General features: G+C 45.3%; 1 protein-coding gene across 1 annotated transcript; it reads right to left on the bottom strand.

Moving 5' to 3' along the window:
- Positions 1–29,465: 29,465 nt before the first annotated feature.
- On the bottom strand, positions 29,466–69,452 carry Prox1 (prospero homeobox 1). Its single transcript, XM_035444903.1, has 4 exons — positions 67,728–69,452; positions 60,900–61,007; positions 54,505–54,699; positions 29,466–29,651 (listed from the first exon to the last, which is right to left on the bottom strand). Exons 1-4 carry the CDS (start codon positions 69,450–69,452, stop codon positions 29,466–29,468), a joined length of 2,214 nt encoding a protein of 737 aa, XP_035300794.1.
- Between the last annotated feature and the right edge of the window lie 2,637 nt (positions 69,453–72,089).

Genomic DNA, 72,089 nt, shown 5'->3' with positions numbered 1-72,089 from the left:
AACTCCTCCCACGTCCCCCCACCAATCTCATGATCTCCTCCTTAATTATCATTGTTAAGTCTTTATATGTACACATACATACGTATACACACACATATATATAGCCTACTCAGTCTGTGTAGTGTTGCTCACTTGCACAGTGCCTAGGGCTGATCACGTGGGAACCCCCCCCCCCCCCCGCCGTGGAGGAGACTGATCTCCATCTCTGAGCAGCCATTGGCCACCTGTAGTTCTTTATCTAGGTGGCAGAGACAGTGTGGAAACCCCCTGTCTGCATTGGCATGTCAGCTGGTGATACGTTGGTCTTGTTCAGGCAACCATACTGTTGACAGTCTATGGATGCATGTCCCTGCCATGTCTAGGGAACACAGCTATCAGAAGGCATCTCATTTTTCCACCCTTTCTCCAGTGATTTTCCCTGAACCTTAGGTATAGGGTTATGTTGCAGATGTATCTGCTGAGATCAGGTACCACAACCACCTAGTTTCTGCATTTTAACCGGCAGCGTACCTCTCTGGATAATCTTGTTGATGGAGATATTTTGAAACCTATTTTAGTTGTAACGAACAGAGAGAGTATGGTTTGATGTTGTAGGTGCCACAGTAGAGAGAACAGCTCACCAAGATACTAAGCCTTCATTTTCCGAAGGAGCAGAGGGGTTCAGCCTTCCTGGAAAAGACTGACACCCCACTAGCTCCCTCCAGTTACCTTTTTTCAAACATATACAAGGTTAATCGGGGCTGGGAAAGGTTCCAGCTACCAAAGTCATCTTGCTCTTGCTGCCCATGAGAGCAGACGACCCACACACATTTCAGGCCCTTTTGATTATGGCTTGCTAAGAGCTCCAGGTCTGCCAGGAGTGTCTTCACAGCAAGGTCGGTCGGTGCAGCTTTAAGCTCTCACATCGCATCCAGCGCAGACTCTTCAGAGAAACATTTCCTCAAGGTTTAAACAGTCTCAAAACAATTTCTCAGCCCCCACTGATGAACCCAGACAGAACAAAGGCTCTGCTGAAACATTTCTCTCGAAGCCAGACACAAAGGCATCACTTACATGTCACTACACCTGAGCTGTATGCGCTATGTTCTGGGCCTCCGAATAAGAGACGAGAGGGTGGATTCGAACCCAGAGCTGGCATCTCCCTGAGTCCACAGCAGCTGCACACAAGGGCAGTGTCTCCTTCTCTGACCCTCTGTAGCTTCCATGAGGCTTTCCCTGCTGCCGACACACCACCAGTCTTCTCTGTGCTTGAATTTCCCCTTCTTTATTCTCCTTCCCGAAAAGGTTGGGTAACTCTAGCCCAAGGCATATCCAAATCCTTGGTTGCTACTGGCTATAGCCCCAGGGTTCACTAGTCTTCTTCCATGTGACAGAAGTCTCAAGAAAGTTCAAGAAAGAAAGAGAGTTATTTTGGTCCACAGTTCCAGACGTTTTGACTCCAGTGTGTTCAGGCCCGGGGCAAAGCAGCAGTATTAGGCAGAAGGGCCTGGCGGAAGGAAACTGCTCACCCAAGGTGGCCAGGAAGCAGCAAGAGAAGACAGAATGGGTGTTGGCAGGGTACACTTCCTCTAGACAGTACCCACCTGCTAATAATACATTCAGCTGTGCACTCATCCATGGGTCCTACTGATAAAACTAGCTTCCTCATGAGTTCTGGAGCCAGCCTGGGCTGCGGTCATTTCATCACTTGCTAATTGTGTGACCTCAGGCAGGTTACTCCTTCCTTCCTCATGTCCTTGTGAATGGCTCCAACAACAGTCTTTATCCGACAAGTCTGTGAAGATGTGGTGGGTTGATAATACCAGGCCACTGATTGCCCTTCCGCCTGTGAGAGGCTGAGGAGGGCAGGAAGATGAGCGGGTGCACAGAAACTCAGGCTCATTGAGACAGGAAGGGGAGTAGGTGAGTTTTAGGAGCCTCTGCCGATGGAGGAAGCAGGGATGGGGACACTTTGGATGCTGCTGACTTTAAGGCTTTACTCTCATCCAGAGGCTATATGCGGGTGTGAAGGGCTCTTAATTGTTTCAAGAGAATTTTCAAAAATGAGCCGCCAGGCTCAGGCTTGGCTGTGGACTCAAAGATATAATTGGGTTCCACACTGTGCTTCTCCGAATGGGTGTTCGTGCATGTGAGTGCACGTCTGTGCCTGTATATGTGGAGACAGAGATGGATGTTGGCTTTTCCCATTAACCACTCTCTACTTTGACCTTTGAGATAGGGTCTCTCACTGAACCCAGAGCTGACCAATTTGGCTAGACTGCTGGGCAGTGAGTGTGAAGAATCCTCCTGCCTCTTCTCCCCAGCACTGGGGTACCAAACTCAGACCCTCATCTTTGTACAGAAAGTGCTCTACAAACTGAGCCATCTTTCCAGCCCTTTGTGTTCTGTTTTCATTGATTTGAAACAATGGATAGAAGATATAATCAGGACTCACGTGTGGTGCCAGCTATTGTGAATGACACATAATCTCTGCTGTCAGAGAGTCTATGGTTCGGACCTGTCAATCACAGAAGTGTAAGCTAGAACTACCTGCCCAGGGCACTGCCCGAAGTGAACCTGTTCCTCCCATATCAGATCAATCATTAATCATGAAAACACCTTCCAGCCTTGACTGTCAGCCAATCTTATGAGGGCATTTTTCTCGACTGGTGTTCCTTCTTCCTAGGTGACCCTAGCTTCTGTCAAGTTGACATAAGCTATTCAGCAAGGGGGCAGCATTGTGATTCCCACTTTATAGTCATTGACTGAGGTATGTTACCCAATGAGGACTCTTGTAGATGGGGACTTTTCTCTGTCTAGCCTGAACCCAGTTGACTGGTTTCTCTTGGCCCATCAGGCCCCCATAGCCACCTATAAGATAATCACTCAGAGACTTTGTATCTATTTATAATTATTTGGCCAATGGCTTAGGCTTATTACTAGCTAGCTCTCACTTTTATAAATTAACACATTTCTACTAATTCGTGTATCGCCGCGTGGCTGTGGCTTACCAGTGATGTCCTGACATCTTTTCCTCCCCAGCAGCTACATGGCAAGTCCCAACTCTGCCTTCTCTGTCTATCTGTCTGTTTCTCTGTTTGGATTTCCCACCTGGCTTTATTACTTTGCTTTGCCATGGACTGAAACAGCTTTATTCATCTACCAATAAAAGCAACACATATTTGCAGCATATAGAAGGACATCCCCCATCAGACTCTAGTAAATGGAAGAGTGAGCCCATATCTTTGACAAGTTCACTGTTGTGCTCGGTGTGTGATTCAGAAGTGTTTACTGAGCATCATCATTAGATGAGGAGACCTTCTGAGTTCCAGGGGATGCACCAACCATCAAAAGGATCACCTTCCATCTTCCCGAAGGTAGATAACTCATGAACAAATAGACCAATGACATGGCTGATACTGAGCCAAGAAAGAAAACAGGGCCAGTGAGATGGATGGCTCTGAGGGCACAGATGCTCAACGCCCAGTCTGGTGACTAAGCTTCATTTCAGGGACTCACACGGTTTTATGTTTTTAAAAATGTTTATTATCTATTTCTTTATTTACTTGGGTGCGTGTGTAGGTTCATCTCATGCCACAGTGTTCATGTGGAGGCCGTATGACAATTTATAGAAATCACTTCTTTTCTTCTACTGTGTGGGTCCCAGGGGTTGAACTCAGGCTGGCAAGCTTGGCAGCGAGTGCCTTAACCTGCTGAGCCATCTTGCCAGCCCCATTTTGCATTTTACATTTTACCTGAATCTGTGTTAGTTAACTTGCTGCTGATATAACAAAGCATTTGAGGTAAGTCATTTATAAGGAGGAAAAGGTCCATTTTTACCCACCATTCAGAGGTTTCAGTCTGTGGACACATGGTCCTGCTGCTTTGGGTCTGTAGCTAGGAAGAGGATCCTGGGAAGGCAAGCACAGTGGAGTGAGCTGCTCATGTTATGACAACAGAAAGGAAAAAAAGAGACAGGAAGGGGTTGTTACACCAATATCCTGTTGAGGGGTATACCTCCAAGGCCTTACTTCCTGACACTAGACAGCTCCTCCAAGACCCCACTTTCCAACACTACCATCAGCTGCCAATTCTTCAACATGTGAGTTTTAGGAAGAACTGCATTCCCGTCCATAGCAGGATCGATCAATCCAGCCGCTGTGTTGAGCATACACAGAGAACAAGAACAAGACAGATACAGGAAGCTTGGGTGGGAAGAAAACATGGCTGAGGGTTTGTGGCAATGCAGAGAGTTCTGGTTTCTCAATGTACTTTTGAATGCTAGAAGACTAGCAAACCAGTTATCCTTAGAATGTGAGAGAAAAAGAAAAGGCAAAGGCCTTGTCCAAAGAAAGGTTTGGGCAACCAGAGCTAAAAGGCTAGAGTTGAGTTTACTGAGTGAGAGAAAAGCACTCTGTGGGCTTGGATGCAGAAACACTAGAAGTTCAGGCTGGGGATGGTTAGACGTGAAATGTGCTGTCGGCGTCCACATGGAAGCCTTGACTAGACAGCTGGATGGAAGAGTCTGGGTTCATCCAGCTGGAGCTGCATCTGCGGAGCTGTTGGCATACAGATAGGATTTCAAGCTGTAGTCTGGGATAAGCTCGCCAGGGGCTTGTGTGCAGGGCAGGGATCTGCTGGCAGCCCTGGATGCCTGGACTCTTCCCACTGGTCTCCTTTGCCACTGCCGATATCGCCAGATGCCCCCATCGAATCTCTGCCTTTGTTCCGTCTCCGGCCCGTGACTTGATTGCTCAGGTGAGGGTAGCAGCGTCAGCGTCTCCTGACGTTCTCATTGCTAATGTTGATGGCTTTTATTCACTTCCCTGGAACCATCTTTGTGTCAGCTCTGTTAGGCCCGCACGTTGATTCTCAGTGGTGAGGTAACGGGAAGCAACTGACATTGTTATGATTCTGGCTTCTGGGTGCTCCTAAACCAGTAGGTAGGAGGGTAGGAGGTGTGCTCCCTTCTCTACTGCGTCGAAACCATTCATTAAATAGCACGTGATCCCCTGCCATGCCTAAGGCACTGTTTCAGACAGCACTGTACAAAATAAGCTGTCTTCCCTTATCATGTGCATTTTATTGCATGGCCCCTGTACCACTTTCAGGATAATGACTTCATTGTTAACATTGAAAGAACTTCTTTCCTCTTTTTGACACAGACTCTCATTTTGTAGCTCAGGATGGCTCAGAGCTCTAGGTGGGTGAGTGCCCTCAAACTCACAACCCTTCTGCCTCAGCCTCCTGAGTGCTTGGCTTGTAAGTGCACACTACCCGACCTAGATAACACAATTCTTTAAAGCAGTGGCTCTCAACCTTCCTAATGCTGAGACCTTTTAAATCCTCATGTTGTTGTGACTGCCAACCATAAAATTATTTTCACTGCTATTTCATAACTGTAACTTTCTACTATTATGAATCATAACATACATATCTGATCTGGGTCGTTCCACCCCACAAAGGGCTGTGACCACAGATTGAGGATCCTGCTCTAATCACTTCAATCACCAGTCTCATTCCCAAACATGAGGCTCACAACCCCAGCTTTCTTTTGGTCAAGTGTTTGCATGGCAACTGTTTTTCTGAAATACACATGCGCTCTCTTATAATTCATCAGTTTTATGAGGCCTTGTTACAGTTTAATAGCTGTCATTTTCACCCTTAGTATCTTTGCTTGGTTTACTTTGTTTTGTTTATTTTCTTATTCTCTTGGAGTTTCAATTTGATCTTTTTTTGTAGTGGGAAAGATGACATAATTGTATTACCCTTTCAACAATCTCTTTCAGCTTCTTAGTCACTCTGCAGAGCCCATGTGTGAGTCTTTTGTTTTCCCCTCTGAAGCTGCCTTATTGGAACCCTCACGTCCTTATCCTAACTTGACCCGATTCCGTTCTAAGCCAGCTACATAACTTCCGACCTATCTTCCTTACAACTTCCAGTTTCTACTTCTTTATTCTTTACTGTGCGGTTTTTGGTTTTCATCTTTGTTCTGTTGGACTCATCCACCCACGGTCATTCTTTCAGAGTGACCATGAAGAATGTAAGTCACTGTCACCCTTTGCAGACTTTGCTCTTAGGTTGGACTGATGGCTTGGGTTGGTGTGTTCTAGGTCCTCTAAAGAGTCACCAAGAGGCATAGCAACAAATAGGGAAAGAAAGACACCCAAGAGCAGGGGTCATGTATGCAAATGCCCCCAGGCTTCAAAACACAAGATGAATCACACACAACTCAGTGCTGGAAACAAGGTGGATAAAAGCAAGGCTGAGAGCAGAGGGCAGAAGCACAGAAATGAGGAGGCTGCAGGGAAAGTGAGGTGCAGTCCCTTATCTGAGAGACTTAGCTGTGATACTGCAGTGACAGGGAGCCTCAGAACAGCCTTAATCTGGGCAATACCATGTTCAGAGATGTGCTCCAGAAAGGTCAATTACTTCTAGCAGCACACAGAGGGTGTTTCACGAGCCAAAAGTAACAGCCCCTAGAGAGGAGTAGATCAGCCAGCAACAGATCTGAAGATAGATGAGCACACACCATGGATAAAGCCCCTTGAGGTTCTCTAGAACCCTCCTAAACCCTGGAGACTTTAGCCTGGAGCAATGATAAAAGACCAGATTGTGGGCAAATGGATTGGTGTTTTGTATTAATGCCTCAGAACAATTGCTCTGTATGCTGTTCAAAACTGTGGAGCCATTGTAAGGTGGGCCGAGAAGAGGTAGGTGGGAAAAGCAGGTGCAATGTGTTTGCTGCCACTGTAGGTGTGTGAGGAGAGTGGACGGTCACAATAGCCGTAGCTGACCAACGATGTGGAGAAAAGGGGGCATAGGCGTGATGAAGGAGGGTCAATTGAAAACCAGAGAGTACTGATGAGTCATGGGGTCAGAGCCAAAAAAGACAGAGAGGCCATGGGCTCTCAGCTCGAGCCAGCGAGCTCTATGTTTGGATGATGACACAAGTCATTTTGGGGAAAAGATGCTGTCACCTAGGATGAAGGGCTTTGCAGATGTGGGGTTTGTAGCTCTCTCTCTCCTTTCTTCCTTGAATGTAACTCACTTTTATCTGTCAAAGGAAACAAACAGCCTGTTAACCATGTGGGAGGCTGCTGAAGGCTGTTTACCCTCCGCATCACCCCAGCCTCTCCAGGAAATCACCCCACAGCTTGGGCTCTGCGTCTGTGGAATTTGCCTTCCGTCCCCCAAACCTCAGTACTTTCACCAGACCCAGGGCCTTGCACATCAGTCCAGATCTGTTTCTCCCCTGTCTGGCCTCAGGATACATAGTATCTGTTCTTTAGAACTCAGAGCTGCTCTTTCTCCCAGAGATGCTTGTCGTCCTGCCTGCTCTTCTTTCCTTCCTGAGTCTCAGCTCTGTTTCTGGTGACAGATGCTTTGGACTATGCAATTTATTAATTTTATTTACAAATAGCCGTTTTCCACAAGAGTTGAGCCTTCGTGAGGGTAAGGACTACGGCTGTTGCCCTCACTGCTGTTTCCCAGGTTAGAGCAAATGCTGATGGAAGGAAGAGATGGCAAGAGTGGAATGCATCCTCCTTCCTCTCCTCAGACAGTTTTCAGTCACTGTTTGAGAAGTTGCATTACTGATTCCCAGACAGAAATGTCTTCAGCATCCTGCTGCTGAGGCCCCTGTACACAGTTCATGTGAAACGGGTGCCTCCCAGGCCTCTGAGATGCACCATTTCTCACTTCGGGTGAGAAAAGCCCTACCTGCCTGGTCACTCCAGGGTAGCAGTGCACAGGGAGATTACAGTTTCACTCGGGAGATAGATGAACACACACCATGGACAAAGCCCCCTGAGGAGCATTTGCACTCCTGAGGAGCATTTGCATGAGGACTGGACTCAGGTCCTGATTCTTCCTGAGTTGAGGGTTACCCTACTGGACACCCCTTGGGGGAGGGGGTGAGAAGACACAGAACCAACAACTCAGGCACCACGAGTCAGTGAGTAGGAAGTTAGGCCTGCCTTTATGCCCCCTCCCAAGGTCCTATTGGTTCAGGCGCTGACTCCGCTGCTGAGTTTCCCTTTTCTCATTGGTGTTGCTGGTCAGGTATCTCTCGGTCAGCAGTCTCTGGACATAGAAGTAGGCTTGGCTCAGGGAGGGAGTGCCTGCTGAGCATGCTCGTGTAGGCTGGTGTGGCCACCTACGGCTTGGGTAGGCTGGCTGCAGTTTCTCCTGTACTCCTGGACTCTGTTGAACACTGAGCACCTGAGATGAGCTAAGTCCGCATATGCTAAGAAAGCAAATGCCTGTATTGCCATGACTCTGCTGATCCGCCACTAATCTACTACCCTCTACCACCTGCTTGCAGATCTGCCTGTCTCTTGTACAGATGTTCCTATGTGTTCTGGTTGCTATGCAACCAGATAGGTAGTACCTGTTATGGATGGTGACAGAAGGGACTCTCTTCTCCTCAAGACTGATTGGGAACCCTGGGGATTATGGGATTTAGGAAGACAGGATAAGCTTTGGGTCTTCAGTCAACTGGGTTTCTGTTCATGGTGACTCTTGTTAATGATGTTTGAGGATGCTAAGGTCGGTGGCTCTGCTGAAGCACACCTTTCACCCCAGAGCTTGGTGCCTCAGCTGCAATACTGGACACGTCGTCCCACGTGCCCGATGACAAGTCCCTTCATCTTGCCACCTCTATTCTGTCTTAGTTGGGACGTGGACTTGGTCTACCATTCACTGCTCCTCTGTAGGTGCCAGAGAAGTCTTCCTTCTGTTCTTTTCAGGGACAGTGCTGGTGACCTGCATGGATCTGATGGGTAGTCCTGGAAATGGGGTGAGTGAGCCAAATCCCAGAATGGACAGACCAGGGGTGCTACAAAGGGAAAGGACAGAGTTCTTCTCTTCAGCCTCTCTCTCTCCTGCCATCACCTACACCAGCACACAGGAAGGCTTCAGGTAAGTGCCCAGTGACTTATAGTCTGTTGGTATGTGAGTGAGTAGGTCTCATGGCTCAGCTGCATCGATTGCAGGGCATACCATAGCATTATTCCAGGTTCTGCTAAAAAGAAACTTCTGCTCAGACACACAAAACACTGCTCATGTCATGAGTGTTAGAACTGTCGATGCAGGGAAGAATGAATTCAGGGAATTGGCAAAATGTGTTGCTACATTATTCTGCTTCCAAATTTTTTTTGGTTAATAATTTGCTTTGTCTATCTTTCTTCAGTGGTTTTATGAGGGCCCAGTTCACCACAAATACCATCCACTGACATCCTAAACAAGGAAGTAACCTAATATATTTGGTCATTCATCTGCTCATGACCTTATTTCTGCATTTGAAAACAATACTTGAATGATGCTCCTTGGATATTTTGTGTATCTTCTGAATGTTTCCATGTAGCAGACATAGAATTACAATACCATATAAAAGTCTGACACTACCAACTTTCCCCCCTTAGAAAAAAGAGAGAACTATCTACAACCTAGCTACAGTAGCCATGTTCCCATGCCCTTGTCAAATCTGGATAACTATGTTGTCTACTTCTCTAATCTCATTGTCTAAAAAATGGCATTGTGTTGTAGTTAGTGCTTCTCTGACTGCCAGTGACGGTCAGCACACTCTCCAGTGTGCTTCGGTCACTGTTTTGACCACTCATACCCTTTGTCATTTAACTACCATGTGGTCGGTCCTACTTTGATTTACAGATGGCTTTGTGCATAACTAATGGTCTGTATTCATACGAAGTATGCTTTTTCCTGCTTCCCCTCTCAGATTGCCCCACACTCCCCGTGCTATTGTTGCTAAGACGCAACTTTATGTAACTGCAATGCCTCATCTTCATCCTCAACTTGACTGGATTTGGAAACACCTGAGAGACACACTTGCTGGCATCTCTATGAGGACTTTTCTAAAGAGGTTGAGCACATATACATTTTCAGCCTTTTATCAAGAACTCATTTTTACATGCCATGCAGTGGGGATCTAACTTTGTATTTTTAACTGATTTTTCTTATTGCTGTTTCTGTTTTTTTTTTATGATTCTATTGTGTAGCCTGGGGTTACCACAGACTCAGTCCTTCTGTTTGAGGCTACAAAGCACCGAGAGCCCAGGCGTGAGCCACTAAGCCTAGAGATCTCAGCAGACACACTTCAGTTCCTAGATGAGTGGCTCCTCTTCTTCCCTTCACCTGGAAGCACTCTTCAACATTGGTTAAGTTCCTGAGTTCATCTGTACCTTTTCTGGGTTTATCAGATCTGCTTCTAAAATATTCTTTCTTGGTCTTTATATTGTTAATGACGGTAGCTTCATATTTTGTTTGTTTATCTTTACAAGAAAACCGTAGGGAAGAGAGATCAAAATGTGCATTTATCCAGTGTTCTCTGCGTCCCAGCCTGTCATAAGGTTTGAAGCATCTGACAACTGTACTGAACTTTAATGGAAATCATTTCAATAAATTGTAGTGGTTTAATTCTAATAGCTCATTAACTGGGATGCCCCCCACCCCAGCTTTGCTGTAGATTTCCATGAAAACATTTTCCTCTTCTTGGTAGACTTTAAAGTGGTTTGTAGAGTTCCACGAACCAGTCTATGAAATTTGATTGAAGCTGCATTAATTTATACAGCAAATTTATTGCATTAATTTTCAAGGTAATTCAATTGAATAAATTAGGGAAAATAAATCTACTTATCGTTTTTGGTTTTCCCATTCAAGAAGTTACCTTGCCTTGATGTGCCCTAGTTTCCTTTATAAAAAAGAAAATGAGAGTATAATTTTAACCACCTGTGACAGTTCTGAGGCAACCAAAGAAATTGTTTCTGTTAAAGTCTTAGTAGAGGACTCTTGGCTCACTGAAAGAACATAGTCCATGGTGGTTACTGTTGTTGTTAATCATGCCTGTGTTTGTAAATGCTGCCTGTGTCTTTACAGCAGGGTTTTAGGTCTTCGGTCCTAATATTTATATGTCTGATTCCTATTTTATCACTATCATATAGTCTAGTTGTTCATTGCTAGCAACTAGATATACTAAATCTTTGAATATTTATTAACTGTCTTACAGGGTCTTTTCTCATTTCTTCCTGTGTTCGCCCTCTGGTAATACTGGAAGAACCGAGGATGGATGAATAGAAACCAGATTCAGAAAACATGAATAAGTCATTTATTTAGAAGGTTGGTTGATGTGTCCGTTTTTTCAAAATCAAATGTAGATATATTCTCAATGTTGCATTGTGTATTCTTGTCTTTCCCAGTTGGGACACATAGAGAATCCCTGAGTTGGGTATGGGGACACTGTCTTAGGGTTTCTATTGCTGTGAAGAGACCATGACCACAGGAAGTCTTATAAAGGAAAAACATTTAATTGGGGGTGGCTTGCAATTTCAGAGGTGTAGTCCATCGTCATCACGTTGCAACATGGTGGCATTCAGGCAGTCATGGTGCTGGAGAAGTAGCTGTGTGTCCTCCATCTGGACTTGCAGGGGAGAGGAAGGTCTTTACTGGTATTTATTGCTACCTTATCTCCTCCATCCTCTGCAAGCACCTCAGCAGGCCCTGGTGCTTTTCCTGGAGGAATGACCCACACCTTCATTCCTGATGGGTCTGTGCCCTTGTCATCTTGTCGGGATTAGGCTGTTGTGGCTTCCCATTAGCTTTAATCACAGGGCACAGTAGCACCAAGAGATGCCCTAAAGGATCTCCTGCACTCCAGATGTAATCCTTCTTCCCTTCATTGTGGAGAGGCAATCTAATTTCCCCATGATAATCTGGATCTATCACCCCTCCTAATGGTGTTATTTTCCTTCCTTCCTTCCTTCCTTCCTTCCTTCCTTCCTTCCTTCCTTCCTTCCTTCCTTCCTTTTTTTTGAGATAGGTTTTCTCTATGTAACAGCCCTGGCTGTATAGACTAGGCTGACCTTGAACTCACAGAGATCTGCCTGCTCTACCTCCCAAGTGTTGGGATTAAAGGTGTGCGCCATCGCTGCCCCTCACAAACCCTTTCTTTCATCAGTTGCTTTGGTGGGTGATATTTTGTTACAGTTACAGAAAAGTTAACCAATACAACACTGCACACAAACATTTTACCTGAGGTCGGGGAGCAAGATGTTTGGAGGCAGCTTTGAAAGCTGAGCATGTTCAAGGACAGGATGGAGCTTAGTGGGTTCCAGCCTTGCCATGATGCTCAAGGGAGGATGTGCCTGGGATCCTGTGTAGTTCACCAAGGCCTGTCAGGGGCGTGACTCTTAGTGGAACAGCCAACTGTGGCTGTGAGTCTAAAGGATACCTCCTCTCCTTTGATCAACCTATATAGAGCCCTTAGTCTGATGGATAACTTGGTTATAAATCTACATTCAAAAGAAGTATATGATGGTTGCTATGATTATCAGACTTTTAAAAACCCTCACCGAACAAGGTCTCTACATGGACTTATCTTTCTCCTGTCTCTACATGGCCAAACAAGTTCTCTACATGGACTTATCTTTCTTCTTTCTTCTTGTCTTTCTCTGTGGAAAGCACTACACAACCTCAAGTCAGTTTGTAGATTTACATTCTTTCCAGCGAGTGTGGGGCTTACACGGCTTGGGTTCAGCACTGCTGTTCTGAGAAAACTGAGCCTCGTCTTTCCTTGATTCATTCTTATGAGGACTGCATCCCCTCCAGCGTGACTGGCTTGGTTCCACTGTGTCAAATGTATGCAGCAGAGAAAGGGGAGACGCCAGCAGCTGGAGTGGCTGAGCGGAAGGAAGGAGGTTAAAAGGTATTAATCCCATTTGAAGCAGCAGGCAATGTGCCGAATGCTTTTAGATACAATGCCATGTTTAATCCCCCTAACAGTCTTGCAAGGAGAACATTGCTACGATTATTTCCACACACAAAGATGCTGAGGCTCGGGGAGGTGGGAGTTTGATCCAGGGCCGTTTGCTACCAAGTCCATGCATGGGTCAATAGTACCACTTCATTCTTATTCCCAGCTCAAGCTGTCACAGACCTTAGGTCTCCCAAGAATCCCTCAGATAGGAGCTGTGTCACATGGAAGCCAAAAATGAGCCTTCATGAGCTAAAGGAGCCACATGGCCATGAACTTCTGGCAGACAAAACTATTGCATCAAGACCTTACCCATCAATAAATCAAGTTGTCTCCAAGGGAAAGAGGACTCTCGGTCAACAGACAGTATTATTGTCTTGTGCTCTTGGCCCCAAATCTACTTCCTGGAACCAGTTTGCCACACTTTCCTGACTTTTCCAATTTTACTGAGCAAGTTGAGATCAGATGAACAGGGCCAAGGAAGCTGTAGGCAGACAGAATTAGCAAAAATTCTTTCCCACAACACAGCCCTCCATTCTTCTAACATACCTCAAGTGCATGCCCTCGGCCAACGCAGATCTGGTGAGAGGAAGATTAACAATGATGACAAGAATAGCCCCTGACTTGATAAAACAAATATCAACTGGGTCAGGGGACAGGAATTGCCTGTGACTGACCTTGGGGTTCACTGTGTTCTTCATTAGCAGGGATTGCACCATCTTAAGTATGTCAGCTCATGCTGACTCTGAAGTTAGACCTTAGACTACTGCCCTTGAACTCAGTCAATATTTGCAGAAGGTGAGGAGGGGTAGAGACTGCAGAGCCACAGAGAGGGAAATGGAAGACATTTGGGGATGAAGTTTGGTTTTCTCTTAGTGTCTCATCTGCTGACATTTCAGGAACAGTCTTTGGAGTCCTGCAAGGTGATGTTCTCTCTGAGACTAGGTGCATAGCAAACCCAAAAGTGACTGTGAATTTTCATTGAGTAAAACATGGCTTTGCCTTAGTCCAAGCTCCCCAGGCGCCTCTCAAGATAAAGGATGAACTCATTGAACGAATCCCATCTCTGGATCAGCAAACACTCTGCGGGGGTCAAATTCCAGCCCCAGACCTGGGCTCCTGCTCTTTGGGGCACATTGATTTTCCTTTCCTGAGGCTTGGGGTGAGAGGTCAGGGAAGGGGGGCATGGGTGATCAGATTTCCTGTCTTCCCGTCATGTTCCTGTGCACACTTTCTCTGGGGCATGGAGTCTCAGATGGGCAAGCACTTGGTCTCACACACAATTCTTCCTCACCATCACCATCCTCCTGCTTGGCCATCCACCCAAATGCACAGGAACATGCTTGTGTCATCATAAGCATACACAAATACACATATGTGAGTATATATAATGTACATATGTATGTATAGTTCTGTTCTGGGCATGGAACCCAGTGTCTTGTACGTGCTAAGTAAGTGTTCAACCATGAGCTACGCCCCCAGACCTTGTGCCATCTATTTTGTAAGTTTGTCTCTTTTCTGATCACTTACCCTTGAACTCTGGTCTGTTCAAAGTAAACTTTCCTCACAGTGTAACACGTCTCCCTTATCTGTGGTTGAAACCCATTATTCTATGGGCTAAAACAAAAGCCTAAAAGCAGCAGTGTGTGTGTGTACATGTGTGGATAAATATGTGTATGTGTGTATGCACATGTATGTGTGTGTCTGGGTGTATATATGTGTGCATGTGTATGCATGCATATTAGTATGTGTATCTGTGTTCACATGTGTATACATATGCATATTTGTGTGTACACATGTGTATGTGTTTATATGTAAGAATGTATATGTATGTGTCTATGTATGTATGTGTATGCATGTGTGTTAATGTGTCTGTGTGTATATAAATGTGTGTGCATCTCTGTGTGTATATGTATATGAATGTGTGTGCATGTATGTACATGCATGTGTATGTGTGCATATGTGACAGTCCCTTCCATTTCTGACATGGGGGAGGACAAGGCACATACTCAGATCATTTATTCTGGGTCACTGCCTATGTCCTGACCAGGAGCTCCACAGTGGCTCCTTGGGTCTGTTAAACTGAGGTGGCTCTGAAGCACATGACCATGCTTTGGGACCATGCCATTGCTCACTGGGAGCAGTCACTCTCTCTCTCTGACTTCCTCTCTCTCAACCATTTGTTGAGCACAGCCTACCCCTGACACATCCCACTCAACAGTACACTCAGTCCTCAGGTCAAGGAATACGTGGCATTTTATGAGGAGCAAACCCTGACTTAGAAGCAACATTGGTCTTCTGATGCAGCCTGAGCTTGCAGCCCATAGCACCGGGACCATGAGGGCGCCTCCCTCCTTCTGGGAATGGCACTGTGACCACTGATGTGAGCCTCTCTGTGCAGACGATACACTGCACAAGCTGGCAGGTGGCTCCATCCCAGGCAGGAGCTCGGTTCCTCTCAGACAGCAAATGGCTCACGTCCCCCTGGGCCTCAGTGTTTTACCTCTTCATATGTGCCCTGTAAGGAAGTGGTATGTTTGCTTGCTGGTGAAGCTCTAAACGTTACAGAAATTATAAAGTCCCCTGATGGCTACACAAAACAAGTAGCAGAGGCCTCGGCTACGGAGTGGCTGGAGGGAAGGGTTCTGAGTTCTCATGACCAGGGAGTGTGACATTCTTCATCACAGGGAGAGGGCAAGAACCCAAGTAGGGCCTGAGAGTCTCAGGTCAGCGAGAAACAGTTGGTAAAGAGGGTCTGAGTTTGGTCCCCAGAACCCTGGCAGATATGTTGGATGGCGGCAGTGCTGATAATGCTTTAGGAAAGCAGAGGCCAGAGGGTGCGTGGTGCTCACTGGTCAGCTGTCTACCAGCTTAACAGATGAGCTCTGGGCCAATGAGAAACACTGTCAAAGGAAGTGGGTGGTGCTTCTGAGGGTGACATCTGTGGTTGTCCTCTGGCTTCTACGTGCAAGTTAATAGCAAGACAGACAGACACATCTGCCATCCTAGCGTTCAGAAGGTAAAGGGAAGGTGATCAGGAGTTTGTGGTCAACTCCAGCTGTTTAGCAAGTTCAAGCCAGCCTGCGGTACAGGAGACACTAGTTCAGAGATAAAATAAAATAAGATGAATACTTCATGTGTTCCTTTTGCTATTCTGTATGGTGGGGACTCTGGTAAGCACGCTGTATCTCCTGGAGACAGTGCCATTTGGAACAGATTTCTCATCTTATTTTTCCCTCACAGGACTTAAAGAAGTAGTCTGTAACTAGAAGTCAACATTTCAGAAAATGAAAATGCAGGGGTTGCTTTGGTATCAGACACACTATTGGTCTTTAATTGACACACTATGTATTCTAGACTTCTGTTTGGTTTGATACCAAATCTGAAATAGCCCCAGCTGGTTTTGTACTCTTGATCTGTCCACCTCTATGTCCCAAGCGTGGGTGTGACATATATACGATACCACACCACCTCTTTGTGGTTCTGAGCCCGGACCGAAGCAAGCGCTCTGCCGGCTGAACCGACCCCCAGCCCCAGATATCTTTCTTCTTCTCCTCTGTTTAATAATTGAAGGAAAGGCTGCAATTTGTTCCAGTTGAACCTGGCTTTGTCCAAAGCCTTCAGGTTCCAAGAAGACAAAAGTGAGAGGTAGCCTCAGAGTTAGGCAACGCAGCAAAGTGACGCGTCAAAAGGGCAGAGTCTGCTTTGTGAGACGAAAAGGGGACAGCAGGTGGCACTTGAGCGAGCCTGCTGTCCCCACAAGACACACTGATCTCCACTTCACTTCCTCCTGTCTTCTTACCCGGGAATAAGCCCAGACCTTCCTTCAACTCTGCTTGTCTGTGGCACGCTCTCTGTTTTACACTTGCTGGAGTGGCTCTGCTTGTTTCTCCCATTTATGTTCATGAACATGAACTTGATAAGGGAACTGACCGTCTGTGCATGTGACATACGGGCAAGATGTAATGTGAATTATTTTTGAATACTTGGCTACATTCAACCACAAATCTATAGAGACCAACTGCTTTTGGAGAATAGGAGTAGATACTGTTGCTTTTCTGTTTTGTGTCTTGGATAACTTTGATCATTTATTCTATGGCCCTTGGTTCTGTCAAAGTGTCTTAAATTCGTGAGTATGTGTGTGTGTGTTCCCAGGGATCAAACCTAGGGCCTCTTTACTAGCCAAGAACTGTAACACAGAGCTAACATTTCTTACTTTTGGGTGATTATAATTTCTCTCCCCATTGCTCCTACCTCACCAGGATACTTCATATAGGCAGCTATGCTGTACACGCCATAGATTGCTGAATACTGAGAGGAGGGAAAATAACACCCAACTGATAGCCAGTGCATTTATTGTGAGTTTTCTGGGAAGGTTTGGATACCTCTTCTCATACACAGGACACCAGGCTTTGTGGCTTTGGTCCAATTACCATGTTACTGCTGAGCCATGAAGGGAGATGGAGGGGACATTTTCTTTTCAATGGTTGCCAAAGACTTTCCAGTTGTGAGTAACTGGAAATAAGAACATTGGTTTTGGGGAATCAGTTCCCAAAAGGTCAAAAGTCACAACAAGGACAAGACATCTGTCACTGTAGTTGCCGGGACCTCGGGCTCCTCTCACCAAGCTGTTTCCAACACCAGTAAAGCACTGGGTGTTGTTTGCACAAACACCAGGCAAACCCAGTCTTTGTACACTCACAGGATTTATTTGCAGAGAGGCAGGCATTTTTTCCAGGGTAGCTGCCAAAGGTCTCCTGAACCCTCTCACTTGCTGCACCTGGGCCGCCCCGCAGGGGGCTTTGCAAACAACACCCTCCCCTTTGCCAGCGTAGGGCACCCACACATTCTGTTTCAGTGTGTGATGGTGCCTTGAGTTCTCTAAGCTGCCCCACTCCAGGGCTGACCCAGGCTGTGGGGGTGGCCAGGCAGCTACAGTTCTGAATTCAGGAAATAGCTCTAGGGGGACAAAGGCTGTGCGTCCCTGTGTCCTCTGTGTTCCTCCAAGTCTGAGTGTCCTGGAAGTTGGGGTGGGTTAGGGTATCATTCTTAGTCACAACTTAACATGCATTGGCAAGATGACAAAAGCTACTGACTGTGAGAGAAGGAGCGCTAACTAACTGCGGTTTGCACGATTTCTGTGCCAGGCTCGCGCTGTTTCTCTGACATAATCTGTCTTTGGAAGGTCTGATAGAATCCACATGCTATTGTGTATTTTCACACTCATCATGAAAGATCTGTTATGCAGCCCAGTGAGTGCTGGGCTGTCATTGCCTTGTAGACAAACCCTGCTTTAAAACTCAGTTCTACACAGCCTACTTAATTTCACAAGCACACATAAATGTGTTACGTTTACTATTTGTCATGTGTGCGTGTGTGTGTGTGTGTGTGTGTGTGTGTGTGTGTGTGGTGTATGTATTGGTGTGTGTGTGTGTGTGTGTGTGTGTGTGTGTGCGTGTGCGTGTATGTGTGTGGTTGTGTATGTGTGGTGTATGTATGTGTGTGTGTGTGTGTGTGTGTGTGTGTGTGTGTGTGTGGTTGTGTGTGTGTGTGTGTGTGTGTGTGTGTGTGTGTGTGTGTGATGTATATGTACAGATCAGTGGGCTGCCTGTGGCGGTGGGTTCTCTCCTCCTGCCAAGTGGGTCTTAGGAATAGAACTTAGGTCCTCATGCTTGGTGGCAAGCACCTTTACCCTCTGAGCCATCTTGTCAGCCCTCAGCCACACACACATCTTTACCATCATTTATTCTATCCGGGAGGTCATTATTTTATACAGAGAAGTTCTTCAGTATGGTAGTGAAAATGTTTCTGTTAAACAGTTTTGACCTGGGAGTCCTACAAGGAATGCACATTGCCCTAGAGTTCTGGAACATTCCCCTCCGGCTTTGGTCGTCACTAATGATGGGGCTGGAGAGATGGCTGGGTGAGCAAGAGAGTTTGCTGCACAGGCATGATGACATGAGTTCCCACTCCAGTACCCTGGTAGAAGCCTGCTTTGGGGACACACACAGCATTACATACCAACCCTGGGGGCTTGCTGGCCCCATTCTTGCTCCAGGTTCAGTGAGAGACCCTGACTCAAGGGAATAAAGGGCGAGAGAGAGCACACCTGATGCCCTCCTCCTCTGACCTCTGCACACACGTGTGTGAATCTACCGAGTGCCACACCCACCACACACACACACCTACCACACACACACACACACACACACACCACACACCTACCACACACACACCACATACATACACTACACACATACCACACACACACACCATACATACCACACACCACACACACATACACCACACACATACACCACATACATACACTACACACACACTACACACACACCACACACACACACACACACACCACACACACACACACACACACCACACACACACACCACACACATACACACACATACACCACACACACCACACACACACACACACACACACACACACACACCACACACCACACACACACACACCACACACACACACACACACACACACACACACACACACACACACACACACACACACACACACACACACCACACACACACACACACACACCACACACACCACACACACACACACACACACCACACACACACACACACCACATATACACACCACACACACACACACACACACCACACACATACACACTTCACTGATGACAATTATTGTTCCTGACTGGTAAAGAAGGGGGTCTCCTCCAGAGAGGTCTTATACATGAGTTAGGAGTCCATGACTGGAGACAGGAAATTGGTTCGGGGAGGGTGGGTTAGGAAGGAAAGTTGGAGGCAGAGGCTCTGCAAGGCACAAGGAGCTGCCCCACAGTTCTACCACCCAGAAACCAGGCCATAAGTGTGTAGGGAAAGCCTGTCTAGTTCCTCACCACTCTGTCAGGAGACTTCAGATTTACTGTGAAGGCAGCAAGCCTTTATTTGTGTGCATCTCACGTGACTCCAGCAACAGACCGATGGTAAAAGAAAACAGAGTCCTTGATATCTCAACTCTTGCTTTACTAAACAGCCCATCCCTGTGAAGGGGCGGGGACAGGAAACACTAGCACCCAGTGCTTGGCAGTGGGCCAAGATGCTTACTGAAGGGTAAGATAGTCACACATAGAGACAGGTCCGGTCACAGTTGGCCACCTTTAGAATTTTGCTCTTGCCTTGCTTGCTCTTTAACCTAAATTTCTCATGAGAAACAAAACCAATATAAACAAAAAAGCAGTATTTTTTTCTGCACCCAGAAGTGCTTTGGGTGCATAGGGACTGCATAGGACTCTAACCGCCCTGACTAGCTTTGAAGATTCTCCTAGCTGTCCTGGGCCACTGAAGGGTTGGAGTTGAGTAAATGTAGTCAGGGCTTCCCTCAAATTGAATGGAATTTTCATTTTAAAAGTAACCACTGGATTTTCACCCCAGGGCATTCTTCCCTCCTGGTGATGACAGAGTAATATTTATTTCTTTTGTATCTTTCATAATTCTCATAGTTATCAGCTTTCCCCCTAGGACTACTGTTTTCTTTTATTTATGCTTCCCTTACATTTTATGACTCTGAGTGTGGTTGCTCACAGAACACTGGAATCCCAGACACTGGGAAGGCTTGAGCCATGAGGGTTGTGAGTTCAAAGTCAACCTGGGCTACTTCCCTAGTGAAGATCTTTCTCAAAGAAACAAAATATCCGTAGACCCTAACCTATGGCAAATATTTTCTTTGTATTATCAAAGATTTGAAAGCACTTTTAAAAAATACACTGGCCTATATTCATCATACACAGGGCTTCATGAAGGAAACTTGTTTCTAGTATGAGATGAACCTTGCTGCATCTCATTCCCTTCTTTACCCTTGGTCTTCCCCCTTTCTGTTTTCCTACTGGTCAACTTCCTCCTCAGTCTTCCCCCTGCTTTCACTGAAATATCTTAATGCATCTATGTAAAGTCAGTTTGCACACACAAGCACAGGCATGTGTGATTAGATATGGTCCGGCGACTCTGATTCAGGGTATCTGTTTGCTGCTCAGATGCGTGTTGGTAAATTCCCCACAAATATATGTAGAATATTAGTTGCTAGCTTGAAGGCTTGTCCAACCTCTTGTCATCATCAGGCATCATTATCATCTGTGGAGTTAGTTCAAGCTTGAGAACAAGTTACAGAAAGAATAATCACACACACACACACACACACACACACCTCATACTGTTTTAATGTTTTAAGTGAGTTTAGGGTTTGCCTTGGGCATCAGATGTAGACATCCATGACCATGTGTGGGTTGGACACACTTGCATGGAAACATTGTAAGTTGTTTATTGCTTTAACACATAAAATTAATAAAGTGGCATTTTTACTAGCCTGTGAAGCCTGTGAAGCCTGTGAAGCCTGTGAAGCCTGTGAAGCCTGTGAAGCCTGTGTGTTCCAGTAGGAATTGGATCCTGATGTCCCTCAAGAAATGTGTGCAGTAGCCAGGAGTTGGTGGCACATGCCTTTAATCCTAGCACTTGGAAGGCAAAGGAGGCAGATCTCTGTGAGTTCAAGGCCAGCCTGGTCTCCAGAGGGAGTGCCAGGACAGCCTCCAAAGCTACACAGAGAAACTCTGTCTCGAAAAACCAAAAAAAAAAAAAAAAAAAAAAAAAAATGTATGCAGTGAAGTTTGGGTCTGGAGTGTTTATATCAGCTTTGGGAACAGTGGTCTGATTGATTCTAGAATAATGCCAGCAGATAACTTAGTCACCAAAGGAAAACTTTGAAACCAGGTTTTTAGATTTATTTTTATTGTTTTTAATTATGTGTAGGTGCTTTTGAGTATGTGCACCCTGTGATTGCAGTACCTGCAGTAGCCAGGAGGGGGAAGAATCAGGAATTGGAGTTGGAATTACAGGTGGTTGTGAGCCATACAACCTGGGTGCTTGGAACTGAATGAAGGTCCTCTGCAAGAGCAGTGAATGATCTCAACTGCTGAGCCATCTCTAGCCCCAGAAGCACTGCTTTAATTAACTCTTACGAGAAAACATCTCTGCCTGCTCTTACTTGTTTGGTCAACTGTGGATTATCTGGACAGCTCTAGGCATGGAAATGGAAACTTGTTATATGGCTTTGAGCTTTCTCCTTTATAAGAGTGGGTGAGAAAAGAGGGGATTCCATTTGCTCTACTCTGGGAATAACTATGTTGGCATAGTGAGACAAAGGCTTGCCCCTTTGCACACTTTAGCTAGGAAAACTAGGAAATCTGTAATTTAAGTTTGTGCTGTCAAGAAAGAACCAAAAATTCTTTAATAGTTTCACTATTACTATTTGATACAGTTTCAATATCACACTGACTCCAGGCAACCTTGTACAATTGCACCAATGCATGAAGTTCTCCTCATTGGAGTGAAAGTAAAAGAGCCCAGAGGGAGGGGGTGGTGGAGACAGTTTGCAGTAGTGAGCAGAGACATGGCAGGACAAGTGCGGTGGGCAGAAGACGCTAGTCTGCCTCAGGCTAGTTCTGCTTATTCTTGATTAAAAAAAAAATGTATATATATACAGTCCACTTTTAGTTCTTATAGCAAAATACCAGAGGGCCAGACATTTCGTTAAGATATAAAGTGGTTTATTTAATTCACACTTTTTGGACCAAATTGGGTAGTTCCATCCACACTGGTTCACCCCAGCAAAGCCTTTGTTGTAAATGGCAGGAACACAGTGGAGAGGAATAACCCTTCCTTATAAGGTGGGGCAGGAGGACAGAGTCAGTGCCCAAGTGTGCCCCTTTGGAGCCAAATTGTTTTAGGGGAACTTACCAGGGCCCTGAAAGAACTGCTTAGACCCTTCCTTTGATGAAGGTTCCCACCCCCACCCCATGAGCTAGCTGCCTTATATTGCATGTCATCTCTTAGAGTGTCGTCGCCTCTTCTTACTGCCATACTGGAGACCAGCCTCCCAGTGCTTGAAACTTGCTGAAGCATCCCCAAGTAGTATCCAAGCCAACAAGTGTATAATACTATTTTTTAAGAAAAACAAAGCAAAGGGAACAAATGCTATTTCCTAAAGCCCTACACACACACACACACACACACACACACACACACACACAAGAGGCAGTAGGAAACACGTTGCCAATAATGTCTGAAGAAACCTTTTAGGAAAGTGTTGAAGTTTTTCTTACTCCTGAGTCCAACAGTGGGAACAACATAAACATATGAGCCCCATGCTTGAATAACTTGTTGCTATGAGAACCTGAAGACCATTTTTTCTCTTTCTAATTGACAATAGTGTCAGGGCTGAAGTTGACCTGTAATCCCCACTTGCCCAAGGGCACATAACTTCCTGGATTGCTGGGGGCGCTGTGGGTCTTGTGAGACAAAAAGTCACATGTTTTCACTTCAATAAACAGAGTTGGTTGCCCCAACTGCACAGAATGTGCTTGATCACATGTCGACAGAAGAAAACACAGGCAGGACATACGTCAGCATGCATGATTACCCCTGGTTGGACGAAGGCAGGAAGTGCCATAGCCTCTAGAGGGGGTGGTTTTTATAAGCGCTCGACTGACCTGAAATTGGGGCCATTTCTCCGCGAATCCCAGGTGTGGACCTGGCGAGTGTTCATCTTCCCGACCAGTACTGAATAGAGCTCCCTTTAATCAAATAATTGTGGAATTGGTCTTTGTCCTGTTGATTCTCAGGTTTAACAGTAGCAATTGCCAACTTAAAGGCACTACAACTTTCAGAAATCTTTGTGTTCACGTGTTCGTGTATGTGAGTATGCACACACACATAGAGGTCAAAGGGCAACCTTGGGTGTAGGTCAGAGGACAACTTTGGGTGTAGGTCCTTATTTTTTACTTTGAGATTGGGTCTTATTTGCCTCTGTGTACTCCAAGACTAGCTGGTCTATGTGCCCTAGGCTATCTTGTCCATGTACCTCAAGACTAGCTGGTATGTATACCCCAAGGCTAGCTGGTCTTCATCTTCAGGCTATCTGGTCTATGTACCCCAAGACTAGCTAGTATGTGTACTGTAATACTAGCTGGTCTTCATCTTCAGGATAGCTGGCTTACACGCTTCTGAGGGTCTATATCTCACTCTAAGAGTGCTGGGATTGCACACTCCTGCTCCTACACGTGGCTTTGTGTGCATTCTAGGCATCCACACTCAGATCCTGACACTCATACAGCAAGCATTTTAACTACCTTTTTCTCTTCCTTCAAGTCGAAGGGCACTGAAGTTAAATCTGCGTGAGAGGTTCTACAAAGAAAGCAAGCCACTACAGCAAACCTCCTGACACAGAATGGAGACTTCCAGGCCTTTTCTGGAGGGATGCTGGGTTACATGAGTAAGAGCAGCAATGGGCAGAAAGCTAAAACCTGATATTAGTCAGACCAGCTGGAACGAAGCCTCGTAGGTCCAAAACCACAATGTCAGGCATTTTCAGGAAAAAAAAAAAAAAAAAAAAAAAACCAAAACAAAAAACCCAAATGACATGAGCTTGTAATGTATATTTTATTTTGCACAAGCTTGCATATATACTGCACATACATTCAGTTTAGGAGAGGATGGAAGGCACACAAGGCAGTTGACTACTGCACCCTTTAGTGGTACAAAGCAAACGGTCAAAGTTCGGAGAATATAGAAAAGCTTAAAACACACAACGGAAACCCTCCCCGCCCTCCCCATGACAACATTGTCCTTTAGTTTTTCCTTGTTTTAAAATTTAGTAGCTGCCAAACTAAATTGTTTTACTTTTTACTTTAAAATCAATTGTCTATGGCACCTTTTTGTTTTCTTTTGAATATGGACAGGGAGTCTCACTGTTTTTATCCTATCAATTAATATTACAGTACATCCTTGGTAATACAAAATTGTACACCTTCATCAAATAAATTAGGATAAATTAAACCAATAAATTATGCAGTCTTCAGAACAATAGACAATAACAAAATGCACAATTGAAATTGCCTCTAGCTAAAAAAAATCAAAAATTGACTTTATCAGTTCAGTTATTGTACTATATTCAAATCAAAGGGTCTTTATTACAAAAAAAGAGCTTCATAATGCTATTTACAACATATTGCTAAATCATATAAAGGCAGTGTTTGTCACGGTTTATACTATATACATATGAGAAATGGCTGGGACAATGTTGGGGGAAGCTGTGACCTTTGACTCTTCTAGGGAGCTGAGACCAACTCCAAATACATCATTTTTCCTAAGTCTAAATTTGAAGTGGCAATATACAACTTTAAAACGCTTTATTCCCTCATAGGCAGAGGAATTTGTTATTACAAAAATATCTAGTGAATCCATTTTCACTTGGCAGGATGGCCGTTGGCCTGCCTGTTCACATGTGTGCATATTAGGGGCTGTCAGATTGGAGAGTGAGCTCAATTGAGAAGACTCAAAGTCCACATGCTTCCACGTAGCCTGCCTTAGAAGGGTCATTCAAAGGATGCAAAGATTAAACACCAGTTTGGATCCCAGCTCTAAAGGTGAGCATTTTAGTTTTCGTTCTTTTAGATGGTTTAGAACCAACAGAGACAAAGCTGCGCTTCCTTGCATGTGACACACAAGTTCGATGCAGCGACACACACCAACCATTGCATTTTCCAACGGGAGCCTTTGAAATCGACGCTGTAACCTGCAGACACAAGAGTTTACACCAGGAGGAAATGGTTGTGCTGTTCACACCAATGAGTACTCTATAATATACACAGCAAAGATTGTTAACGTCCTTACACACACTGCTGCTCTGGGGAAATTCTATAAACCACTCTTTGATTAATTTGTGGTCACTTTGGAGGAGAAGTCTGTGTTTAACTCCCCCCCAGAACTCTTATCTAAGTAGTTGGATGTCACCCTGCATGTGTGTAGGGATGTGGGAGGTTACTTACTAAATGTCTTCATGTACACAGAAAAGAAACATCAGAGATTTACAGGGACACCGTTACCCTTGCCCTTGACATCTGATAGAGACTGTTACCTTTTGCAAGTAGAGAACAGGATTTTTGAGAATGCTTTCAACTGCCTGTACAGTCACTGTAGAGTCCCTAATAAATTCAACAGATGCTGTGATACTGTAGATATTTATTAAAATCTCATGTCTTACATAACCACGGCCATGAGGTTTAAATATTTACATTTCCTTATAAAAAGTTCCCCTTTGCTTTAGTGTTTCTGTTTTGATGTTTTGAAATTGTTTTAAAAATGATATTCACCCATATTCCTAGAACAATAACCAGGATTTTTCAAACATAAAACACTTCGATTAAGTAATACTCGAGGCACAAAGCAAACCTCAGGAATATGGGAGTGAACAGTTACAGAAATAATTACTATATCCTAAAATCTTCCACATAGTTTTACCATTTAATGCAAAACATCTCCATTGAACAGCCGGAGAGACGGTGAGAAGGAAATAGAACATTCTTCTCACAAACATAACGAATGCCTGAAATAAGTTCTTAAATCTAGATAAGAAAAGGTAAGCTTTCCACTTCACACGCATACATATGTATATTTTTTACATGTGTGTGCCTGTGTGTTCACACACACATCTGCACACACATTGCACATGGTATGAAATATTGCTTCTATAGTGCTTCTCATTAGGCTAAGAAAACACAAGAGTTACACCACAGATACAAAAAAACTGGCTTCTACAAGAATCTCCAAAACTCGAATGCTGCTCAAACAATTGAGGAAAAAAATAATTTGCGGTGTATCAAACTGTTCTAAAAATTTCTCTTCTTCAAAAACATTATTCTCCCGCTTTGTTTTAAAAAGACACAAAATATGCATAGCTATCAACATTATGTCAAACAGCCAGAAAAAAAAATCTAGTGTTTATTGCAGCTGTAGTCATTGGAAATAAAGTAAAAAGAGATGAAACAGAAAGCCACAGAAGGCACAAGAACAGTTGTACTTGTGGGGAAAGAACTGGTATTTTGAAGGATTTTAAAAATCCCTGCGCTGGTGCATTTTAGATCTAGGCACAGACTATCACCTTGAGTGTATGCGCAAAAAAATAATATAGGGTTAGCATAAAAGAAGTGGTGATATGGAATTGCAACAGACTTTAGAGTTGGTCCCCAATCTCCCACTGTGAAAAGTTAACTTTCTCTGTGCGCAAAACAGTTTTCACTTGGTGAGGGCTGAACCCATATTTGAAAGGTGGTATATATTTTTGTTGTTGTTGTTGTTGTTTTATTTAAAAACTAATGGCTTAATAGGAGCATTAAGAGACAGGCTTGTGGCATTTTACCATTTTACTGGGAGACATATGGTCCCATGACTGTATCGGGAGCAACCACCTCAACACAAAGCTGTGGAGACGTCCTTCCAGCATAGAGCGAGTCTGTCCCGGGCTGACTGTGAAATCATCTACAGCCCTACTGAACACTGAGTGGAGATTCTAGGTACATAAGGGCACTGACATTCATTAGAAAACACACTTCTTTTTTTTTTTCTTTTTTTTTTTTTTTTTTTTGCTAAATTTGTCTATTTCAATTAGAAAGACAGAGAAAAACAAGAGTTTAAAAATCCAAGTAAGTCTAGAATCAATATTCATTTGCCCCAGATTGTAAAGATACCTAGCAATCTGTCTATCCTGGTGACTATATTGCAGCTTTGCCTTTGACCTTGGAAAGGGTAATGTGGTGGGAATTCGATTGGCAGGTGACTCAGAATAGCCAGGATCCTGCTGCACCCTTGCAGAACTCCCTAGACAAAGCATGTCAGACTTCCATACTTCGTACTGACTGAGCTCCCGACTCTGGTGTTTGATTTTTAGCGTTTATTTCACTGGTATGGTTACCTGGGCCTTTTGTTTTAAAGATACACAGAAAAATAATAAATATACCCTTAATAATTATATATGAACACCTGGGTGCATGAGCCCTAGGAGATGCCATCATAGTGAACGGTCAGTGTTGACCATGCTTTGCACGCTCTGTCCTCATCGCTGGGGCCTTCTGGCCTCCCGGAAGATGCTGGGCCTTGCAGGGCTGCACTGTTTAGCTTAAAGTCAGCAGGTTTTAAGGCTTTGTGCTGACAATAATTGTGTTCATACATTCCTGTCCATCAGCAGAATTTATAAATGATGTTGAATTACGGTGATCCAGCCAGCTAGACAGGCACAAGGGCTCAACTGCATCCTCCAAAGTCAAATGCTGATTTTTATTTTAAAAGAAAATTAATGAAAAAAATGGCATTTCTGTTCCTTATGCTTTAAATACCAGATCTGTTACTATGTTGTTTTTAGAGTGTGTATATCAAATTATCTAAGGGGAAGAAGGGGCCTGGACCACACTATTAGAGTGGACAGTGCTGTTCACTGCATCTACACACAAAAAACCCAGCCAAGAAAACAAGTGTGAACAATATTCAGCATTTTAAATGCAAGCATAGGACATAGTACATCATCAAAAAACCAGTGGGGGGGGGCGGGGAAAACGGCGACGACCATTTGAGAATGGGTAGAATAGCAGCTAGCTTTCTCAGTATGTGAAATCATGTGTCATCTTGGGTAACCCCAAACTAACCTATTGTCTGCTTCTCACACTTTGATCACTATTAGCTTCCGAAGTAGAAGTAGAAGAGACATCATCAGTCAGTCACTTTAAGACATTCTCCCCAAAGTGAAGGGAGGGATTACCACCCTTGCATACCATATGCAAATGAGCCATTCCTGGGCGGTATCCTCACGGGACCTGAAGGTCAGGTCCACTAGCAGCTAGCAACACGCTCCAAGAGTAGGCAAGGATTTTATGGTCAGAGGGATTTCTTAATTACTTACTGCAGAAAGGTATCCAGAAATTAGTGTTTTAGCAGGGTAAAAAAGGTTTAAAAAGCAACAGCAATGCTATGTAAAGTCAAGCAAAGGATACATTTGAAGGTACATGCCTTTTAATATCTGAAGCAAAATAAATAGAAAATGAAGACAAAGCACAAGGTTTTCTCTAAGTCGACACCTCTGAGTACTCACCAAGCACCTCATCAAGCACCTGTCATAAAGTTTTCAGGGACAGCTGGTCGACCTGCACACAGTCCCAGTCTCATCTAGAGAGAATGGGTCTTATACAGAATTTAGTCTGGAATATATGCATTTCTTAGAAAACGCTTGGTGAGGATGATCGTTCTAAAAATCTGTCCTTTCAGGGTACTTTTGAGATGTGAGCTGCCCAGCTGCTGCTGGCATTGGTTTAAATGTGTAAGAAAAAGTTACTTATGGGCTCAAATCAAACAAGGTATTCCAGTGTGGGAAGTGCTTTCCTTGGGCTCTTTCAGAACATCTTAACCCTAGAAACAAGAGATACCTCACAGGTCTAGGTACCTGCTGTGTCATAGTCAGGGGGTCACTCTGCTGGCCACCATTTCCAATAGGCTTCCAGGTGAGCAGAGCGTCCTTGGCTCTTGTAGACTTTACACAGGCTGACATTCCCTTTTCCTGAAAATCAACCCTACCTCAAGTCTCCAAATATTAAGGGCCTTGGGCAAAAGTAACTAAAGGCAAAGAAGGAAAATACCCATCCCCCTGTAATGAGGAAAAGAAAAGGGACCCAGAGGGGATGAGCAGGAACCCCCAGCTGATATCACAACACACCCATGCCTCCCCCCCATATATATATATATATATATATATGAAATAAAAATCTAGACACACAGAAGTCGGACATCCAAGGGGGACTGCTATTCATACATTCAAAAGAGTGCTGCAATCTCTACTCATGGAGGAGTTCTTGTAGGCAGTTCGGGGATTTGAAAATCTCAGGAACTTCACTATCCAGCTTGCAGATGACCTTGTATATGGCCTTCTTCCAGGAAGGGTCAACATCTTTGCCTGCGATGATGGCATTGAAAAACTCCCGTAATGTGATCTGCGCAACTTCCAGGAATCTCTCTGGAACCTGCTGATCCAAGGAGACAATGGTATTAATAAAGTTTTCAGTTTCAAGTCTGCAGTTCTTCAAAGGAAACTGAGCTAACTCCGTGCTCCCAGAGAGGGGCTTTGGACGGCACCTGCATTTTCTAAAAATGGCCAGCCTCTCTTCCCTTATGTAGAGTTGTTATATATAGCAGCATTGTGATAGACGGCGGCTGCTTCATGGCTCTCAGGAGAGCCTTGTGCGAAGGATACACACAGGCCTGCCAGTGCCAGGGTTTCTCTGTGAACACCACTGTAGAGAAAGGAGGCCCACATCCCCATGTGGGTAAGTAGAACATTCTAGAAGAAACTCACCAACTCCTGTTTTAGAATTTGATTCCTCTCTCCTTTTGACTTCCATTATGGGAAAAAAAAAAATGTGTCTTAGCATCCAGTCATAAATGTTGGACATCTGTGTAACCTAAACCCCTATCTTCAATGAAGAAACCCTAAAATTAGTACTATAAAGGTGTAAGATCACAACAGGAAGTCCTGAGATGTGAAATTTAAAGCTGAACCCCAAATTACTACATTTGCTTGGACATTAGTATTGTTCCTTAGATGGTGGTTTGTGTAACCAATCACCGTTATAATAACTAGTACTTAGTGTTAACTGAATTGAGCACCATGTTACGTTATATACTGAATGCCATTCCATTCTTCCAACCTCTGTGTAAGATGTTATCTCAATTACACAAGGAGAAATCTAAGGCAAAGGGAGATCAAAAGGAGCCACTCAAGGTCATTCCAAGGTCATCAGGCCCCAAATAATCTTTTTGGAATTTCTATTTGTCAAGCCTTTGCTTCCATAACAATTAAAGTACGAGAGCTGTCTGTCTGTGTTCTCTTGCTTGTTGACTGAATAGTCTGACCTCTTGACTGTACAAAGAACACTTAGTGTTCTTCAGAAGTAACTCACAGTAAAGCATGGCCTACCTTTGTCTACATCAGCATGATGGCGTCACGGAATAATTACACAAAGTCATAATTTTCCCAGTACATATTAGTGAGATCTTATTTTTACGTTAAGTTCACATGTATGAGGATATAAACACATGGTATTGTGTGTGTAGACACATTCATCCTCAGAGACACAACATGAAAACCCTTCGCCACAGTTCAGAAGTGCCCGTTCCTGAAACAGCAGGGAGATTATTGTCTGTGAGCAAGTCCAACATCTTCTTTGCCTTTTCTCAACATGTGCATGGATCATGTATGTACACACACACATGTGGATGGCAGATGACCCAGAAAACTAAGAAAATCACTGCATGTCCCTGGATTTCAAATTTAAAATTGGACAAAGTAGCTCATTGCTTCCAATAGCAAGCCAATTGTTCTTTAGGGAAATCTAGTAACTTCCCAGAAAAAAAAAAAAAAAAGAATAAAGAATAAAGAAAGAAAAAGCCCTGATATGGAGTCTAGAAAAGGAAAGGAGAGTGGCTCACATCTTTAATCCCACCTAGCACTTGGATCTCTGTGAGTTCCAGGCTAGTCAGGGCTACACTGAGACCCTGTCTCAGAAATAAAGAGGAGGGTATTGAGCAATCTCTCCCAAAGGCGTTTTCCTTGGCCTGTCAGGACAGAGCTCAGAGCCTACTGGAAGAACACCGAGGGCCCCCTTCTCCCTGGCTGGGCAAACAACAGTCTAAGAACCCACACAACTCCCCCATAGATTCCCACGGAAGCACCTGCACACATATGGCGGATTTCCTGGACAGAGTGTCGAGTTCCCACCCAATGACAAGTCATAGCAAATGGGCATTACTGAGAGAGGACACACCGCTGGGGCACAGGTCTGCAGCCAAATGCTACACGAACCAGAGATCAGTGGTGCAAAGCAGTGTGCTCTCACTGGCTGTTTGCAACAGAACTCCATGGAAAACGGTGTTTCTCAAACAACAAGCCCAGAGCTGCAGGAGAGAGAAGCTTAGAGACACAGCTGTGAGCTCTAGAGAAAGTGGGTAAGCTACAAGTCCCACCCACTCCAAGGATCCCTCCCACCACCAATGCTCACACAACCAGGGGCAAGGAGGAAGGCCTTGTGGAAACTATCAGGAGCAGAACTGTCTAGATAACTCTACAAGAACACAAGCCCTGGAGGAGTAAGGGTGACTTCCGGAGGAATTCAGAGATTGTATCACCTGTACTCACTTTCCCAGTGACCTTAGCTTAGATCAGTGACTCTCAACCTTCCTAGTGCCATAACCCTTTAGCACAGTTCCTCATGCTGTGCTGACCCCCAACCGTAAAATTATTTTCATGGCTACTTTATAACTGTAATCTTACTACTGTTAAGAATCATAATGTCAATATCTGTATTTTCCCATGTTATTTTTGGGATCACGACCCATAGATTGAGAACCGCTGGACTAGTGGGTCTTGTCCTGTTTTAAACATTCGTTTCCTGAGGTCATCCTACCAGCTGCCCTGTGACAGCTTTTGTATTGTGTCTGGCTTTTCACTTCCTTGTAACTGGTCTAAGTGTCTTCAACATAAGGTGTCTTTCACTGAGGACTCCAGGTCTCTCTCTCCCTTTACCTACAGTTCAGAGGCACGCCTTTTATAATTATTCCACAAACATTGTTATCATTAACAAGAAGACCTCACCTCTCTGCTTTATTCCATAATATTCTGTAGTCCCCTGATATTCTTCTTCAATGCTTTGAGGACAGGAAGCCCAGATTTGAGTACAGCTCAATGGCATGCTATTTGCCTGGTCTGTGCGAGGTCCTGCATGCTATTTATTACCTTGGCCTGGGTGAGGTCCTTGATTTGATACTCAGCACCACTACTCAAAACAAAATTTTGAGCAACATGGGTCTCAGAAAACATCATTTTATAGATGAAAAAAATCCTAGGAGATTCTCTGGGATGGGATAAAGATGCCTGTGAGCTTTGTGAACCACGGCATCTTCCCACTAAAACGTGCTGGGTGCTAACACCTCTGCATGCTTTCCCACTATTTACTTTTATTTATTTTATCTTTTGAGGCAGGGTCTCATGTAGCTCTATGAGTGGCCTTGAGACTCAACAAGTTGTCCAGAAGATGGCCCTGACCTTCCAACCCTCCTACTTCCACCTTCCTGGGTGCTGCCATGACAGGCCTGGACCCCAGCCAGGCTTTAAGGTTTGTATAAAGGCAGGTTGACTCACCCAAGGCAACAAATTCCTGACAAGCTATGTATCTATAACTGCAGAAAACCATCTCCAAGAAGTCCTTGCCCTTAATGTAAATAGAAGTGGGTTAAGAAAGTGTGCTGCAGGCTGGTTATTGGGAACCGGTATCTTCTCCACGCACAAATGAAGGAGCTGGCTAATTTATTGCCTGCTCTGGGCAGTGTGCACACAGCCCTGTGCTGGGTGAAAGGCTTCTTGGAGAGATCCTCTGACACTGGAGCAGCTCATCTTTTGTTGGTGGCTCCAGAGGTAGCGTGGGTTGACGAGTGCTATTCTGAGAGACTGCCGAGGGATTCCACCCACAGGTAGAAACCTCACCCAGGAAAACAGGGAGCCTCAGCTCTCTGATCACCACCTTTCTCTACCTTTATTTGCTAGAACAAGGTAACATCTTCCTGATGTTTGGAGGGCATCAGGGGTCAGGGTAGGAACATGATATTGTCCATCTTTTGTGCACCCCCTCTCATCTAATGGCTTTCCAATCACTAATAAACATCTGCAGAAAAGCCCTTAGTGACAAGTAATCCCTTATCTAGGCTTCTTTTAATAGAACCCAACAATCTGTACAATGAACCCTCGAGTCTCTCTCCTCAGCATCAGGTGCAACAGTCAATCAAGTCACTGGAATGTAAGACAATGCAGGCTGCTGGGGGCGGGGGAGCGGGGAGGCCAGGCCTTTGGACATGCCACAGGGGAAAAACAAAAGGCTTCCAAAGTCTTTGGCAGAACGAGGAGGCTATTGTGGGAGCTGCTTGGCCCGGAGTTCTTCAGGAGGGGAGAGTGGAAACTTTGCTTTGATAAAAAGGCATCCTGGCCTAGGAGCCTCACCCCAAATGGTCTTGCCTTGACATTTAGAGAATACACGGGGTGATGAGGTACTTGAATATACCAGTCTCTCTGAAGGGAGTTGGCCAACAAGCACCCATCAATTCCATCCCAATGATTTGCTTATTGATCAGACTGAGCCAGTGACTTTGGGAGAATGGGAGGAGGAGTGGTTCGCACCTGCTGGGTCCACAGCTGGGCAGCACACGCATGCAGTGGGGTGGGTGGGTGCTGGATGCTTTGCTGCTGCTTTTCTCCTCTCTCTCTCTCTCTCTCTCTCTCTCTCTCTCTCTCTCTCTCATCCGATTGAGTGGCAAAGACATCCCCCTCCCGTCTTCCTCCTCCTCTTCCCAGTTGCTTTACCTTCAAGGATGATTTGTTTTATTAAACTGGCTGTCCCTAGTCTCCGCAGTCCATAATGAAAGCCTGACATAGCAGGCTGCCTGCCTTCTGTGTCCTGCAGACACTTGTCATAAGTGTCAGGACATACCAAGGTTAGCGGTCACTGGAAGTGTGCTCGATGGCCCAAACCTTGCCAAACGCTCTTGGCAGCTGAATGAATGTCACAGAGAATAGAAGGGGAATGACAAAGGTTGAAAAGAAGACGACAGCCTCCCCTATTTTCTGGGGACAGAGGAGCTGAATTTTCACACCTCTGAAGCATCCATTCATCAGCCTTTTGCGGGGAAACCGTAACCCTGCCCTTTGCTGGGGTCCCCGTGGACACTTCTCCACCCTTGATCCCCTTCAAAAACTGGCCCACTGGCCTCAGCTCACCAGTGGGATCGTCTTTACTGAAATGGCTAGAAAACAAGCCAGGCGTTGCCTCTCCCCCTAGCCCTCCCAAGAACCACAGCCCAGTGGCCGGTTCAGTCCATCAATAGATTCTGATGTTAGTAAGGAAGACCTTTTGACACTATCTTCTAAGCTCACACTTTCCCCTCACACTCCAACATAAAAATGGAAGAGGAGTAAGCATGGACAGGAGCGGCTAAGGGGTGGGGAAGGGCGCACTGCCGTGTGTTTGGGTGAATTAAGTTTGTGTGTGGGTTTTCCTTTTTCTTCCTTCTCCACTTTTTTTTTTAATACTATAAAAGGGCAATAAAATGCTGACTGCAAGAAGACAATGTCAAGGAGAAAAGGGTGCTGGCATTTTGGATACTCTTCACTGCTCGCCTTGGAGAGAGAGTTATTCTTGTCACAGCCCTTTTGTCTGCATCTGCTGACGGCAGGCCGTAGCCAGCAGCATACTTTAACTGTTTTGTCACCTCCTAACATCACATGCATCAGCTGTTGGGCTTTTGTTACGGGTATTGTAGAACTAATCCTCTGTGGCTGCTCTACTGTGCAGTAAATAAAACAGAAACGGGCTTCTCAGACCGCTCTGCATGAATATTTCAGACAGCTTTTTACAACTCTGGGACTCACCAAATCAAATAAATAAATAACTCCCCCACCCCCAGTATCCACAGCCCCTCCCCATTCACTCAAACAAAACGTCTCAAACCAGGCCCAGATGCCTCCAAGTCACCCTGCATTGAAGGCAGGGACTGGAGCTGGCAAACAATTGTTATCAGTGAAGTTGAAAGAAAAGTGGTCTCAACTTCAGCACTGCTGAATTTGTATTTACGAGGAGAGCTAAACACATCTGAGGCTCAGGCTGGCTAGGCAGCTCTGAAAATCTTCAGAGCCTCCTGGGCGTGGGGGCTTAATATATACACATGCAAGTATATGTTTCCATAGATTTATCCCATGCATATATATATGTATGTATATATATATGTGTGTGTGTGTGTGTGTGTGTGTGTGTGTGTGTGTCTATCTGTCTATCTGTATCTATATCTCTCTATATATCCTTGTTAAACTACTTTTATTGTTTTTGTGTGCAATCTCTTCCCTTCTACTTATCTGGAAGGGTTTAGGACAAGATGCATGTACTCTTAATTAATCCCAGGGCCCTTTTCCAAAGTGTGTAACCTGCATGGACGTGTGGAGAGAAAACCAGACTCTAGAATGTTCTCCAAAACTAAATATACATCATGTATATTTACATCAAGTACACTGTCCGAATCATAGACAGCAAGGATTTGTCAGATGACTTCTGAATGCCTTTGAAAGAGTTCAGGAGAAAAAGGGCATCTATCTGCCCCATGTATGTGCATGCCTGGCACACAAAGGTCCCAGGAAAGAGACAAACACTGGAGTTCTTTCCGAGCCATTCACCCTGCTGGGCACACGATTCCTCTAAACAAACTCTTCCATCCCTGCTGTTTGTTAAGTAAATATTGATCAAGGAGAAACCTGTCTCCTGACAGCAGTGACGCAAGCTGGGGCTCATGCTGCATAGACAGAATGGATGTAGATGGGTGGACTGCATAGACGGAGTGGACATTAGATGGGTGGACGGTATAGACGGAGTGGACATTAGATGGATGGACGGTATAGACAGAGTGGATGGGTGGACAGTATAGACGGAGTGGACATTAGATGGATGGATGGTATAGACGGAGTGGATGGGTGGACAGTATAGACGGAGTGGACATTAGATGGATGGACGGCATAGACGGAGTGGACACTGGATGGATGGACGGCATAGACAGAGTGGATGGGTGGACGGTATAGACGGAGTGGACACTGGATGGATGGACGGTATAGACAGAGTGGATGGGTGGACAGTATAGACGGAGTGGACACTGGATGGATGGACGGCATAGACGGAGTGGACACTGGATGGATGGATGGCATAGATGAGTGGACACTGGATGGATGGACGGCATAGATGAGTGGACACTGGATGGATGGACGGCATAGATGAGTGGACACTGGATGGATGGACGGCATAGATGAGTGGACACTGGATGGATGGACGGCATAGATGAGTGGACCTACATGGTTACACTCAGATGTTTCAATTCCTCTTCACAGAGATTGTCAGATAGACAATCTCTAAAAGCAGAACAGAGACGTGATTGCAGGTCCTTGCCTCACTCTAACTCCTGCCAGCTGCAGAATAGATAAACCATGGGACTATGAAATATGGTCAGAAGATGCCAGCCATGCATATGCTCCGTGGGCAGCCCAGACTCCACGGCCTTCCCGAAGAGGGAAGGTACAGGATGCTAATGGTGCATCGTGGGATTCTCTCCCAATAGCCTCTCTGTTCAGGGAGCATGCGTGTGTAGGAAGGCACAAGAGAGCATGTCCATGTAAGACGGTGGACAGGAACTTTGAAGGAGTCCTGACTCCCGTCAAGTGTCTCACCATGGATAAGGAACACATGCAAATCGTGGTTTCAAGAGACACTTTGAGGAGATCCGCTTGGCTGATATGATTGGCTGGGTCAATAAATGAAGAAAGATGCTGTGTGGGACTCAAAGTCTCACCTCCTGTGGTGCCCAGGAAGGGCCAGTTATGAGCCATCTTCAGAGAGAGTATGCTTAGACCTGAGCACCACCGTCTAAGAGTAAGGTCTCACCAAAGGGCTGAATAGCATGTAAATTTGCTTAGGACACTCTACTGTGTTCAGGAGAAGGGCAGCCACCAGAGTGACTAATTCCCTTTGATGCTGCAGGTGACATTCAACTTTCAGGTACCTTGGAGGATTCAATTAACTTAATACTAATGTAATGTGGGGTCCCAAGAGTGAACCCCTTTCCTAACTACACATTTAGCGACTTAAACATCTGAAGGATAGATACTCTCAGGAAAATGTTTTAAAAACACATGCAGAGAAAAACCTGTGTTTCCTTGGTTTAAGCAAAAGAACACATGATGTAATGGCCTGCGCCTTGTCCTCCCTCCTTTCCCCTCACCTTTATTTTAAAACAAAGCTACAAAAGAACAATGTTCTGTTGAGCAAAATTCAGTAGCATTCTGTAAACATTAATTTAAGAAAATCAATAGACTCAGTGAGCTAAAGCCATATTACAAGATAAACTGGCCAGAGTGTCACTTTGTCAAATAGATTTTCCTTTTCCTCGGCTGGATAAAGACAGTTTCAAAATGAGGCAAACGTGTTGCAACCAAGGTTTGAAAAGTATGTGGCCTTGAAACCGCCGGTCTGTCCCTAGTACAAAGCTGGATAAACACACTTTCAAAATGATAAGATGGATTTGGTGTTCAAATTTTACACAGAGTAAATTTTCTCAGGTGAGGAAATGTTAAGAGTGTGTGTGTGTGTGTGTGTGTGTGTGTGTGTGTGTGTGTGTGTGTGTGTGTTGTGTGTTGTGTGGGAGGGGGGCAGAGGGTGCCATGGGAAGAGTTTCAGTTGATGTTTGACTTTTAAAAAGGAAAGGAAGAAAGAAATCTTTATTCATGCTGACCCCATGGGCAATAGGCCTTCTTGCCAAAATCCCAAAGCCAGACTCTCCAGTGAGCTGGGGATCAGAGGGTTCAGCTGGTGGAAGCTGCTCCCAGCCCACACTCATCAGGCAGTGCCATGTTAACGTGGGAGGGGCTGTGGGGGTTGAAGGATCGGACCCTGGCCCCAGGAAGGAACAGGAGTCCCCATTTACTCCAAAGCCTGAGGCTTCTCTCTGCTAGATGCAAAGAGCTGCAAAGGTGATTAGAAAAGCTGGCCAAAGGGGAGCATGCCCATTTGTGTGCTCTCATAGCAATGATTTGCACTGGGCTTGTGGCAGCAGCTTACTCTCAGGCAAGGCCTGTAACTTGCTCCAACAGCACCCCCGCCTTTGTCAATGTCACAGCCTGTGGAAAGGAGCAGTCACAGGGAGACCAAGGAGGGAGGCCAGGATCCACCCTGCATGGTCAGTAAAATCCCATGGGAAAGGATCAGAGGGACTGGACCTGGCTGTTGAGGGTGTAGCTGTGACTGACATCTCCACACAACAGCATGGACAACAGCAGAGAAACGCCTGGGCATTTTCTTTGTTTCCTTATCTGAAGGATAATTGCCTTCTAAAATGTATATATTTAGAAAATTCTGAGCTCTACTATGAAACTTAGACATTTTTAAAATGTTGATGGCATATCCATCACAGAAATAGGTTTCTAAAGGGCAGCGTCTCACTAACTATGTTCGGGGTAATAGAAAATATACCTTACCATCATTTCTTCCTGGTAATAATCCATGCATACATTTTAAACTATGTACACATCCTGCTGTCAACTCCATGGGCAGATAAGAAAGTAATAAACTCATCTTTTCCATACTCCTGGAAAAGTTGGTTCTAGCAACCTGAGAACAGAATGGAAACGTCTTTAAAGGTTTTTCCACACTAATTTTGTGGGGCTGAAATTCAGTCCTCAAACATACTTGAAATAGCCACTTTATTTGCTCCCCCATGGGAATCTTGAAGTGATACAGTAGGAAACCATACTTGTTGTGATTGGCTAGGGGCAGGGGTAAATTTTCCTTCCTTCTCAAATTCTTCATTCATATATCTCAAAAGAGTGAGTCTGAGTTAGAACTGATAAAATAAAACAAACATCAAGAAAAGGCATCAAAAACTAAAATAAGTTATCTCCTTCCATCTCCTAAAGGTGTGACAGAGAATTCTGAGATCTGAGACACCAGTGGAAACACTCTGCCCAGACTGCCCACCTGTTAGGTTATGATGGTAAAGGCTAGACCGAGATGACACCATCAAACAGTAGGTCAGAAACTGGAGGGATCTCCGCCTACTTCATGTTTCCAATAAGGAGAGCGGCCCCCAGCAGAGGTTGGCAACATTGATAAAGGGCGGCTCTCAGAAGCGTAAGCCTCCTTCTTACAGCTGTTTAGAAATACAAAAGCCGTTCTTAGCACAGGGGCTGCCAAAAAGAGACTAACAGTTAGACCCGGCACATGGGTCACAGTTCGACAATTCCTCTTCAAAGCCAGACTTGAGGTCTACCATATTTCTTGATGCTGAATGTTCCTTTCTTGTATACTAATCCTGTAAGCTCAGCAGTTGCTCTTGGGGAGGGCCTGGCTTGACTCACCCGGATTCACTCTACAAAGTCTCACCATTTCTCCGATGTAGCTAAGGCTGCCCCATTGATGGGTACTGAGGTAATAAGCCATACAGAGGCTGAAGTGGTTCAGCTGCCCTGCTTTGATTAGGAAATTAAGAATTTCCCATGAGTAAAGGCTTCATTGCGCTAAGCAGAGCCACCGTGTGCTTCGTGATACATCTCACCCTCGCTTCCATATTCAGACGGGAAATTCAGCACTGAAGGCTGCCCACCCATTGCGCTGTGGTGCTAACAAACTACACATCAAGACAGCCTGTGATAGGTGCCCTGGTGTCAAGACAAGTCAGGAGTTCTTGAGGTTAACTATCATGACCATTACCAGCTGAGGTGGTTGAAGCAAACAGAGCCAAAATCGGTGCCATTCCTGGAGAGAAGATTATCCAAAATCAACACGGCCTAAATGCTCTGATATTGTGCGAAGGGAGGCTGGGGCATAGATAGTCCACAGTGACTCCTGTTCTGCCGGAGAACGCACTGCGCGATAGTTTTCAGTAGCAGCTTTCCCTTCATAAGTAAGCCCTGCTTAGGTCGACATTAAACCTGGTCTGCTTGCTCTGTGTTCCTGTGGATGGAACAATATGAGTGAAGTTCCTAGGAAGATGCTAGGACAGCGCTTGCTCATGGTAAATCCAGGGAAGGCATTGACACGGTGGTGAGAATCAGCAGCTGAGAGACCACCCATTGTGGGGTCCACTGGCAATGACGTAAGATACCCCAAATAATTGGGGAGTTGTTTGTGGGGAAGGACAGGTTAGCAGCCTCCATTCCATCACTTGATTTTGACTACAAGATCATTGTTCAGCTAGAGAGTATTTGTTTTGTTTTGTTTTTATATCTGGGGAATACCACTGGTCTTTACTTCACAACTACTCTCTGCAGATTGAAGGTGAACTTTTGGAATTGACCTTCCATCTCCAGAGAGCTGACCAAACTCAGATCAAAGCTATCTGGCAAAAAACAAATGCATCTCCCCTGAATACTGCATAGTTTTTTTTGTGTTTGTTTTTTTGTTTTTTGTTTTTTTTTTCCTTAACACAATCACTGAGCAATACAGTTTAGGAACCACTACCACAGCCTTGAGATTATGATAGGAGTTCGACATCACGTAGAGATGACTTAAAGTTTACAAGGAAGGTATGCACAGGTTGCATATAAATACTATGCCATTTTATATCAGGGAACTTGAGCATCTGTGAAGACCCTGAGCTCGGCTGACCGTCTGCCTCATGCAGACACTGAGGGGCCACCTGTCCTCTGAGAGCCATGTACCAGCTTCTGGTGACTGTACTCTCTCAAGAAATGGGTTGGAGAAGCAGGGGAGAGTTTCTAGAATAAAGCAGGGAGCATTAGGGGACTGGGGAGCCTCCTTCCAATACCTAAGGGGATTTGAGATGATGTTGGGTACCTTGCTGCAAAGCACATCCAGATATCTGCACACAGATCAGCTCACAGATGTTCAAGTCACTGAAATAGCAGATCTTTGAAAATGGTCTCTGAATTAAAGTGACCCTGAGACCAGAACCTTTAATCTTCCCCCACTCACATGGGCATCTGGTCATTTCTTGGCCTTTGCCTGCTCTCAGTGAATATCCTACTGTGTATTAACAGTCATCTTCAGTAGCAGATCTGAGTCAAAAATGGTGGTAAGCTAGCCTTAGAAAACCAGACGTTGGGCACACTGGTCCTAAAAAATGTGAAGTGTGCAAATCCAAGGGGATTTCTTGCCTGACCACAACACACCCCGCACAGGGAAATAAGCCCACTGCCGGTCTTGATGACTAATGGTCTTTCAAGGAGAAGACAGAGATGCTTTTAGAGCATTACCCATCATGCCTTGCAGTAGAGGCAGACCACCTCAAATAGTGCTAAATCTTCCTTAAAGGAAGGGAGGTATAGAACAGTGTGTACAGGTGTCGAGGCCTACAGCTCTTTCTAGTATACACAGATCCAACCACATGGTAGAAACCCAAATGAAGCCCCCACTGCTGTCTTGTTGTATGGCTAGCCAGGTTAACCAAGTGAGCAGCAAGGGCAGCTGTGCCAAGTCAGTCAATCAATTGTTTATCAATTTGAAAAATTAGTCTCTATCATCCCAATAAGGGAATTTCCTCATCTCTAAGGGTGGATTTGGATCTGAGAGGGCAGCCTTGGGAGGGAAGGAAAATGAGCACCCTAGAGACACTCACTGAGATAATTAAGCTGGGCAGAGTCACATGGGTAGAAGTGGCCCCAAGTGGGTGCCATCTGCATTCCCAGGGCCTCGGCACTCATAGCTCCTGGCTGTGCAGCACAACCAGGGCTCCAGCAGCCTTTGTGAGAGAATGTCGGATGTCCTCTACTCTGGAGTCGTGACATTGCAGCCTCAGAACAAAGCTGTGTCTACTCATGTCCCTTTCCAGATGAGCAAAGTCAAGCCCAGGGGAGGTGAGCATGGCCAGAGCCTGCACCTGCAGGCTGGCTCTCCTTCCTGAAGCCCCCTGTGTCGCTTTTCTGCCCTTCTCCTGAAACAGAGGTTCTCAGAGTCCCTAGGTAGTCCCAGGATGGCAGGACCTTCACAGCCATGACTAGGACAAGATTGGAAGAACCTCTTTCTATTGATAAGTGGACCCAGTTCTGAGGAGAGCTGTTTGTTGGCTGTTGAGGGACAGAAGGAAGTGATGCAACAATTGGGCTATTGTCCATATGTGTGTGTGTATGTGTGTATGTGTGCAAGTGTGTGTAGACGCCAGAGGTCAATATCGGGTATCGTCTACAATTGTTCTCCACCGAGTCTTAGAAAGGTTGGAAGCTTCATTCATTTGCATAATGAATTTTATTCCTTCCAGCACTCTCCCTCTCCCACGGCCCCCACCCTTGAGACAGGGTCTTTAGCTGAACCTGGAGCCCAGTTCTGCTACAATGGAAAGGCCTCTCTGCCTCCCTAGTTCTGGAATCATCTCTACTCTTTAGTCTCATCTGCCTCCCCAGCTGTGCACTGTCTCCACTTGCGTTTCTTTCTCCCTGGGTCCTTTGGCTCCACAAACCAATAAAAGAAGGGGTTTCTGCAGGGCTCACTGTGTGCTGATAATCCCGTGGGGGTGCGACCGATTCTCACAACCCTGAGTACGCACTATTGCATCTCTGCTGGCAGATGAGAAACTCGAGCACAGAGAGGGCCAGACCCTTGCCAACGTTTCTAAGCTACCACGCAGCAGAGCTGGGAGTAGGCCCCGACTTGACTGGTTACAGAGTGTATGCCTTGGACTTCTGCTTTAACACTGGGCCAGGACCACTATGATAGACATCCTTCCAGAGAATTTTCCCAAGATTTCCAGGCCATACCTGCGTGTATGAAATAATGGTTGCTTGTAAATAGACTCGCTACGCATAACCAAGTACAGAGAAGCCAGCACTTTCTCACCACTTTGTCAGATCCACGGCTGTTTCCCATAAGGTCAAATACCATAGTTTTCATTTATAAACACTCTGAGGACACATGGGTAGCAGGGTAGGTCTGACCACTCTTTCTACCACTGGACATGTCCTGGGCACACAACTCCATTTGCCAGAACTTGCCAAGAATCTGATAATCCCTTTTCAAAGCTTGATCATACAGTCAGTGGGATCACTTTAACCAATGAACCTCTGAGGGGTTAGGAATGTAGAGTGTGGGCCTATCAAGCACAAGGCCCTGGGTTTGGTCCCCAACATGAGAAAATAAATACAGGTACTGAGATATATCTCTTAAGGATATATCTAGGGATAAAGCCGAAAAGCAGTCAATAGAGTGCCATTGCGTATATACAAGGGACAGTCTCTGAACCATAGCATGGCCACCCACACCTGGAATTCTGCCTTCTGCTTTAGTCTCAGAAGTCATCCCTGGGAATAACACTACCAGGCAGAAACACATTGCACAGGGCAGCTAAAATGGTCAGGGAAGCCCACTGACTGTATGTGATTAGGCTTTTAAAAAGGATTATCGCTGCTTAATCTGTAGAGGTGAGACTACCAGGGAATGATGCTCAGAGTCTTTGAAATCAGAAAGGAAATAAAGAAAATGGCTGTGACCCTGTCCACAAATCCCCAAGATCTGTCCCTCTGCAGCTTCAAGGGAGTCACTTTCAGAGCCGTCAAAAAAGTAGACTATTTTCACAGCAGGTGTAAATTTAGAGAATGATTATTTTGAGAAGCGGTATAGTCTGATAATGAGGTTAAGTTTTAAAGGGTTTCCACGAGCCCTTGGTGATAAAACCAAAATGATCTGATCTCAGAAGGTACATTGGAAAAGTCAATCAACGATAGGCACCAGGCCCTCCCGAGGTGCTCCTGCCCAGGACTGACATGGGGCTGGGTAGTCCATCGATCTCTCCCATTTCCTCTCTCTTCACCTTGTCAGCAGGATTGTTCATGAATATTCGCAACAGGGCTCATGCATATTCTTGTGCCCAATTTTGGAATATATTGGGATGTCTGGGGAAACCAGTACAATACAACAACTCATTCTTTGGAGAGAGTTCTCCCTAATCTTTACCGAAGTCTTTGTTCTAAGATTCTGAATTAGAATTCAGGGTAGCGGTTTGACCATGAGCACCACAAAAATCTGACTCATTTACTTATACCTTAAACTAGAACTGTATGCTGCTGTTGCTAACATAGAGACATTTACATGGCGACATGCCGCGCTGTTTAGGGGCTAAGAAATGGTTAAATCTCAATGGGGAAGCTGCCCATCACACAAGAACACAGATCAATTCATTCAAATTTAAGGGGAAATTAAACATACCAATTATATAATCGTCATCACAGCCCAAGATATTAAGCTCTGAGATGGAGTGTGGTTACTGGGGGAGGAGCCAGCACACCTTCACAGGCTCAGCGCTGCTAAGCATAGAACTTTCTAGAAGTAAAGAGAACCAGCTCCTTCCCCATCAGCCAAGCCTTAATCACTTCAAGCATCTAATAATAGGTGATTGTTTGGGGTTTGGGGAGCTGTTGCAGAAGGAGGGGTGGTGGATACTGGTGGGGGTGGGGGAGGGCAAAGAGTCGGAGCCCCTTGTATAGAAGGGAACGTTTAACAATATAACCAGCATTCTGATAACTGGTAAAACAAAGCAAGGTGAAGCACACAGGAGGCATGAAAGGGGGTGTGCTGGGCTGAGAAGAGAGAGACTTCCATAGTAAGAGCTAGCTGACAACTCATGCTAACCTTGCCTGCCACCACAAACTAGAAGGGTCCCTGCCTAGCTTTTCAAATTGCAAGTTTGAAAAACAACAACAACAACAACAACAAAAAACCCAAAAAACAAAACGTGAGTCCTGCGGTGGGGGAGTCATTCAAAGTCACTATTCATGTGGGGAGCAGGAAAAAGCAGCTGAGGTGGTGAGGGCTGGGGGTAGGTTCAGGGGTAAAGTGCCACCTTGCTCCTCCTTGTGGACTTTGAGTGATCTGGGCAAGAAAACTGGGCCATCTGGGGTTTAGAAGTCAAGGAAAATGGGGAAGAACCAGGAAGACGAATACAGGCTCATCAGGCACACAAAAGAACGGAGCAGAAAGAAGCCTGGATTTGGGCACTCGCGTCTGGCAAGGAGGCCGGCAGCAGGGCTAATGAAGCATTTGCAGTGTGGACGAGTGCCAGTGCAACAAAGATGCGCTGGGGCTCTGCAGATGTGCCAGGGCCCCCAGAGCAAAATAATGACATAATCACCATCAGTGTCACAGACCAGACTGTACACAAGGTGACAGGGGAGGGAGCCTGGAATACACACAGAGAGAGGACTTTTCATGGCTGCCATGACTGTGGTCCCCGGGGTGGGGGTGGGGCTGGGACATGGGGGGGGCTTCGTGTCCCTGTCTCAAATTCCCAGGTGGGGTGGCTGTCCATCTCTGCCTGGGTTTTCACCTAATTCCAGCTACCATTAATGAGGCAAGGGAAATCTGAACCGCTTCAGAGGCTGACTATAGACAGGCAGAGGGAGATGGAACACTAGAGAGTTGAGGGAGCAAACCTCTAATATCTGCAACTTCTGTTGTGTGTGACTCTGGGCATAACCTAAGGCATAAGGGAAAAGAAAACACACAAGAAATATTTTGGGGGAACCTGTGAGGAGGGGGTAGGACACAAATTAACCACCACCACCACCACCACAGCAACAAAAAGGGATAAAACCTCACACTGAGGGCAAAAGCAATGACCAACCATGGGATGGAAGGCAGACCGGCCCTGTTCATGTTTTAAACAAGATCTCCCAGCAGGCCCTGTCACCTGCCCTGGTGGCTCTTGCTCTCAGTAAGGTGGGTGTGTTAGTACAGCTGTCTGGCTTTTAAGTGACTTTTGTCAGTTTGAAAGTGAAAGTCTGTTTGAGAGGTTGAAAGAACAATAGCTCGGAGCCCGGAAGAAGAAGTCTAAGCATAAAGGACTCCTACACCAGTGTCCCTTTTCATAGCTTCTCATGAAATATTCAGAGGAAGAACTTTAATTTTTTATGACCCCTTTTTGGTTTGACTACATTACTTGTGTCAACGCCCACATTCAGGTTCTCCTTAAATACTAAAAGGTCTGCTACGAAAGTGTTTCCAAAGAGCAGCAGGGACGGAGTCTACAGTGGCCATCCTGCAGGCCTGTCCATCCAAACAGAATCACTCTCGGGGACCCGTCGGCCTCGAAGCTGCCACATGCTCTGCAGTGCCGTTATTTTAAACCTTACTAATTTGCTAGTTCAACTCTTTGGAAGAACGGTTATATTTGTTTTTCTTGGCTTCACCCTAGTTAATAGAAAAAACCAGCCTAATGATCAGCCATTGAGAGCCTTGCTTTCTTCCCAGGAGCTGCTTGCACCCTTCCATCTTTACTTTGTATTTCAGCCAAAAGAGGGAGGGGCTGGGGAGCAGATTGTATTTGTTTTATGTCATGTTACCAAACAGCCCTGGAGGTTGGCTTAAGGCAGTCTTGGAGGGTGAGACCGTATTTTAGAACTAGAATAATCTACTTTCAAGAATTAAACTCCGATGTTTCACCCAAAAAGGCTGTTTGTGAAATCGTGTTGCCAACTCATATGGGTGGACTGAAGAGAGATGAGCAGAGGACGGTTAGACATTGTGCCCTGTGACTGACAAGAAAGCAAGTCGTTAAAGCTAAATACTACCCTGTGGAGGACGATGAGAAAATTGGATTTTAAGTTGTCATCCAGGCGGGGGCAAGTCCCAGAAAACTCTGGATTTGCTATGTGAGTCCATTTAATCCAGGCCACATACTCAGGCTGGCTTTCAATGTAGTGTTAGAACTTCTCCAGACATCCAATCCAGGATGGACTGAAGACAATAGCTACATCTCACCAAAAGCTGTGGCTACCACCAGCAGCTCTCAGAAGGGAACTTGCTTTCTCCGTCCTATTGATAACCCTTTGTGGGATAAAGAAAGAAGCCAGGCCAAGAGGACTGCAAGTTAGACAATAGCCACCCCTCCACACTGTCCTCAGACTTCGCTCATCGTCCAAGGACAATTAATTATGAAGGCTTTAGGGGTAGGCCAGAGCAAGAGAAAGCCCACCACTGCCCCAGCAACCCAGCCGCCACCTCTGTGCCTGCTAAATGCTTTGCCTATTGGGGTACAGCCGCCAGGGAGCCTGCAGATCATGGGGAAGGGTGAGCAGGGAAAAGCAAAGGATTTTTTTGTGTGTGCGTCCGCCCTTGTATAATTCTATTCTCACTGTGAACTCATCCATACACAAAACACAAGGACAATTTTTTTTTTAAAGAGAGAAAGAGCCACAGGGTAGGTTACAGTCAGAAATGGGCTCTCGGTGGCGTGTTAAAAAAGATGGTCTTTTCACCAAATCATCTCACAGAGGCAAAACAGACAAACACAAAGAGTCGAGAGTTTTTCTCCTACATTAAATGGAGTAACTGATAAGGTCAGACACATGATACCTAAAGACACGGATCCACGAACTCTTGAAGTCAAAGGGCCTCTGTGCGCCGAGGCACAAGCTTTCAAAGGAAGCAGATCACAGAACTCCACTGAACCCCCTTTAAACTTTATGAAGCAGGAGGGGAAAAAGCTCTAAGTAGGGAGCTAGACAGAAGAGCCTTGAAGTATTTTCTGAAGGAAAGATGAGACCCTCCCTAGGCTGCCACAAAACATCTTTTTTTTTTTTCTAAAGGCTCCTCTGAACTTTGATATGTGCCAAGACACTGCTATTGAGGGCTGTATAATTACGTGCTATAGCCACTGTAGAAAATGCTTTGTTCACCCCAACAAAGGACAATGAGCAAAGTGGACGACATTACTCTCTATCTTTTCCTTTAAGAATGTTGAGAAAGGTCACGGGATGCTATCACTAATAAAAGCTGTTGAGTAAGGGGGTTTTAAAGTTGCTCTCACTGTGCTTGGATGTAGCCCAATGACAAAAAGAGACATGGGGGGCTAAAAAAATGCAATATTGCCAAACAGACCATAAATCAATGGGCCCCTTGCTTCATTATACTGATGAACACTTTGAATCTCAGAAACAGCAAAGAAATGGAGCCTTGCACTGGGTGAGGGTGCCTTCAGCCCCCTGCAGCCTGCTGCCCACTCTCTCCTCCTCTCCTCTCCTCACCCTCTCCTCCTCTTCCCTACTCTCCTCCCCTCCCTCCCTCCCCTCCCTCCTCTCCTCCCTTCCTCCTCCCTCCTCTCTCCTCTCCTCCCTCTCCCTCCCTTCCCCTCCTCCTCTCTTCTCTCTCTCCCTCCTTCCCTCTCCTTCTCCCCTTCCTCCTCCTCCCTCCCTTCCCCTCCTCCTCCCTTCCCCTCCTTCCCTCCTCCTTCCCTCCTCCCTTCACCTCCCTCCCTCCCTCCTCCCCTCCCCTCCCCTCCTCTCCTCTCCTCTCCTCTCCTCTCCCAAGTGATCTTTCTATGGAACTACCTTCCCAGTCAGCCATGTGTGTACGTGTATTTAGGGATCATTTATTCAGTCTCTTAAAAGATCAATTTGGCTTGTCACCAGTGAGACTGGCACAGGAAGGAAAGGAAAGTGTTTCTCCTCTTCCTTGCCACCCACTAAGAGTATGTTGTGTAGAGCTTGTTTAAATGGCTTGGTGGCTTTGAGGCCAAGAGATAGCAATAGCAGTAAAGGGTTTTTAGTCATGTGCCAATTAGCCAAGCCATGGCTCATATTTAAGCATCTATTTGGAGCAGAGGGAAGTGCTTCCAAAATCCACCTGTCTTCCTGTTTCTTTATAGGAAGGCTTCCAAACTTACTCATTCTGCATGGGCTGGCTGGAAGCAGAAACAGGTTGGGTAAGGATAACTCCAGTATGGGGTATGGTAATGGTAGGGTCTCCGGGGGAAGACACACTTTCATTTTTGATGTCCAAGAAGAAAAGGAGAAATTACATAAAGAACTCCATAGAAGTACCCCTCTTGCCTGTCACGTGTCATTAGAGAAATGTCAAACCCACAGGCTCTGTGATGGATATACCTAGCAACATGCTATGCCTATTGCTACCGTAGGAAGTGGCATTTACCAGCCCACTAATGAATGAATCAAGTTCCTGGTTCTATTTATTTCTAAACCTTCCAGCCCCCAGACTGAGCTTAGCAAGGGCCAAGAGAGATTACTCAGTCTTATTGGGAACTTGGACTCTGCCTACAGGTTGACTAGCCACTGAGGGGCCTGTGAGAGCACCTGCTTTCTACAATGGAATTACCTTATGGTACCCACTGAGAAAGTGGGCCCATGTGACAGGGGACAGTTATCACATTTCCTTCTCAACTTCTACCCATGCCACCTCAAGTCTCCAGCCTCTACCTCATCCAGCCCTCTGAGTTGCACTCAAGAGGTGGCCGCCCAAGTCAACATGGGAACACCTTGGCTCTCTGAACTCCAGAAATAGTGAGATTAACCTGTGAGATAAACGGGTCAGGCACCAAGCCTGAATTCTTCACAAACTGGTAAACTAGCTTTGGAAACTGGCAGGGATCAATACCTTCCTTCTCCCACAGTAGAGGGGGAAACAAAAAGCAATAAAATCTGACTTCATTGGCCCCTAAAGTCTGGAAGATGGGTATGATTTAAAAACTGGAAGACAATGCCAAACCTTTCCCTACCCATAAAAAAAAAAAAAATTTCTTTTGGAAGCCCTTCAAAGTGAAGTGAGAACGAAGCCTGGGATATAAACCATCACACCTGGAAAGATGCATTTCTCATTGCCAATCTCATTAAACAAGAGAGGCAGGAGTGAAAGATGCTGCCGAAACTGCTCACCTTCTTCCACACACCGCTGTAAGCTCGTGTCTACAAATCACACGCCCTGGCTATGGAGTATGGAGCAGACTCCGTCCCTCCCTTTAGTAGAAGTCAAAAGTGGTGGTGTTTTTCCCCTCCAGTGTCTTCTTCCACACTCCCCTGGGTCATCTCAAACTCTCAACACCCTGAGTTTGGACACTGTGCCAAGAGTCCCAGCTATTGTGAAAGCTGATACAAAAGGCAGAGTAAGCTCTCCTGTCACTTAGAAGGCCCTGATTGTGCAGGCCAGGAAGACAGAGCCCTGCAAGCCACTCCCTCCTGCCCAGTGACAGCCTTCCTCATCTGCCTTACTTCCTGGTAGGCCAGGAATGGGCAACCTCTGTGATCGGCAGAGCCATCAGGGTCAGAGACTGAAGGCAGCTGGTGCTAAGCGATGACAGAGAACCCAAGCTGTAGGGTGGCACCAAGAGCCTCCCCAAAGCTAGGAGCAGGTGAGAGAAAAGAAGGAAGAAAATATCCTAGTACCTAAGAGGAAAGTCAGAGTCCCCAAGCCTGCTCCCTGTCCATTGTATGGGTCCCACCCACTTGGACTAATCTAGAAACCATTCAAACTTTGCTCTCATTGTTCTGTTTGTGTCCTGTCACTGCTAGTATCCCCAGTAAGGAAGTTAAGGCCATGAATCCCCCAAAGGAACATCAGTAAATAGTCAACAGGTGGCAGCTATTTTATTATTGTTATATACAACTGGTGAGAAAGTGTGTGTGTGTGTGTGTGTGTGTGTGTGTGTGTGTGTGTGTGTGTATCTGTGTGGGGACATTTGTGAATGTGCATGTAGCAGGCAGGCTTGCTTTATTATTCTTCATCTTATTTTTAACACAAGGTCTCTCACTGAGCCTTGAAGCCCATGGCCACCGAGCTCCAGAGATCTGCCTGGAGTCTCCCACTCCCCACTCCCAGCTTTGACATGGAGGATGGGGATTAGAACTCAGGTCCCTGTGCTTGTCTGGCAAACATTTTATCAACTGAGCTATTTTTGCAGCCTTCAGAGAAATTTTAAAATGTAATCTTTAACACATTGGATGGCTGGAGCAGCTAATAGAGGGCTAGCCCACTCCTTTGTACGGACTGGATCTTTGAGCATTATAGACCCCTAACATCTATCTCTCTACTATGCTCTATCTCTGTTTAAAACTCTGCAGAGACAAAGACTCTACATTTCTATACTCCCCTCTAACAGATACTGAAGCTACTGGGTTGTTTTAGTTGATGTTAAGAAGAGAAACTTCAACGCAAGAGTGAAGCTGTGTACACTATCATCCCAGGCATTCAGCAAGAGGTGCCGGGGCTACTTTTGGCTCACAGCCACAGCCCACACTGGCAAAGCTACAGAGATAAGAGCAGTGGCTTTTTAAGCATCTCACTTAAGCAGTGACCTCCATGCTCAAAGGCACAGAAAAGGAGGGACCCCTTATCTGAAGCGCTGTAAGTCAATGTGCCAGACTTAGAGGCTGTGTTAAAAACTATTTAGTGGTGTGTGTGTGTGTGTGTGTGTGTGTGGCATTTGGTATATGTGTGTATGTGTGTAGTATGTGGTGTGTGTACGTGTTATGTGTGTGTTGTATGTGTGATATATGTGTGATGTGGTTGTGTGTGTGTGATATGTGTGGGGTGTGTGTGTGGTATATGGTGTGTGTGTGTGATATATGTGTGGTGTGTGTGTGTATGTGTGATATGTGGTATGTGTGTGTGTTATGTGTGTGATATGTGTGGTGTGTGTGTGTGTGTGTGTGCACGCCCATGAGTTTGTATGTAGAGTAGACAGGACAGAATTCATGTTGTTGACTCTTGCTCCCTACATTCCTGGAAAGAGCCCATGCTTTGTTTCTTGTTTTTTATCTTTTTTTGGGGGGGGGTGTAGTTTATAAGTGAAGGAGGAACCAGCCTCAGAATAGTCAAGTAACTTGCCCAAAGTCACATGAGAGGTGACAGGATTCCTGCCTAGGCCCCACTCTCCTGGCAGTAGAGCATTCTTAAAATAGACTGCAGATAAAGGAGAGGTGGCCTGGCTGGACGTGGGTATGACTCGCAGAGGGAGCTATCAGATGGTTATCATATGAAGGGAAAGAGGCTTTGCATGATGCTAACTGGAGCAGCTTGCTGGGTGCCTCCTGACGCCAGTGTCCCCTGTTTGTGTCTCTGCTCCTGTGCTGGGAATAAAGGATTACATTTCAGCAGGTAAGGTTAAGTGCCCTGAACATCCCAGTGTGCATTTGGAAGACTTGTCTCCTCAGGCATGAGATCAGAAATTATCTCCTGAACACTGGGTAGCCTTTTTATGAAGACTGAGGCACCTGACAGAGAGTATTTGTTATAATGTCATTAATTCACCAGTGCAAAGCAGTAGCACCTAGTGTTGAGTGTTGGGAGAGAAGAAACAAGAATCTAAATTCTTATACAATATTTCTTCAAATATCTAGCCACCGTCATGACTCCAGCTTTGGAAGGCAGCAAATTTAATTTTTTTATTATTTATTTATTGGTTTTTCAAGATAGGGTTTCTCTGTGTAACAGCTCTGGCTGTCCTGGAACTTGCTTTTGACCAGGCTGGCCTCAAACTCTCAGAGATCCGCCTGCCTCTGCCTCCCAGAGATCCTGCTGGGATTACAGGCGTGCGCCACCACCGCCCAGCCTGGAAGGCAACATTTGCTTGTATTCTGTCCACACAATCAATTGGTACAGTGACAATGGAGACTTTGAAAACGTAGGTTTTTTGATGGGGGTGGGGGGCCAGATGGCTCAGTGGGGAAGGTCACTTGGTGCCACACCTGATGACCTGAGTTGGAGGTGTTGGAGTCACATGATTGAAAGGAGAAGAAACAGCTCCCACAAGTTACCCTCTGACCTTCCCAAACTCTCCACATCTCTCTCACACACAATAAACAAATAAAAAGATAGTGGATCTAAATACCAAGAATCCCTATTTTTAATGCATTCAGCGGAAGAAAAACTTCATTTATAGCATGTGTGGCCAGCAGCGCACTGGGCTTGGGTGACAGAGATGCAATTGGTAGCTTGCAGGATAACCATTTGAACTTTCAAGGGAAAACTCGGACTTCCCCTTGTGAAGCTTGCATGCCCCATTCTGTATAAGCCCGCAACTGGTCTGCATCTCCCAGAACAACGGGGAGCAGAACAGGAAAGGGATGAGCAAGCATTGAGAATACAGCGCGTTAGCAGGTCAGGTCTCTTTACAGACAAAGCCAGACCAGGAGAGTTCCTCTTTCCCTTGACATAGAGATGTTTCTGGATATCCTTGGGTCCTTAGGAAGAAAACATGCATACTAGCATACGGTCCCTCAAATTCCTGCCCTCACAGCCACACAGCATCTAACAGAAGATTTAAGCAATGATCAACTTTGTCAAGTCACAGCTGATCTGGTTGTCTACGGAAGTCTCACCACACCCCCAACACCCCCACCTCCAGCTATTGTTGCCCAGATGAGCAGGGCTCAGCAAACGCCTTTGTGAGCATTGGGAGCTTGCTCTTGTGGTCTCATGCAGCCATCACTTAAATGAAAACTGTTTGCCGAGGCTCCACACCAGCCCATGAAGAAATGCCAACGAGCAGCCACACATCTCTCATTGCTGCACCGATATGGTTTCCTGGGGATTGTCTGTATCGCTTTGCATGCATCTAGAATGTACCCATATGTAAGAGGAACATACAAGCTACTCATCCTCCCCACAAAAACAAACACAAATAAAAACCAAAGCAGGGCTGGCAAGATATCTCATCGGTTCAAAACTCTTGCCACAATGCCTGAAGACTCCAGTTTGATTGCTGGGATACACAAGATGGCGGGAGAAAGCCAACTCTCACAAGTTGTCCTTTGAACTTGATGTCCACTCTGTGGCTCAGGCATAGAGTGGACATACACTCTAGTCCCTGCCACACACACCCAAGGCCACACATATGTGTGCATACATTAAACAAATAAATGAAAATGCAACTAAAATTTTTTAAGCAAAAAAAGTGACTGGATATCTTTTGAAATATGCTTAGTAAATTCTCATGTCACTTCCTCCGATAAAGGAAATGAGTGGAGGTGGAAACCATGGAGTCGTCCCCCGCCATTTCTAGACTTCTTATTTAACTTTTGTTTTATGTGCCTGAAGGGTTCAGAACCCCTGGAACTGGAGTCACAGACAAGTGTGAACTGCCATGTGGGTTCTGGGAATTGAACCCAGGTCCTCTGGGAGAACAGCCAGTGCTCTTGAATGCTAAGCCATCTCTCCAGCCCCCATTTCTAGACTTCTTAAGTAGCAACCTTTGCAGTTACCATGGTATACAGTATGTACAGCTCAGCCTACGCCGCAGAACACAAATGAAATCATCTTATATTTGCCCTTTACTTCAGACTTTTTAGTTCCCTTTACTAGGGTCAACTGGGTCTTCCATGTAAGCTGAGATGGGGGATGGGAACGGAATGGCTGTGGGTGAGTCATGCTATTCTCCTGGTTGCCTGGCAAGGTACTGTGTACGCTTAAGTAAGAAACCATCTCGAAAATAGATTTAGCGTCTTTCCCAAAGAACATGAAAATAAATAATGAAAAGGGAGGTGACCAAAGCCTGAAGACGGGCTCCTACCTCAAAGTCATTCGCTTTGTTGTAGTGCATATTGAGGGCTCGGTACAGCTCACAGTCTCTAGTGATGGACAGCTCTTCTGTGCTGGTGACCCCGTCATTGATGGCTTGACGAGCGTACTTCTCCATCTGAATATAGTAAAACTCACGGAAATTGCTGAACCACTTGATGAGCTGGGAGGTAATGCATCTGTTGAACTGTTAAATATAAAGGTTGAGAGAGGTGAGCACACCACCGCCACTCTCTTGTTAGTTGACTTTGCTTAAGTAACATACACATTTTAAAGTTTCATTTCTGCTCTCCCTGGAAAGGGAAGTAGTAAGTGCCAACAAAATGGCAGCGGCAACAGGAATGCACATTTTCACAGAGTATCGGAAAGCATACGGGATGACAGAAACCACACCACTGCCCTCTATACTTCAAGTGGAAAACTCATGTTCTAAGTCAGGTTTTCCTTAGACCAATGGTCTTTTGGTTAAAGAAAAACCCATAGTTCTACCTTCAGCAGAGCCCATGCATCTGTCTACTGCTGGGAAAAGGACTGGAGCCAGAGTCCTAGGCAGAGTTGTTGCTTCCAAGCTCCAGTGATGATCAGTACCAAGGCCATGACTTCATCATTGGCAGGACATGGTGTGTGTGTGGGGGGTGGGGTTGGGGGAGAATGAGTGTGTGCATGGGTGTATGTGAAAACGTGTGTGTGAGAGTGTGTGTGAGTGTGAGTGTGTGAGTGTGTGAGTGTGTGAGTGTGAAAGTGTAAGAGTATTGTGTGAGGGTGTGTGAGTATATGTGTGTGAGAGTGAAAGTGTATGTGTGTGTGAGTGTGTGTGTGAGTGTGAGTGTGTGAGTGTGAAAGTGTGAAAGTGTAAGAGTATTGTGTGAGGGTGTGAGGGTGTGTGAGTATATGTGTGTGAGACTGTAAGTGTATGTGTGTGTGGGTGTGTGAGTGTGAGTGTGTGAGTGTGTGAGTGTGAAAGTGTAAAAGTATTGTGTGAGGGTGTGAGGGTGTGTGAGTATATGTGTGTGAGAGTGTAAGTGTATGTGTGTGAGTGTGAGAGAGTGTGAGTGTATGTGTGTGTAAGAGTGTGTGTGTGAGTGTGAGTTGTGTATGTGTGTGAGAGTGTGTATGAGTGTGTGAGAGTGTGAGTGTGTGAGAGTGTATGTGTGTGTAATCCATTCGTTGTAGAGTTTGTCCACAGTGTTTATTTCCAGTGTGGTCTGGGGAGACCCTGACACCTGTTCCTGTGCTCTCTGCAGTCAGTGGGAAGGTCCCCCCCTTGATGGCCATGCCGTCTAGGAGGTCTGGTTAAGACACAGTTCACAGATGGCAGAGACAGGACATTTATTATTACATTTTTTTTAAATGCCACATTACTATAGCATGATTGGGCTTTAAAAGTCTGTTTACCCAGGTTTCCCAACAACCTTTGAAATGAAGATGTCTTCCTGGATGGGCAAATGGTCCCATCCTTATTGACTGCTTTCCTCTCGAAAAGGACAGGTGTGCCCTAACTTGCCAAGTTAAAACCAATAAATCCACTGCTTTCTATCAGGCAGGCTGACAGACACCCTGCCTTTAGTCATCAGGGCCATTCCCTTCCCTGGGCCCCCAGAAAAGGGTGTACATCCATCAAAAGTCACCAAGGAACACTTATCAAATCCTGGCCCTGAGACTATCCAGGCTGCAGCAAGACGGCAGCGAGAGTGTGTATGGGGCTGTAATTACTATGGAAAGTTGTTTCTCTACTAGCAAAGATGATAAGTGAATGAAAATTTATGACAGAGAATGGGAGTCACAAGGAAACAGAAGCAGGGGACTGGTGTTCCTCCCAGAAGGCCATCTTGTATCCTAATTGCCGTGGAGTTGCAAGGGCCCTTACAGATAATTGACCAGAAAATGATTAAGTCATCAGCAAAGCGCTTCTGCTTGCAAGAGTTCAAACATGTACTTAACCTGTCCAAGAATTATATTTTCACTCTGTGCGTCTGCTCTGTCTCCATTCAGCCTTGCGGGGAACCCGATTAGAAAGACAACTGAAGGACCCCCGTTATCTGATCTTCTGGTGGCCGATTTCAATAGAACTTAAACCCATTACGATTTGCTGAACTTGGACTTCTTTCCATTTTATCTGAGCAGTAAAATACACTGTCCAAATTTCCAGACACTGAGATAAGGCCTACCAGGCCCCCGTGACGGCTAACTGTTCCTTTTTAATTCTTTTAGAACAAGAAACAAAACATTACAAAATGATAGCAGGCTGTGCACTGGGGAATGAAAATTGCTTTGACATGGAGATTAGGCCTCTGTATTGTTACAAGACATTGTCTCATATGGACAAGAGTACTGTAGGGGGAAAAAAATAGAGGGGCATTTTTTTTTTCTAGAATGGTCATGAATGACCCTAATGGAGGGGACAAAAAAGTAAGTGCGCTTGCCATTATGTACGAATGGGACATAAAGGGAGATTTAAAGCGTATTGTTGGAGGCTGGAAATACCGGAGAGAGAGAGAGAATGGGCAGAAACAACAGACTCCAAACACGAGATAGGCAAAATGAGCAATGCCCACAGCTCCAAGAGCTGGGCTTTCCCCTGCACCGAAAGGGAGATGAAATGTGCTGTGGTTTTCCGTTCCTGCCTAAGAGCAAAACACAAGCAGCCTGCTCTCCAGGTCTTCCCATGGAAAGAGGAAGAGTATTCAACTTTAAAAGAGTTAATTCTGCGCGCTCTGTGGAGCGCTTTATGAGCAAAGGACCAATTGTTCTATAAAGGCAAGCTCTGTAGTGTGCTAATGTGTTACTGCAAAAACTAATCGCTTCAATAAAGAGGTTGTGTTTCCAGAGTGTGCGAGACTCTGTGACTTTGATTAATACTTCCCACGGGACATCTCAGCCTCAATATGGGCTGGAGAAACTTCCTAAATATTCAATGAGCATGGTCAAAAGATGTATAAAACAAATCAACCTGACACCTTAATCCGGCTAGGCAGCAGTTGACTCAAGGGGTGGAGGGAGCGAGATACATCATTTAACACTGCAGGCTTGAAAGGCTGTGAACGCCTGCTCCTCAAAGCCGAAATGACACCGAATCTGTTGTAGTTAGTGGTCCAGGAGTTATTGGTGTGTACATTAAAATCACCCAGTAGTGAATGGGAAGCCAGAGAGGCCTTCCATCCTGGCACCTCTTACACACTCACAGACTTGTTCTCAATGGGCCTGAAAACAGGATGAGCAGAGCTGCTAAGGGGAGGCGGGTGGGGGTGGAGCTGGATTCTCTGAGAGAACACAAACTTTAGATTCTCCCTGGAGCAGTTAAACTAAGGTGGCCCAAGATTCGTCTTTCCTTTCCACCTCCACAGGCACATCTCTGGGTGCCTGGGATTCCCTTCTAACGCTTCTTCTCTGGGTGACTGAGAGCATCTACTGCCTTCACAGTAGAGGCCACTTGGGGAGGGATGGCCAGCAGTGGTCCAGTGTCTCCTGGAGGGAGACATGAAGTCATGGGCCTAACTCAGTCTCATATCACCTTCAGAAGCCTTCCTCCAACACGCAATCTCCAGTTATGGCTATGACAGGCATCTAGGTAACACCTTACTTGAGAAATTAAATATTTCCTGCATATACTGTTTCCCCTGGTGTTTTTTTTTTTTTAATTGCATAGTCACTATTTGAACTGGAAATGACTCAACAATTTGAAAGAAGTATATTCTATTAGGGTTAGGACTTTTTTTTTTTGGCATTTTTGTTGAAATTCTAGGGCCCCTTTCCCAATTTCTAGGGCTCTCTCAATTCTGACGTGGTTTCTTGAATCTTAACTTCGATAAAACTTAGTACTGTGTCTCCATACACAGCACAATACCTATTCCTGTTAGCCTTAAAAAGAAACAGATGGGATTGTATGTGCTTGTATGTAGACATACGTGGTACAGCACAATGGGCGTGTGTATAAGCAGAGACTCAATAGACTTGGAGTCACGCTTAACTTTAGGAGAGATGCAGGCTACTCTTCGTTGTTCTGTCATGTAAATTGCCTCCTGCACACGTCACCCAAGCATCACTTTCATAAGCTCAAGGAATACAAATTCATTTATTACTAGCCAAATTGAAAGATGTAATTAGAAGAGTTAAAAATGTATAATTCATTCCAAAAGTGAAAGCGAGACGACCTTCAGTGGCTTTCTGTTGTGGGTCATACATGCTACTGTTTCCTTTCGTTACAGAGGGTAATTATTATTCAATTTTACTCACACACACTTTAGCGGCCATCTCTCCTGGTGTGGTTGAAGTATGGGTAGAGTCTATAACTGAGTACTAGTGCTTTGAAAAATAAAGTATTTTTACAGGTGTTTTATTGTGGCTTGGGCAGATTAAGTGGTTATACATGCAGCTGGTTTACTAGCTGTATTCTGAAGGAATGAGAAGTTTCTTCTTCTAAGATTTATCTTTGTACTTTAGCGTTCATGTAAATATACAGAACCTGGAACATTTTTAATGACCATATCTACTCTTGAGTAGTGCTACTTGGCTTAAAATGGCTTGGGTTTTCCACCATGCTCCCCCACATACACACACTCATTTCGCTGCTGAGTGACACCCCCACACATGTTTAAAAAGTTCTTTGGTCTGTCTCTGGATGGAAGGTGCTAAATAACAATATATGGGCAATGTCATAATATTATAAAAATGGAAGAGATCATTGCAGTAAGAGGTGATTCAGGAGGGAATAAGACACACACATGTGTGCACACCCTCCTTCTGGGAACCGAAGACAGGTTGGCCAGGCATATCCAGCTGACAGTCAAGGACAGCTGTAAATGGGGCTGAATTTACTAAAAACATGAAAATTATTTCTTGAGAGATGTGTGTGTGTGTGTGTGTGTGTGTGTGTGTGTGTGTGTGTGTGTGTGTATCACTACTGCTAAACTAAACCTCTGTTCTTGAGTGTGGACTTTGAGAATGGCAATGTCCTGTCCCAATATCAAAGGCTGGGCATGCCTGTGAGTGAGACAAAAATTGGCCAGTCCTCAACCATTTGCTCCAGCCTATGGTTCTATGGTAGAGTGATACCCACCAAATCCAAGTCCTTTTCCTGACCCGCTGTGGCACCAGCCTTTTTCAGCCTCAGACTACTTTCCCTGCTCTGTCCAGAGGGAAAGAACACACCTCCTACTTAAGCAACACAGCGAGAGAGAAAAAGCTCAAGTTAATTCACAGTTCAGAAGCAAATAGGAAGGAAAACAAAACTCCTCCCATAAGGCCAAATGAAACATTAGGTGGCAGAAACCGACCTAAACTGACTGGCAGAAATGCAGCTGTAGGCTTGGTTTGGGCCCGAGATTCAGGAGAGGGGCATCTTCATGGCTTGTGGGAATCTTGGTTGAAGAAATCAGAGCTCGTGTACACTGATGTAGGCAGGGGAAGGGTTGGGGGGCTGCCACCCAACTCCCCTAAAACTAATCTCAGCTAATGTAATGTTTATCAGAGTCCTTGGATAATGATACTGTGAGTGTCATTAGCATCACCAAAACCCAGTCTAGGTTTTAAAAGAAGGTACGGATGAGTAACACAACTTCAAGTTGATGAAAACAATGACTTCAAACCCACATACGACACACGAGTACGCACGCGCACACACACACACACACACACACACACACACACACACAAGTGTGTGTGTGTGTGTGTGTGTGTGAGAGAGAGAGAGAGAGAGAGAGAGAGAGAGAGAGAGAGAGAGAGGGGACCAGCAGGTTCCAGTGTTCTGTAGAATGAGGGGCTGCAGCTGTAGGCCGACAGCTTTCATACCCTCATTTGAATAATGTGTCCTGAATCTGTCACTTTATTCATTCTCCTTATGCTCAGTGTACTCTGCATCAACAACAAATTAAGTTGTAAATAAGAGACAATCATCACTTTTGTTTCTAAGCAGCTACTGCATAGAGAATTTCAGTGTTCACTCCTTTCCACAGGAGGAGAGGAGGTGCTAAGAGTTAGATTTCAGAGGCACAAATACAGAGAAACCAACAAAAACAGAAACAGTTTACTGTTGCAGAGGGGGTGGATTTCTTTTCCCCCCTGGGACATCCAGGCATTACCAGTGGAGATTTCATCCATGTAAAGAGAGCGGCAAAGTCTCCTGGATGTCCCCGGTAACGCATGTGACTTGGGGAACAACCTTAGGTGTCGATAGACAAGTGGCATCACAAAAGGGCAGCTGAAGCCAACCACTGACATCTCAGGTGTAGGCCTAAGTCGACCCCACTCCCATCCCCATTGACTCCCAAGGGTCCAGATCGCGAATGCATCCACAGACAATGAACAACGGGTAAGGAAAACGGTCCCAAGGGTCCAGATCGCGAATGCATCCACAGACAATGAACAACGGGCAATGAAGACGGTCCCTACCTTCACATCAGAGAAATAGGTCTTCAGCATGTTGGAGCTTGGGTAGCGGGTGTAAAAGAACATGAGCTTTGCCTTTTTCAAGTGATTGGGTGATAACCCTTCCTGCATGTAGGAATCGGTTAAGGCACAAACAAGGTTAAACAAACGGGGCCACCCCTCCTGTCCTCATCTCCACACACACTCAGAGTGTCTAGAATCCCCCCATAAGCCGGCCTGGGAAAGCTGTGTGGTCATCCAGATGGACTATGAAATCCATCACTAACTGGACCCCTTGCATGCAGAATGCTCACTGCCTGTCTTGCATTGCCAAAGGGATGCACAGTTCAGTTGCAGATTCTTGGCTACTTCCTGATGAGGATGGCCAAGCCCGCCTCCAGTATGCTATCCATACAATTCACTTGTTGCTAAGGAGACCGACCAGCCTATCACCACTGCAGGAGTCTTACCTAGGAGCTACATTCCCTCTCTGAAGTTACCACTCTGTTTGCTCTTTTTGGTACACTCTGCAGTTTGCCTCAGATCATCACACTGACCTAGGTAAAGCTACACATGGCGTTCTGTGTTCTCCCTTGCAGCACTATCACAGTGAGGCTTCAAGACTCAGTTTCTTCCTATCTTATTTTGATTGTCTTTGAACTGTTTCTTTTAAAATAACAGTGCAAACTTGGGAGGGGTAGTCTGGCACCAGAGAAGTGGTGTGTTGCTTTTGTTAAGGCAGTGGTTCAGCACCAACTACGATTTGCTCACCCTGAATTTATAGTTAACTCCTTTGGGAATGACACAGTAGTTGGGGGCTAACAAATCAATACATGTGTGTTAGCAGATCAATGAAGTAGCCACTTACCCCAAATAAGAAGGCCTATTTATCTGGAAACATCATCACCTCTTAGATCTGTAAACAGTGGCAACGAAGACAGTTCCCAGGAGAAGGGGAGGCTAACCATAACAATCCAGGCTGCCTGATTCTCTCTCAGATTCTTGGCACTCCTCAGCAGGCTCCGAGCTGGGATGGCTCTGGTCACATCTGTGCCGCAGCCTGGCCCTGCCATTTCCTCAGCAAATTAATGGCTTTATAATTTATCAGAGATGAAGATGCACGTGGAGAAAATCAATGTGATCCCCCACAAGGTCAATTAAGGGTCCTTCCTAGAAGCTCCTCTAAAGACTTCCTCTTAAAGGAGAGTGGGAAAAAATAAAGGTGGAAAATAGAAAAGAAGGTGTGTGTGTGTGTGTGTGTGTGTGTGTGTGTGTGTGTGTGTGTGTGTGTCCCACACTTCGTTAGCTACCCATTGAAAATTTCACACCTTAGGAAGAAAGGTCAGGTAAGTGTAGACACTTGGGAAAGAGAGCAGGTTCCCAGTGACCTCCATTAGGACTGTGAATCCTAAGAACAGTGGGAACCAGGAAGGACCTGGAGATGCATAGTCAAATTAATATCCATAAGCTCTTGACTCCTCCTGACCAAACACGCTGCTGTGAATGTGTTCTGAGGACATCCTCCTTTATATCCTATGCTATTAAGGGGGGGAAATAAGATCACCATTGTTTTTAAATAGAAAAGTGAGCTATTGTGGCTGTGTGTGTCTGTGTGTGTGTGTGTGTGTGTGTGTGTGTGTGTGTGTGGCTGTGTGTGTGTCTGTGTGTGTGTGTGTGTGTGTGTGTGTGTGTGTTTAACTGAGAATAAACACTGAAGAAAGAAATTTTGATTTTTCTCTGTGCAAGCCAAAGCAGCTTAACTGGACTTGTGTTTTTGTTTAAGGTCCTTAATGATTACAAAGACGATAATTTATGACTGACATACTTGTTGTGCCAAGGAAAAGCTGAAAGGCCCTCTAGTAACCTCCATTAGACTAAAGGAGCCGGGCACTTCAGGACCATCTGCCCAAATGGGTAAGTGAAATCAGAGTTGCAAGCTGTCTCCCGGCTCATGGTAACAGTTTCCATTGAGCCCAAACTTGGATGATTATCTTCGATCTGGGTTCTAATCTTTTCTTTCAGAGGGGGTCCTGCCTATGATTCTAAGTCCCAAACAATCTTGTAGATTTGGTCTCAAACAAAAGACAAACTGTTTGGTCATGTGTCTAAGAGAGGCACTGGGCTGCCCAAATACCCTGGGTCTTTTCATGCATCTAAATTTTGTTAAGATATTTTAGCTTTTTGTATTTAAAAAAATCCATTCTTTTTTTTTAATCAGAATTTAGAGGCTTTTTATTTAATGAAAAAAAAAACATAATTCTGATGCAAATTGCTCAAGTTTTTGCTTCAAGATGTTTCCGGTTGGAAATACTTGGCACCATCTGCCCAAAGAGAACACAGAACCTGTCTCTGTCCCTCTTGATCCTTGTGTAATTAAGATAAAATTCTCATAAAATATACGTTTCTAATAAACTATTAAAAATAGTTAATGAAACATTTAAAAGCCAGCAGTTAGATAATCCTTTTTTTTTCCCCTCCTCAAAATCAATCTGAACTGACCAATTGGTTAATTTCCCTTTTAAGTGCTTGTGCTGAAAGCGACTGCTCTCCCAAGAAGGCACTAGCTGTTTCCTGGATACTTACACACGCACAATGACTCACGATGGAATAGATTCAGTAAACATACAGCTGTACTGAACACGAGCTAAGCTCCATTCAAGGCCAGGAAAGAAAATGAGCACAAATAAATATTAAGGAGGTGAAGCGGTGGGGGAGGGGAGGGGATGCAAACAAGCGCTGTCCCGACAGCTCACGCGGCTAGCCTCAGTTCTCTGAGCCTTAGCTTTGTGAAGACAGATGACATCCAATTCTATGTGTAATGCAAAATAGACAATAACTGGAGAAACTTGAGACCGCTGCCAGGTGTAAAAAAAAAAAAAAAGAAAGAAAGAAAGAAAAAGGAAAAAAAGAAAAGATGATAAATCCATAAACTAATGAAAGGCATCTGCTTGGCACAAGAAGGAGCCGGGTACAGCTGGACCTAAGAGTGCAAACAACCTGAGCGTCAATGGCTTGTTTACCAAGCACAGCATAACCTTCCCCAAACGGCAGCAGCCACAGGAGGGACAGCTCAGGCAAAGGCAACAGAATAGGCCCTGAAGGCTACAGGAAGAAAAAATTCCCCTGGCTGAACTCTGGGTTTCATGCTGCAGCTCCACGTGGGGAAGAGGGTTAGCCCATTTTCTAAACACTAAGAAACAGAAAGAATTTCCCTTCTCTGATTTGCTCTGAGGCTTTCCCAAGAAAATCCAGTGGATGGAAAAGAGATAAGCTCTCATTTAGCGACAGCAATAGAGCCGGCTGTCACTCTACCGGGGGTCTGACACCATCAGAGAGCTGGGTAGGGTTCTTTTGTTTGTTTGTCTGCTTTAGTGACTTTTGTTTTCTTCTGGAGATGGTTAAGTTCCTTCCTATAGCCATTCAGGATTTCATCTCTGTGTTAAATTCCGAGGCCCTCCAAGCCTTCTGGAGACACCAGAGAGCATACTTTACACCCATATTCCCAGCACAAGGGGTGCTGAGGCAGGGGGATTGCTATGATCTCAAGGCCAGCCTAGGCCACATAGTGAGACTTTTTCTCAACAAACAAACAAACAACCATCGTTTTAAACTGGTGTTGGACTTCAATTCATGCCTAGAAAGTTTTCCCTTCTCAATCCCAAACATTCCTGTGGCATTCTTTGCAAATGTAGAGCCCAGAGAATAGGCTGTGGACCGCCAGCTGTGCGTCTCTTAATGGTTCCTCTGACCACCTTGTGCTTGAGCTGGGTGGATGCAAATGTGGAAGGCGAACACAAGGCTATTTTTCTTGAGATGCAAAGAAGAGGAGAGACAAGGAACATCACAAAGAAAGACAATTGGCTAGTGATTCTTTAGGAATTTGAATAAAACTTAATATTTGATTAAGCGGGTTCATTTGCAAAGATACTGAACACACTGTTTTATACCCAAGACACGAGCTCTTTGGCCAGGTGCACTGAAGTTCCATTTAAGGTGAACACCATCATGACTTCCTTCCTTCCTTCTAGAAGGACTACAAGGCAGCGCACCTGGTATTTCGAACACATATAACAAATGTGTTCACCAGAGCCTGGAGCCACTTGAGAAGCTGGTATTCAGCAGTGCTCTTTACCGTGGCTGCTTCATGAGAAACTGGAATGCCCTTTGGAGTAAGAAAGAAGTGTTCTTGAAGGGGGAGATTATGCAGCCCTGGAGTTATTGTTCAGTGGACAGGTTTTTCACCTAGCATGGACAAGACCATGGGTTCAATCCCTAGCATGCTGAGGGTCTAAAAATAAACATTATTCATGCCAATTTAAAGACCTTTGAAAGCACAGTGATGTCTGGTCCTCACGCACCATCCTAGGATATTTCCCCTAGGGCCTTGTAGTCTAAAAACTGAAATAAAACATTGCTTGCTGTGATTCCTCAAGATTTTATCAATCAAAGCTTGAGCTTTTTTTTTTTTTTTTTGAGGGGGGGTCTAAAACAGAACAGACAAAATGGTTCAGTAGAACAGTCTGAGTCAGGTGAGCCACGCCAAGGGGAGCAGGTGTTAAGTGGGAACAGGTTCCCTACTGTGGCTTGCCTGTCCTTTTCCTGAGACCTGATCTAATAATAAACTGACCAGCCACAAGTACAAGGAGTAGAGAGCAGAAATCCAGAGGTTAGAAGGCCAAAATGTGGGAAACAAAATAGCTAATTACAGCAAGAGGCCCAAGGCCATGGAGCCTGAAGGAAGGAAGCAACCCCAGACATAAAAACCTGTATTTCAGGCCAACGCTGGCGTCTCCTGCCACCACTGTCAGAGGGGGCTCAGTGCAGCAGGGGACAGGAAAAGTCACTTTGCAGAAGCTACTTCTTTTCCTTCAAATCTTCAAAATTCCTCAGGGGATTTAGAGAGAAAGGGTGACACAGTGAACTTAGCAAGCCAAAGACTTTTCTCTCCCTGGAAAACCAAGCTAATGAAAAGGGGCATAATTACAATTGTCTGAGCATGCCACCAAGTCCAAACACCAAAGCTGGTGTTACCAGTGAGGCTTTTCTGTGTACATTCAGGATTTTGAAACCTAGCTTAACTGGTCACTAAGATGAGCACGTGTTACTGTGGGGTTGGGGTGGGGGCCACTGCAACTTTACTATTTGTTTTAAAATGCAGTTCTCTGAGGTACAAGGAGTCTAGCCTTAGACATAAATTAGCCTAACATGATTGTATTCTCTGGTGGATGGACAGCTACTCAAGCCATCCATCCCTTCCTCCTGCCCTGCAGCTCTGGTCCAGGCACTTTGAACAAAACACACTGCCAGCTCTTAATACAGAGCACAGCCGTGAGGCTTGCCTTCTGGTGCACTGAGTTCTAGGGTTTTGAAAATCTGAGGTTGAACCAGAAAACAAGCTCAGACTTGAATCTAAGACCTCAGTATCTTTGCCTTTGCCTGAGATGTTCTTTTCTTCATCAGGGTGGGAAGTTTCTGGACCCTGTGGCCCAAGAGGTTTCACACTTGTGACTTCAGCTCACTTTACCAATGGCTGCCCTGGAGGAATGAGAGCATATTTCTGTCATCCTGGCGACTTGGAACTGCTGTGTGTCCTCTGGAGTGGGCTCTGCTGCTAAAATGTCAATCTCTGTCACCAAGACTATTGCTCAAAATCCTCAATTTAGTAACAGCCAACTTAATTGCTAAATTTTATATCCATCTGGTAATTTGTTATACAAGAGGCATGCCTCCACCTGCCCCCAAATGCTACTATTCCCATTCCCCCCGCCACACACACACACACACACACACACACACACACACACCATAAAAGACAAACAACCACAAAATTAAAAGAAGATATTGAAAGGACTGACTTGTGGAAGAAAAAAAAAAACGTTATGGATTAAAAATTGCTACCTAAGAGTCAGGCTCAGGATGGAAAAGAGTCATTCAAGATGCCATTTTTTATACAGCTGAGTTTTGGATTTAGCTGTGTTCTCTCGTTTTCCAAAATAATTTGCTTTGTGTGTGTTCGGACAAAAGATTTCTGTGTTTGGCTGAGCAGAGGCCACTCATGCGTACAGGCAGCTGCCCCAGACCCACAGAACAGACCTCAGTGACACAGGGAGGTTAATGCCTTCAGAATAAATCAGTACCTGCCCATCTCCTTTAAGATTAAAGACAGGATGCAAGCCCTCCCCATACCCTGGCTATCCCACAGTGGCAGCAGCTTCCCTGTCCTTCCTGAGATCTAGTTAGGCCCCTGCAGACACTGTGGCCTCAAAGGTAGTGAGTGTTTTTGATTATATCACAGGTCTGAAAACTGACTTTTCTCCATTTTCTTGTCCTAAAACTTACCGTCTTTATAAAATTCAGTATTTATGAGGTGCCCCCCCTAACTCCATCTGCCCTCAAGAAAGGAGACAAGAAAGTCACACAGGAAGAAAGGCAGAGACAAGCACTGTTGGGAGATTGCCTTAGAGACAGTTCCTAGAGGTGATCATGTACTTGTCAAAATCACACGGTTGTTGGAGTTAGTTTTTAAGTTTCTCTGCACTCAGAGGCACCCAGAACATGGCTCCCATAGCCTATTATGTTGAGTAATAGGAAAGGCTACATTTTTAAGAAGGTACTGGCTGTGCGTTGTGGTGCATGCCTGTCATCTGAACACCTCAGGAGATCCAGGCCAGCCTGGGCTACAGAGTGATGCCTTGTCTCCAAGTCCCAAAACCTAACCACAACTAACGCCCTCCCCCCTCCCAGAACACTCCAAAAACCACACTGACATATATGGTCACCTAAGCTTTGAGGGGGGACCTCCTTGGGGACTTTTGTTTATGCTTGTTCTGGGGGGGAAAGATAAAAGGATATTGCGCTTCCCGAATAAGGTGAGATGTCAGACATATCTTGAAGATCTCCACACTCAGACTTTATGAGTGACAAAGAGAGTCCTTCTGCAGTGCTGGGTGGGTGTGCTGGTGAACAGGGGTGGTGGCTCAGATGGTGGGATGACATCTTGGTCCTCAGACTCGTTGTGTCCCTAGTTAAGTCTAAGGACTCGGGAGAGGCTCTGTCTTTTCCCGAGAAGGAGCCCGAGGGAGCACCTAGTGGACTCTGAAATGGGTAGGCCATCAAGGGCAAGGGGAAGGGATGGCGGAAGCTGGGGGTGGTGAAGCCGGCGGTGGCAGAGAGAGGAGACTGGTGCAGGGGCTGGTGGTGGCCACCAGTGGCTGGGCCAGAGGCAGATTGCTCAGAAGAGTTTTTGCGGACCACCAGGGGAAGTGCTTCTGTCTGGTCTGTGGAACTGGGCATCTGCACATTGCCAAAGGTGTCCAGGGGGTTCGGAATGATGACGTCACCAAAGCATTGCAGGCGTTGGTTGGCCGTATGGAAATTGTGGTTTTCCCCATTGACTGCGAATCTGGCCTGGGGGATCTGGAGAGGTGGGAAGACCTGAGGAACCTGGCGAGAGGGTTTGGCTGAGAAGACTTTGACCACCGTGTCCACGACCTGTGACATGGCCGTGTTCAGCTCCTGTTTTAAGGTCTCTGCCAGATGCTTGCCTTCTGGCTGCAAGGAATTTGGCCCGTGGTCTCTCTCTTTGTTGCTGCCTTCTCGCTTCGGCTTGTTCTCGGCCATCTCCTGCTCCCTGATCAGGGCTCGAGCCCTGTCGATGAACTGCCCCGGGTCCAGCTCACACATCTCATTGTCTGAGCGCCCCACCGAGTCCTGGGCCCGTGCATCCAGGATCTCCGAGCGCATGCTGTCTTCAGACAGGTCGCCATCTTCATCATTTTCAGAGTCGGTGCTGTCATAGACCTGGTAGAACTTCTCCTGCAGCTGGCGCAGCTGCTTCTGCATGTCCTCCAGCTGCTGCTTCAGCTGCCGGCGCTCCTCACGCTTCTGTTCTTTTCGGGCTGAAACCAGCTGCTGGAAACTCTGTTGCTGCTGCTGGGGCAGCTTCTGCTTGCGTTTGTTTTCTCTGTAACTTTCTCGGGGACTAACAGACTGTGGGGCCATCTCTCTTTCATTTTCATTGCCCCTTAATGCCACACTGGGGGAATGGCTCATACCCCGGATGATATTCTCAACCCGGGCGCGTTTTGCTCTCAGGTGCTCATCACATAAGCGATCCACATCAAACTGGCTCATAGTAGGCCTGCCAAAAGGGGAAAGACACTCTGGGGGGCTGTCTCTTGAAGAGTTGCTGCATATATCCTCCTGATGTACTTCGGAGCCTGTGCTAGAGAGACCGCTGGCTTGGAAACTGGGCTCGGTGCCACCGTTTTTGTTCATGTTATTTTTCAACAGCTGGGAAATTATAGTTGCTCCTGGAAAAGGCATCATGGCATCTTCATACGAGTTCGCCCTCTTCAGCAGCTTGCGGAGTACGTTCGACTTCTCCCCATCTGCCTGTTGTACCACAGAATAGTCAACATCCTGCTCTGAGCCTTGGGGATTCATGGCACTGAAAAATGTTGCCCTTGCCTTAGCAAAAAATGCAGACGCTGTCCCTACTGTCCTTTTCACTCCAATGTCAACTCTTCTCCTCTTGGTTTGCCGGCTTAAGAGGGCTGTGCTGTCATGGTCAGGCATCACTGGACAGTTATTGTGCCATCTTCAAAAGCTCGTCAGCTGGGCACAGCTCAAGAATCCCGGGACCCTGGCCAACAGAACAAAAGGACTGATGAATCATTTTCTTTAAATTTCTCCAAATTTCCTGACCTCAATCCTGAATCAAATGCAAAATGCATAGGCTCTGGGATTTATGGCACATCACAATTATTGCAATTTATCATGAACTCTGCTTGAAATGAAACATTTTTAAATATTTCTGCTCCACTGGTTTAAGATGGATTAAGATTAAAAAAAAAAAAAAGCAAAAACTGCTTAAGCACCAGTAATATGATTCTCTTTCACAAATGCCTAAAATGATACTGTTTATCTTCGGAAGAAATGGCAGATTATAAGAACACAGCCTCTGACAAGCAATTGATTAAATTTGGGGGCATTGAGAGTCTTATTCTAAAAGAAGAGGCGAGTGGGTCACACTTAAGAAACAGGGTTAAATTTTGAGGCCGTGTGATATTTGGATGAAGAGCTGGTCTCTAAAGCACTGTGGCTTTCATGTCACTGAAGGAAGGGAAGACTCCAATATATGCAGATATTTAGCACACACTTTTATTACTGAATTTAAAAATCAATCTTGTCATATGTGAAATGGGAAGAACATAGCGACCAGCATCTTCCAGGCATTACTAGTCTGTTAAGCACTGAGATAAAGGCAGATACTCATTGTTCAGTATTGCTTACTTAGCACAGTGATGGGTTTTGGTCAGTGAATTCACAGGTGAAGATAATATCTGTTGCTGTGTCTACATACAACAAGGAGATGTTTAGACATGGTCACAGTATCCTTTCAGTGGCTTCAATTGTTAGAAAGTTAGACTGGCCGTTGCCACATTTTGGGAGCCAGGATGTGTAACAGTACATTACTGGACCAGGCAAGAATACACACATCTTTTAGTAACAGTTTTGTTCTGATAAAATCTGCCAAAACAGTACTTCAAATGGCTAAGAAACTCTTAAACACACACCATTTGTAGGTCTTATTGCCTATGCCAAGGAAAGGGGGAGAAGGGGTGGGGTTGGGGAAGCTAAACAGAAGAAGCAACTGGAAAAAGATATAAAGGAAATAAAATATCAATCAAATATATGAGAAAGGAAGATGGCTTCTTTGTATGTCAACTAGCATTGCTTTAGGGGCAAGATATAAAAAGGAAACATCCTTGCCTATATTTTATCAAAGCCCCTTGATACATTGTGTCACTTAGTAACTTGCTCCAGATTTTATATGCATGCAAAAGACAGCACATCTTTTTGTTTACAATTAACGTTTTATGAAGAAAATGAAAATACTGCCTTCATGCCAGGTTTATCTGATATTGAACTTCAAATTTGCTTAACAGACCACATCTTCACAATAACGGGCTCCATTGCCAAAGGCAGCGTGTGGAGTACTTGGACTCTCTCCCATCTCTTTCGGTTCACCTGTAAAAACATCTACGTGCTCCATAGGCGTACATCTGTGGCTAGTTTTAAAGAACGACTACCCATGCAAATAAGCATGATTTCCACATGAAATAATCTGTAAAATTCAAGAAAATGCTCCATGCTTACATGGCAACAATATGCTGGTCTTTTTTTTTTTTTTTTTTTTTTTTTTTTCATGACAAATATTTCACCATGCTGTGTTTGCTCGTGGTGTTTTTCTCTGAAGACAAAATATTTTTTTAGAAGAGCCTGCTTCAGGGTGTCCTGAGGCAAGGGGTGATGGTTCTTTCTAGAGATCTCTGTATTTCTGAGGGTGAAACACTGCAAGGCAAAATACCCTGGATTTGGGTTGGAGTTTGGGATCCCAATGACTTTAATACTAGGTTCAAAATTAAGTTCAGAACAACTGAGACTCCTTACCCACTAATGACAATTTGTTTGGGGATGACAAAACCCAGCAATACATATTTTGCTGGCAGTACATTGTGTGTGACCGGTATACAGCTGCCACTGTCAGGTGAGAGCAAGAGCAGGAAACAGGGACAATTTCTGAGGCACAGAAACACTTGGATGTGGGTGGTTATGAGGAAGATTCTTTTGTGCATATATCAGCTTTCCAAAACCAGGGCTCCTTGTCATCATTGTAAGATTTTTTTTTTACATCATTTGTGTGAGTGTGTGATTCTTTTTTCTCTCTTCAGTATCACCTGCAAAGCACATGGATCTCTAATGAAGACCGAAGAAGCTCCGTGCTATTTCTCGTCTCCCCCTTTTCACTTGCTACCCAGACTGGCCTTCCTTCCTGCCCATCCTGGACTCTGAAGAACACCTCTGAGGCAGAGGCCCCCAGAGGCCCTGCCAGTGTATAGATGAGCACAAGGTCATCCCAGGCACCCTTCCTCTCCCAGCTGCCATTCACCTCTGTGTAGCCTAGGTACCAACAGCTGCATCCCTGCCTCAAGCCACAGCCAACAGGAGGCTGGGCTCTTCTAAGGTAGGACAGCACCACTCTTTTATCTTCAGTGGAGAGTAGATATTAATTAGACATACGCACTGGGCCCATTGAGACCTAATACCCTGTAAGTCCCTCCAAACTCACCAAGCTAAATTGATTTCTTAAAAATCTGTATCAGATATCATTTAAAAATTAAATAATGATTTATTTCTATTTTGGGCAAG

The sequence above is a fragment of the Cricetulus griseus genome, chromosome 5 (genome assembly GCF_003668045.3).
Source record: "Cricetulus griseus strain 17A/GY chromosome 5, alternate assembly CriGri-PICRH-1.0, whole genome shotgun sequence".
NCBI classification, from domain to species: domain Eukaryota; kingdom Metazoa; phylum Chordata; class Mammalia; order Rodentia; family Cricetidae; genus Cricetulus; species Cricetulus griseus.
Note: the sequence above shows the minus strand (reverse complement) of the source record. Positions and strands in the feature narration are given on the sequence as shown.

Coding starts and splice junctions, on each gene's coding strand:
- Prox1 (XM_035444903.1), bottom strand. CDS start 69,452: ATGCCTGACCATGACAGCACAGCCCTCTTAAGCCGGCAAACCAAGAGG. Junction 61,008..67,727: donor CACCTTATTCGGGAAGCGCA/ATATCCTTTTAT, acceptor ACCGATTCCTAC/ATGCAGGAAGGGTTATCACC. Junction 29,652..54,504: donor ACAAAGCGAATGACTTTGAG/GTAGGAGCCCGT, acceptor TTGGATCAGCAG/GTTCCAGAGAGATTCCTGGA.